The 67820-nt window shown below is 53.6% G+C and overlaps 2 protein-coding genes across 7 annotated transcripts; one reads left to right on the top strand and one right to left on the bottom strand.

The window, feature by feature from the left end:
- The first annotated feature begins 10743 nt into the window (after positions 1-10743).
- Positions 10744-29100, top strand: SDCBP2 (syndecan binding protein 2). Of its 5 annotated transcripts, none has more exons than XM_055304570.1 (9): positions 10744-12571; positions 20032-20104; positions 20763-20817; positions 21594-21694; positions 24927-25085; positions 25657-25832; positions 25910-26081; positions 28220-28311; positions 28564-29100. In XM_055304570.1, exons 2-9 carry the CDS (start codon positions 20051-20053, stop codon positions 28616-28618), a joined length of 864 nt encoding a protein of 287 aa, XP_055160545.1. In that variant the 5' UTR covers positions 10744-12571; positions 20032-20050; the 3' UTR covers positions 28619-29100. The 5 variants fall into 5 exon arrangements, with proteins under 5 accessions (XP_055160545.1, XP_055160554.1, XP_055160562.1 ...); XM_055304579.1 differs by lacking the exon at positions 10744-12571 and adding an exon at positions 16210-16756; XM_055304587.1 differs by lacking the exon at positions 10744-12571 and adding an exon at positions 16210-16763.
- Positions 29101-29710: 610 nt separating this feature from the next.
- SNPH (syntaphilin) lies at positions 29711-66680 on the bottom strand. 2 transcript variants are annotated; one of them, XM_055342867.1, is made up of 6 exons: positions 66597-66680; positions 66231-66336; positions 41497-41593; positions 40694-40900; positions 37093-37242; positions 29711-34062 (listed from the first exon to the last, which is right to left on the bottom strand). In XM_055342867.1, exons 3-6 carry the CDS (start codon positions 41544-41546, stop codon positions 32886-32888), a joined length of 1584 nt encoding a protein of 527 aa, XP_055198842.1. In that variant the 5' UTR covers positions 41547-41593; positions 66231-66336; positions 66597-66680; the 3' UTR covers positions 29711-32885. The 2 variants fall into 2 exon arrangements, with proteins under 2 accessions (XP_055198842.1, XP_055198851.1); XM_055342876.1 differs by having other exon boundaries at positions 40694-40801.
- Positions 66681-67820: the final 1140 nt, after the last annotated feature.

Genomic DNA, 67820 nt, shown 5'->3' with positions numbered 1-67820 from the left:
CCAGCCAGAGCTCTATCACTCTCTAGCTGCATGGCCTTGGACAAGTCCCATCTCTTCAAAGGCCATGATGTTTTCTCTCTCTGGAGTTCTCAAAGGTCCACGATTCCACAAATCAGACTAAGACAGTGGTCTGGACAGTGAGCTTGGCTGGTGAGTAAGTCTGACTTTTCCTTGCTCCATGTCTAAGAACTAGACCTCAAGTTCCCCTGGTCTGCCCCAGCCTGTACCCTTGGAGGTCCATGTGGCATTATGGTCAAAAACATAAGCCTGGGTACTGGGCAGGGTGACTTTGAATCCCAGATCCAACATCTCCTTCCCAGATGAGTGACCTGGGACATGTCCCTCCATGTCTTTGATCTCAGTTTCTAAACCACAGAGTAGGATCATCCTCTTGACCTCAAAGGGTAGGTGTGAGAATTAAAACAACAATAACTGATAAGTATTGGGCAGTCCTTATATGCCAACACTGTTCTAAGAGTGTTACACAGATTTTTTCATTAAATCTTCCCAACATCTCGTGAAGCTATTATTTTCATCTACAGACAGGGCAACACAGAAATAGCCTGGTGATGTTACTTGCCCAATGTCATAACTGTTCTGCTTAGCTTGGTGCCTGTCCTTCAGGAAACGATAACTCCATCAGAACTAGTTCTGACAGACCAGCCCCACACTGGCATCTTAACGTTTTTTGGGATGAGGATATGCTCCACAACCGATGTCTAAGAAACATGCCAATCAGTGGGCGGAGGGTGATTAAGTGTCTTCACTGTGGGCTATCCAGTGGTTCCGGTGGTTGCAGTCAAGCCTGATGGAATTTTACCAGCTTGGATCCCTAATTATCACTTAACAAGACTTCTAAAATGACACCACATGAAAACATAAGGTTAAGTTTACAGTCTATCGCCAGCCAGGTGATGCAATTAGAAGTAAAAATTGCCAGATTCTTTCAAAGAAAGTTTAGGCTCTAAATATGAAGAACTTTGATCAAACCACTAAAAGAGACAATTTTATTAATAAAAGCATACTATTGTCAGTCTTTTTTTTTCTTAAGATTTTATTTATTCATTCATGAGAGACACACAGAGAGAGAGAGAGGCAGAGACACAAGTAGAGGGAGGAGTAGGCTCCATGCAAGAACTCCATCCTGGGTCTCTAGGATCATGCCCTGGGCTGAAGGTGGCGCTAAACCGCTAAGCCACCTGGGCTGCCATACTGTCAGTCTTTTTTTTTTTTTTTTTTTTTCTTTATGATAGTCACAGAGAGAGAGAGAGAGAGAGAGAGAGAGAGAGAGAGGCAGAGACACAGGCAGAGGGAGAAGCAGGCTCCATGCACCGGGAGCCTGACGTGGGACTCGATCCCGGGTCTCCAGGATCGCGCCCTGGGCCAAAGGCAGGCGCCAAACCGCTGCGCCACCCAGGGATCCCCTGTCAGTCTTTTAAGGGCATACCTGATATGCTTTTTTCATCAAAAAGCTGTTATTTAAATGGATATAATATTTTCCTTTAAAAAATTATCTTACTATTGATGGTAAAATAGAATCAAGTAACTCCAACTAAACAGTCACTATTCTGCTTGTAAGCAACAGAAAATCCACTTGAAACTGACTGTAAGTGATAAAGGTATGTATAGGCTCCTGGGCCTGAAAAGCCTCGGGCGGTTGGCTTCAGGCACAGCTGGACTGGAGGTACTGAGCTACATCAGCAGTTGGATCTCTCCACCTCCAAGCTCTGCCTTCTTTGCCTCGGCCCCATTCCCAAGGGAGGCAGGAGGGCTGCCAGCAACTCCAGCCGCCAGCCCTCCCAGGTTTTATGCTTCCAGACTTCTCAGCATTTGGGCTAAGTCCTGAACCTGACTGCCATTGGCTGGGATTGGGTCACATGGCTACCCTGGACAGCTCAGGAAATGGAATGCAGGCATTTTCCTGTCTGGTTACCTTCCTCCCCATGGAGTCAGGGATGGAGTCAGCTCCACTCACTGCACCTGGCTGAGGTGGAGGGAGGAGGCTTCCCCCACGGCTACTAAGGAGAAGTGGATGCTGGGTGACCCCCAAGTAGTAGCCATACTTGAAAGACTGGAACATTCAGAAAGGTGATTCCTACCAGATCGTCCACCTGACAGCTCAGGGGATCCCAGAAAGAAAAAGCACCACTGCCAGACCACCTGTCAGAGCGAGAAGAACCCTTGGAGGTCCCTGGTGTGGTAGGAACAGGAAGCTAGAGACCCAGAGAGGGGAAATGACTGGTTCAAGGCTGTAAAACAGCCCACAGGTGGGAATGAAACCAGAACACATATCTCCCGTATCTTGGCTCTCCATCCAGTGCTCCCAGCTGGCCTGTGAGGGCCAAAGTGGGCTCTGGAAGGGGGCCTTGGACTGGTTCCTTAATCTTGGATGAGAAGCCCCTCCAGTTCCTTCCAGCAGCCATAATGGAGCGTGTTTGACATGTCTCCCAACACCTGCTCCCTCGTCCCACTCTGCACTGGGGTCCCCCCGTCTGTCTCAGATGCATGGGAGACGGGTGAGAAGTGCCCTAGATTTCCACAGGCATTCCCAGTCGTCCATGGTGCCATCTAAGGCAGGAAGCGCAGCCCCAGTTTAGTCCCTGTACCAGCTCCAACTGCCCCCTCCTTCCTGGAGCTCGCACCGTCCAGCCAGGCTGGGCCTTGCCGGATTTCCCATGGCCCTGGGCTCCAAATCTTCACTGGATCCGATTCTAAGAAAGCTGCAGGTTCTCCATATCTGGTGTTTTTTTTTTTAATTTTTTTTTATTTACTTATGATAGTCATATATATATAGAGAGAGAGGCAGAGACACAGGCAGAGGGAGAAGCAGGCTCCATGCACCGGGAGCCCGCGCCACCCAGGGATCCCCATATCTGGTGTTTAAAGCAGGAAACCAGTGGTCTTGAACCTGCCCGCCAGGCTGGCTGGGCACGTCTCTGGGAGGGGCTTGGGTGCCGCAGTCTGATTGGATGCAGGAGGGAGCTTGTCTCTAAGCTTCGTTTGCATAATCACCTTTTATCTAGAAGGTGTGCCTATTGGGTTGGGAGGAGGGGTTCTGAGGGAGATTAGGAGCGGGTTAAGCACCCATCCGTCCACCCCTTTGTCATCATCAATTTAAATTAGAGGAAGCCTACCTTAAGTCAATGACAGGGCGCCGGGAGTCGGGACCCAGGTCCCTTAGCTGCTGGGGAAGATGGGGTGGGGGGCGGGGCGCATGGATAGACTCTTCCCAGCGCGTCGGGACCTGAAACAGGAATAACCGAGGGCTGTATTTATGACGTAGAAAGCGGTCAGTGACGTAAGTGAAAAGGAAAAAGATGAGAAACTATATAGGGCATGAGCGTGTGTGTGTGTGTAGTAACAGTGGTTAAGAGCTTAGGGCCTGGAGCCAGACCGCCTAGGATCAGATCTCACCTTCAGTCGTCTTCACCTTGGGCATCCTACTTAAACTCTGTGCCTCCACTGCTTCATCTGTAAAATAGGGCTAAATACTAGGATAAGGTGAGGATCCCAGGAGAGAAGCCACGGCAGGCGGCGAGGCAGGTGCCGGCAGACAGTAAGGTCCCACGGGCGGCAGGCGGCAATCTCGTGGGTCCCCGGCGCAGGGGCCTGGTTCCCACAGTGAGGGTGGCGCCCGGCCGCGCCCTGCCTCCGGAACCCGGCTCCCGGCCGCCCATTGTTGCGCCTTCCGGGCCTGGCGGGCCGGGGAATCCGCCGCAGCAGCTCGGCCCCCGAGGGGAGGGCATCCGGGCCGCGGCCGCCCTCCCCCGCGCCTTGGGCCCCCGCCAGCCAGGCCCCTCCCGCCGCGAGCGGCCGCCCCGGGACGCGAGCACTGGACTGCGAGTCCTGGGGCCTCGGTCCCACTCGGCCCAGTGCCGTCTCTGGCAACACGGAAGCCGGCGGAGAAGCCCACCCACTAGGGCCGCGGGCGAGTTAGTGAGATCGCGCTCGCACCGGGCGGAGCTCCCGGCCTCCAGCACGTCTGTCCTCGGTCTTCCCCGGGTGAGCTCTCAGCGCTGCTGGCCACGCCACCGGGAGCCCGCGGGGCGGATGCAGCCCTGCTGTCTGGGCCTGGGTGGATTCCTCAGATCAGGCCGCCTCTGCTGCCCGCCTCAACCTTTCCCCAGCACCAGGCAAAAAACTGGGTGAAAGGGCTGGGCAGCTTTCCCAGGCTGGCAGCCTCCCCAGCCAGGATCTAGAGTCCTTGCATCCTGGCTCTGCGGCTGGCTGAATTGCTGTGTGACCTTGAGCAAGGCCTTCCCCCTCTGAGTCCCAGCCTCCCGCCCCTAGGGGCAGAGGAGGCAGGTGTAGCCTCTCATCCCTGCGGCCCGGCTGCCTGGCTGGGCTACCCTGGGAAGTTGTTTGATCCCCTGGGCTCAGTTATCTTATCTGCAAAATTGTTACGCCCACGTAGATTCAGCAGACAACACCGGGTCTTCGGATACATCTTTCTTGTCTTTCTGCCACCCTCTGCCCCGTTTCTCGGCTCCGAGGGGGGAGTATGCCACTGGGACTGGCTATTTGAGTCATCCGAGGAGGAGATGGAGCCTCCGCATTGTCCCTCTGCACCGGGCAGGACCAGGACCAGCTTTTGATATGGGTTCTCCCCACCCTGCCCTGGGAAGAGGGAGGCCTCTGTGGCCATAGGTTGACTTTGAGTGCCCATGGTGCAGGAGTGAGCCTCCCGTCAACAGAGAGAGTTGGCTCAAGATTTAAGGAGTAAAAAGGAATTGGGGCTTAAAAAATTTAGCCCTATTCTTAGAGTACCTTCCTGCTGCCTTCCTGTTCCCAGGGCGTCCTCTGGTGTTTATTCCACCTGGCAACCTCTGTCCCTCACGCTGCCTTCCTTCCCCTGAGCCCCTCTCTGTTTACTCCAGTCTTGTGGCCTGCCACTGGAACCCCCAGATTTCTGTTACACAGAACAATTGATCTGTTAGGAGTTTCGATGTGGGTGGGGTACCCCCATGATCGCCATCAACTGCTTCAAAGCCATCTCAAAGAAAGTCACTCCCAAAGAAATCTTAGGAATATATTGTGCTTTTGTAAGCACCCCCCCCCCACACACACACACTCAGCTGCCTCCCCCAGGCTGCTCTCAGGCAAGCTCCTGTGGTCAGATTTGCCCACTTAAATTCATCAAAAGGCTTAGGAGGGCAAAGGGTCTTCCACCAAAGAGTATTGCCTTCCAGGGAAAGGCTGCCAGGAGTATAAAGGCATGTTCCCCCCCATAATCTTCACTAAAATTCTGCCTACTGGGAAATGCTCTTCCGATTTCACAGCAGTGGGATCTGAGCCTCCCTGCTGGGATTGGAACATAGGACTGTCTGGCATCACAGCCCCTGGCTCTGGGACATCCCTTCTTTCCTTCTCTCCAGCCCCTCTCGCCCCAGGTAGGTCCCGCTAGGCTGAGTGCAGCACCCCAGGGCGCAGCTGCTCACCCCACCTGTGCTCAGGTGATCACAGTTGCCCGGCACACGGGCACACGCCTGGGGTCCTTCATAATATCCTCCTCCTTATTTTTTTCCCACACTCTGCCCTCCAGCCATGTGGCAGGATGACACTTCTCCATCCTTTTGAAATTGGGTAGGGTCATGTAACCAGCCTTGGCTAAGGAAATGTGAGAAGTGACATCTGTCACCTTAGGCCAGAGCACTGTTACCAGGTGGAGACCCTCTCCCTCTGCGTGGCTACTGACAACTTTTGAGATGGTGGCTGCCCCATCGCCCTGGGCCCTGGAGTGAGAAGCAGTGGAGAGCCCTCCAGACCTACAAGGACATACTATGTGCATGAGAAATAGCTTAGTGTTAGGAGCCACCGGGATTTGGGGTTGTTATCGCAGCGTGACCCAGCAAAACCAAGATGGAAGTGAGACACGGCGTGGAGGATGCTCTGTCTCTGAAGACCTGCTTCGTGTTCTTTCATGAGATGGTGCGGCCACAGAGGAGAGGTGGTTTATTTATTTTCTATTATTTTTTTTTTAAGATTTATTTATGAGAGACAGAGAGAGGCAGAGACATAGGCAGAGGGAGAAGCACACTCCACGTGGGGATCCTGATGCGGGACTCGATCCCAAGACCCCGGGATCACAACCTGAGCCAAATGCCGACACTCAACCACTGAGCCACCCAGATGCCCCAGGAGAGTTGGTTTAAGTAATCTCTACACCCAGTGTGGGGCTTAAAGTCATCACCCCGAGATCAAGAGTCACATGGTCTACTGATTGAGCCAGCCAGTCGCCCAGAGGAGAGTTTCTTATGCTCACAGGTCCTAGAGACAGGAGGTTTGAAGGATGTTCAGGACCTCATGGAAAAACACTGGGATAGGTTGGAGGCAGAAGATGGGGGGAGGGTGCTTGGGCCATGACCTTTATTGGGGTTTCCTTGGGAAAGGCAAAACAGGGCAAGGTGAACAGTTTAGGGTTGGTTAGTTTGAATAATTGTAGCGGGCTCGGGGCTATACAGGTGGTCTCTGGTTGCCGGATAGCTGGCCCTGGGATGATTAAGGAGAAGAATATTGCTTCTTGGGGCCCCAGATCTAGATGTCCAAACATCCAAATGTCCAAACCAACTATATGTGTGTGGTGCCTGCCTTAGGACCAGCAGAGGCCCAGGTGATGCTGGGCTGGCCCTTTGTTGGATCTTAGCACGTGTGACATGACTGGCCGAGACTGCTTATTGCCCACCCAATATCCACATTCCCCTTGTTCCCTCCTAACAGAACCCCAATATTACCTGGCAGAGTGCCCAGCCCACAGACTGCAATTCCTAGATCCCCATGTAGCCGTGTGGCTATGCAACTAAATCCTTGCTACCTGACTAAACAGGCAGGCTTCCTGGAGGAGGCTGACTCAGTGGGAGGTATTGTTTTTGTTCTTCCCGCTGCCAGGAATGTAGCTGTCATGTCTGCAGCACGGACAGCCACCTTGGGTGGTGTAGGGAGTACCCTGTGAGTGCAAAGATTGTGAAGAGTGGGAAGATGTAGCATATAACGAATGCCTCATAAAATATCCTATAATAAATGGACTCTTCGAGGGGATGTTCTGTGTGTTCTTTGTGGCTTTGTGCCCAGCCAGAGAAGCCCTGCAATATCAGGTAAGTCACAGGAGGGCCTTGAAAGGGGGCATTTCTGGGTAGGTTGAGGGAACTGGGGACGTCTTTTCCAGGCAAGTGGGGAAACAGGGCTCTGACCATACATTCTAGAGATTTCTTCACCTTTGTTCTGCCCAGGCCCACTGGAACCCCCATACCCCCCTCCACAGCCTTCCCCAGGGCTACCTCTCTGCCGGGCAAATGTAATCAGAGGGAGAGGTTTTCCCAGCTAGCTCTCCTTGCAGTCTTTAAGGCGGCCAGGATGTGGGGCAGATGGGAGAAGTCCAGTGGCAAGGGACGTGACTGCACTGTGCGCCAGAGAGGCACCCAACCGTACTCAGGTCTGTCATCTATAAAATGGGGCAATAAGACGGGCCCGGCTCCCCTCTCACAGGGCCCAGGGATTATCCTCCCCTGAGCCAGGAGGCCTGCAGGAGGCGGGGGACAGGTGAGCTTGCAGCCTGGTTTGGTGGGCTACTCTCAGCCACAGGAAGCACAGAGTGATGACCTGGGGGCCGGAGGTCAGAGCCCCAGAGTCTGATGGACTTGGGCTCACCAGCGCAGCCCACCACCCACAGGAACCTGAGCTGTCAGGTTGGCAGAGCGGGCATCATTCCTGTAGGGAGGGGTAGAGGCTGGAGGGTGCAAACCACTTAATGCTCTGTGGGGCCCGTGACAGCTCGCAACAACGGCTGCCTCTTCCCTGCCCTGCTCTTCTCGGACCTCTCCCATTTTCCTTGGCTGCCCTGTTTAAAGCCGGTTTCCCATGTCAGGTGCGCCCCCCACCTGGTGATGCTTCCAGTAGAGGAGCCCCAGTGTGCCATGCTTGCTTTGCTGTGACGCTCTACCTACCAGTCACACCCGCCCCCTGCACAGACCTTTGAAGGAATCCATGACCCAAGGAGGCAGGGGCACCCAGACCCATTCTGGTGGTGCCCACATCCAGTTTCTGGAGTCATCAGGGACAGGGACGGAGGCCTGCAGGGACTGAGCGAGTCCGGGCGTCAGCAGGACAGGCTGCCCAGTCGGTGTCCCGCACAGGGGGTTGAGGCCATGAGAGCTCCCGGCTGGGTTGTCTGCCCCTATGAGCCCGCAGCCTCCGCAGTGGTGTTCAGTGAGTTCCTGTCCTGCTGACCCACAGCCGGTCTGTGTTGGGTGCAACCACAAACCCCCGCGGACCCCTCCCCAAGGCCCGAACGCCAACCCTCCCCGAGGCTGTTCCCTGAACTGCTGGCCCTCCCCCACCCCACACAAACTGCTTATGTGTTTAGTTGCTTTTTTCTGTGCCTTTGGCCAAGAAGTTTAGCTGGAGTGACCAGCTTTTGCCTGGAAATTACAAAATTGGACCCAGGCCTGGATCCAGGCTGGCATATCTATGGGAGTTCACATTTGCAAGGGGAAAGCACTCAGGTCAGTACCCTATTCTGTGACTTACCACATTTGGGTCCTTGGGCCCAGAGCGTACCTCTGGACCTCAATTTCCTTTTCTATTACAACACTCCAGCAGTTGCTTTTTGATATGTTTTGGAGTTTAAAGGAGGTCAGGGATGGGAAACCCCACGCTACATGCCCCATACCCAGCACGTTGTTGGCAAGGGATTGAAGAGAAACTGGGTCAGGAAGAAGGAACAAAGCACCAGTGCTCATGTAGTTACATCAGAATCACCTGAGACAGAAGTCAAATGCAGATCCCTGGGCCCCACTCCCAGAGTCGGATGTACCAACTCGAGGTGCCCCTGGGATTTGCTGAGGTGCCCCTGGGATCTGTATTTTTTGGTATTTGAAAAAAAAAATTTAAGTAATCTTTATACCCAGCGTGGGGTTCAAACTCATGATCCTCAAGATTAAGAGTTGCCCACTCTTACTGAGCCAGCCAGGTGGCCCTATAATCGGTATTTTTCACACACATCCCCCTAGAGGTCTGTGCTGTGGATGGCTGGGGCCACTGCTTTTGGAATAATAATATAGGACCCAGTGGGAAGCAGAATGGAAGTGGTGAGGGTCCAGATGGCTGGGCCAACAGAGTAGTGGGGTGTAGGGTCCCTGACATTAGCTTCACTCTTACTAGAAACTTCTATAGTAGCCATATCAGGGACAGTCCAACCTGGATTTATGTTCCAGAAAGGATGCAGCTAATTTCTGTATGTTTGATCTTTGATCACATTTACAACTGTAATGGACACATTTTTTTCTCACTTGGATAAAGGAGTAATTCAATAACGTGGATATCCTAAGTCCAAATTTAGTTAGCGCCTCCCAAGGACCAGGCAAGTACTTTCATCTGTGTGGATAAATACAAAGTGAAATTATTCTCATCTCTCACGTGGGACACTGAGACTCAGAGAGGTGAAGTCACTTGCATGAGGCCACACAGCCCGAGTAGGGATTTGAGTCCAGGCAGGCTGGGATTCCACAGCCCATACAATAAGCTGTGCCCCTTCAAGATAACACTTTGGGGGATCGTGTGGGAGTTAGAGCTTGGGGTCTCAGACAGGTGCTGTGTTTCCAGGAACGGGGCTGAAGTGTTGGATGGGACCAACTGGGGTACAAGTATGAGGGAGTGTGGGACGTCAGCCCCCAGACCTCTGACTCACTAGGGCCACTGGCTACCGTGTGGTATATCTATGAGTCAGCTGTTCGGGGATGGGAAAGACTCTGAGGCCAGGCAGCTCTGTTGGGTTCACCACCAAGGTCTGGCCTTACCACGCAGGCTGTGTGGCCTGGTCCACTCTCTAAATCTGGGGACTGCTGGGAAGAATATGAGATTGGGTTATGCCCCACACCCAGCATGCAGAAGGAGCTGTGAACAGCCCTTGCAGTCCTCATACTGTGGTATGGGCGCAGGCGCGGCCACCTAACTGGGCTCATGCCACCTAAGCAGGCTCGTGCCACACCACCCAGAGTCCACGCTGAGAGTAGGAGCACCCAGCTGGTGCTTCTCTCTGCCTGGCAACCATTCCCCCTTCTTCCAGAAAGAGCACTTGTGTTTCTCTAACTTGCAGCCACACCGACTCCATGAGGAAGTCAGAAATTGGCATTTGCCGCATGTGAGCTGTGTCCTAGGCTCTGCCCAGGCTTCCTTCATCTCACCCTCAGGATGAGCCCAGAAAGCAGCTACCAGTACTCCCATCTGGTGTGGAAATGGAAGCTCAGAGAGGTGTACGAAATGTGCTACGTCGCAGGCCCCGGCTTTGGATCTGATGCCCCAGAACGGACCATCTTCTAAATAAAAGTGAGCCACTGCGTTTACCAGGAGGGGCATTTGTTCATTCAGCAAACACGAGATCCCACTATGGGCCAGGCCTCGGTGCTAGGCCTTAGGGACAAGGACCATGCAGCCGAGCCCCTGCCCTCAGGGAGTGCCCATTCCAGATGGTTCAGGTGTCCTTCCACAGGCCAAATCCAAGTGGCAGTAGCTGTCTGAAACATTATTGGGAGAGGATCCTGAGCCATCTCTGGGCTCAGTGGGAAGGGGAGTGAGGTAGTGGCTGATTACTCAGGTGCCCCGGGGCAATCCTAGGGAGTTTCTGAGTGTAAACTGCCTAGTGGATAACCATGTCTCAGACTTCTGAGGATTGCTCAAACAAATGTGGAACGCAGCAGAAATATATCCTGGTTGGAGCACAAGTTCCAATTTTTATTTTGAAAATGGCCACTGCCCATCTAATAACTAAGCCTTGCCAGTGCAACTTCGGGTCTAACTGGCAGACTGATGTACACAGAAGAGGATAGTCAGATCCAGAGGTCAGAGGCTGGGGAGGCCAGATAGATGGGGATGACCAGGGTGCCTTCCTGGAAGAGGAGCTCAGAGGTCTGGTGGGGGGCAGGGGAGGCATTTCAGAAGTAGCAGGCAGGCAAGGGGATGGAAGTGTGAGGTGGGGGTAGACTCCACCTGAAAAGACAGTAATGGGGACAGGCCACAGAGGCCCTATGTCAGGCCTGGGAGTTTAGTCCTGACCCTTGGGTAGGGAGCAACTGGAGACTTTGAGGAGGGGCATGCCCATGAAAGATCCTCCTGGGTGGCCAGGATGCGGGGTGGGGGGGGGGAGTGAGAGAGGGGAGGTGCTAGGACATCGTGGAATGGGGGTGGTGGTTTGGGGAGTAGGAGTCCCACCTCTGTGCTGACATGCCGTGAGACCACCGGCAGGTCTCTTACTCTTCTGGGCTGGTTTCCTTCTCCGTCTTCTCCCAAAGGCCCTTTCAGACCATGACTGAGTGAACTAAGGTGTGTGGGGAGAGGGAGTCACGTGGTTCCATTAGCATCACTATTTTCTACTTTTCTTTGGCCTCAGATGGATCATCACCCATGGTTTACTCCCTGCTTCAGGCCCATATGGCTCAACCTCCAGTGCATTAGCCTCACTGAAGAGAAAACATGACCTTGGAGCCACCTTCCAGCTGTGTAACTTGAGAGGAACTTTGCTTCTCCCACCTACTTAGCAGGGAGGATATGGCCATTGAGAGGCCTTCACAGCACACAGGGCAGTGAGTGCTCAATTAGTGGCAACTGCCTTTCTCACTGTTGTTCCTGTCAGGTTTCCTGGGTAGGACTCTTGGCTGTAAGCTCCGTGGAGGCTGGTGGTGTCTCCTCCCCGGGGCTGAACGCCACCTGGGCCCCCAGTCAGGACGTGATGCCCAAGGCTAGTGCAACTCTGCCCAGGCTCGTCATGGGGACTATGACGTGCACCTGCCCGGCCAGGTGAGCAGTCTCGATACTCACCCCACCCTGGGCGGGTGCCCTGCATCATTCCTCATGGGACTACCCCAAACACAGGTCCCCAGTCCCTCCCGAGGCACCAAGTGTGACAGGCACTTATGTTCAACCAAACCCACCAGGACCTAAATTCAATTCCTCCTCCTTTTCTGTTTAATTTTCTTTGATTATTGGGGGGGATAGGTAATACATTCAAATTCTTCAAAATTTAAGAGGTACCAAAAGTGTACCATAACCCCTCCCCCACTCCACCTAGTACACAGCCCCTTAGTTCCTCTTCCTGGAGACAACCAATCTAATCTTCCTGGGCTCTGGGATCTCAATGCCTTCTTGTTCACTGGGATGCATTCCTAGAAGGGCAATGATGGGTCACACGTTATGGCCATTTTGTAAGACCTTGGATGTCCATCAAACTGTCCTCAAGTTCCACAGGACTGGATGTCCAAACCAAATCTGATTTCCTCAAGGTCAAGAAGTCTCAGTTACTATCCCTCCTTACAGCAGCTGTGTGTCCCTAACCCGTGGCCTCACCTTCACATCTTGACTAAGGCCAAAGCCCTCCTCTGGGCCTAGTGACTTGCTTTGTTTATACACTCACAGGGCTTTTACCTAGGTCCATCCGGGTGCATCAGCTGACTGGGGGGGGGGGCGGGCACCACCCTTCCCAAAGCCGGCACCTGACTGGGTCAAGGGCCACCACCTTCCCGGAGGTGAACAGACTCTCTCAGCAGTGGCTGGAAAAGGACGCTCAGCAGCACCTGGCCAGCAGGTAAGAGCTGGGGCCTATTGACTGGGACTGGAGCCAGTGAGGCTGGCTCTTGTGCGGTGTGTCCTGTCCTGACCCTTCTGGGACCTCCCAGGTGGTTTCTTTCAAGGTGGCTCCCTCTGGTGTGAACTGGGGTCTCCTTCTCTGACCCCAGCCCTGGGTCAGGTTTGAGTGCTGAGTGAGCTGCAGCCGGACACCATGAAGGCTGCAGGCTCCCTCCGAGCTCCAGGACAATGCTCAGGAGACACGGCCCATACCCTGCTCCCTGAAGGGGCCTTTGGAGGGCCAGGCAAGGAGTGGATTTCCACAGGGAACCTGGAGTCTATGCCTCAGTTTCTGCTACTTATTTTTCTGCCTGAAGCTCTTTCTACCAACTACCCTATCACAGCGGGAAGAACCTGCTGAGGAACTGGCCAGTGGTTTGACCTCCCTCAGAACTGGTTTCCTCATGTGGACACTGGAAACATCCCCACAGTTGGGAGAACTGAGTGAGCTAATGAATGGAACCAAGGGGGACAGCCTGTGCCCTCCACACAGCAGAGCCTCAGAAAATGGAGCTTCAGACAAGGCTGCTGTGTGCTAGGAAGACACTCACTGCACTGGCTCGTTACATATGGCAGCCCAAACTAACCAAAAGAATTGTTTTTGTTTTTAAATAGTTTTTCTTTGTTTTACATTTTCGATTTCCAAACTAATAACAATTTTAACACCACTATCACTGCTCACTGGGGTTCCTTGTGTCCACCGTTGTCCCTCTGGTCTGTTTACCAAATGTTAGCCAAAGGGGACTGTCAAAATGTTAGGTTGGACCATGTCACTCTGCTGCTCAACATTCTCCAGTGGCTCCCATCTCAGCAGAGTAAATGCCAAATCCTGGCCATGGCCCCCTGGGAACCTGACCACACCCTCTCCAACCTCCTCACCACTGGCTCTCCATCTGAATGAGACTCTGGTCTCACCGGCCAGATGTTCTCTGAACAAGAGGCACCCCGACCTCATGCCCTCAGCCTTGATGCTCTTCCCAACCGTTTAGGCTTTTATAAAAGTCACTCATCACTCCCACTCCACAGTGAGACCCTTCTGGACCTCTCAACACTCTACCCTCCATCCTGCTTTATTTTTCTCCTCATTATTCCCTACCACCTAACACAGCAAACACACTTATCCAGCTAGAAAGAAACACTCAAGGACAGATTTTCCTTTTGCTCACTGCCTCAGTACCTAGAACAGCACAGGGACTTGGGCACTCAGTAAATGTCCTGAATGAATAGCTAACGATGATTGCATGTCTTATGTGCTAGGTACAGAGCTAAGTGTGCTTCATACATATCTTAGTTCCTAAGGATCTTTAAAACTCCACAATAACTCTGTGATACAAGTACTGTTACCCATATCACAAAGGAAGAAATGACAGTCAAAGGGGACTTGTCCATGTTTGCTTTCACAAATTAGAGGCAGCAGTCTAAACCCAGTCCTGCCTGCCTCCCAGGGGCCTGCAATCAAGAGCATCTGCATTCCCTAATGACGTTCACAGCCTTCCTCCAGCAGGCAGTACAGCCCTGAGGAGGAGGGTGGGGGGTACATGCTGGTGGCCTAGCAACAGCCTCTTCTTTCTAACCCACCACAAACTAGGCTAATCTGGCCTTCCAGGAGCTATTCCTCTGACACTCTAACCCACGCTTCCCTCCCGCACACACTGTCTTCTGAAGGATGGATGAGTTGTCCACAGGAACAAGTAGGAGTCCCATAGTTTCAGCTCTCTTTGGAACAAGGTGTTCCAAAATCCAAAGATGAGAACTGATGACCCCTTTCAGCCCTGCTGATCTCCCAGGACATGACTGCTGGATTGCAGTGGGTGGTGTTCTTGCTTGTATCAAAAAGTACAGAAGCTCAGGGATGGAAATTCTGTAAAGTGCAAAGTAAAGGAATATTCCTTTGAGAGATGGGTTATTTTCCTTTCACAGGAGCCAATTAATTGCAGGAAGCCAGCACTCAGCTAAGCGAACTCTTCCATTGTCAGACTGGAGGAGCCAGCCTTGTAGTCTACCTCATTAGGGCAGCGGGTTTTTTCCTCCCTTTCTAGGTCCAGAGCTTCTCTTCAAAGGACTTTTTTGGGGCTTTCCCTTCTGTGTCTTGCTTTCCCAGTCCTTTAAGAAACAGTAACTTGGGACGCCTGCCATGTGCCAAACACTGGGCTCAGCAGTGGGGAGACAGGCAAACAAACACAACACAGAGGAAATCCAATCCTAGGGAATGTAGAAGACCTTGCTCACAAGAGGAACTTAATAAACATTAGTGGAATGAATGGTGAATAGGTGAATATGAGGTTCTGGGGTCTAGAGAAGGGAGGTTTGCCTAATTCTGTGTGTGTGTGGGGGGGATTTGGGGAAAAGCTTAGAACTCAAGGGAACAGTTCACCAGATGAAGAAGAGGGAGAGAGAAGGCATGAATGGCCTTCAAGATAGAGGGACAGGTACCTGAAAAGGCAGGGAGGCATGAACCAGGAGGGTGAGTTCTAGTGTCAGCAGGCAGTCTGGAATGAATGAAATGCAGGGTGAGTGTGGAAAAGTGAGGAAGTGTGACTGTAGATGGTACCCTCAGGAGTTAGGTCATGAAGATTTGAATGCCAAGTTGAAGTTTGGAGATTTATGCTGAGGGCGAGAGCTGGGTATGGCTTCAAGAGCAGGAGTTAACGTTAACTTCCAGATTTCTGGCTCAGACCAGGGGGTGGACTTGGTGGGGCAGGTGCAGAGGGGAAGCAATGCTAGGGGAAAAAAAGTTCAGTTTGGAGAACCTGCGTAACCCTGGAGTAGCACACGGCTCATCCACTTCCTTCCTCCAAGAGGCTTTCCTTGGTCACCCTGGTCTTTTATCCTGCACCCCGAAAGCCAGCCTGCCTGAAGCCCTTGTTCAGAATCGGAGGACACCCGATTCTGCTGTGGTTCGCGATCTGCCCGGCCGACCACGAGGCCCCCACCCTCGGTAGCGGGGTGCGATCACTCAGCTACTCGCCGGTGGGACCCCCGCGGGATCTTGGTGGAGCGGGGGCACCTGGTCAGAAGTCAGCCCGGCAAAACACAACCTGGAGGGACGCCCAGTGACGTCACAGTGGGGAGGGAACACTCGGGAACTGAAAGCGCTTCGGAAGCCTTAGCGACGGCGGGATTCCATTCCAGCAGCAGGCAACGGGGAGCGCAGGCGTCCCTACACCCTCCTCCCCTCCCACCGCTGCCTTTCCAAGGGTCCCCCGCACTCTCCCTCCTCCGCAGGCCGTAAATGGCCCGTAAATGGGGTCAAGAGCTTGGCGGGGGGCGGGGGGGGGGACACACTCGTCCCTTTAAAGCTCGATCGGCTCTGCGCGGCCTCCAGTCCCGTAAAGAGGGGGCGAGGGGTCCGATCGAGCTTTTCCATCCCTTACTCTGCAGCTTTACCTGATTTCTTTTTGTGGGTGCCGGCACCGGCCATGGGCACCTGGAGAAAGCGAGAGGCAGGCTGAATTCTAACAGCCCAGCCGGCTGACAGCCCGAGCGGCCAGGGAGCCGCCATGCTCGACCCCGCTACCGCGGGGCAGCCTGGGAGCCGCCCTTCGCGGCGCGCAGCCCTGGGGTGGGGGACGCATGCGTCCTAGACGCCGCAGCGCGCCCCAGCGACGCGGCGGGCTCTCTGCGCAGGCGCCTAGCCCCGAGCCGCCGGGAGGCGTTGGTCCCGGCGGGGGTGGCAGCGAAGGGGCCTCAGAGCGGGATCTGAGGGGATCAGAAGGGATCTCAGAGCGGGATTGCGGATCTTTGCGCCGTCCAGCGGGCTGGGGGACGGGCCTGGGGTGAAGAGCAGGCCCTGGCGGCCCGTGCCCCGGCCCCCGGGGCGTGGACTTGGTGCCTGGCTGCGCAAAGCGGGGAAGTTGAGGCCGAGGGAGGAGGCGGGTTCGTCCGGAACCGGTGGTTCCTGGTCCTGGCGGGCCAGCCAGCAGGATGCTCCGACTTCATCATAAAGGCGGAGCACGGGCGAGGAAGGTAGTTCATAGCAGAAGCTTGGGCCCTTCCGTTTGCCAGAGCTGGAGCTGCATGACGCCAGATCGTGTTGGTGCCTTACTCAGAACGCGTGCGTCTGGGTTTAAGACCGTATTCGACGGAAAAGTTTCCGCCAGTTCGGTTTGACGTCTCCAGTCAAAGGCCAAGTATTTGTAAACAGGTGTGGAGTAAGTGTGACAGCCGCGTGCAGGCGCGCAGGGAGGGCCGCGTCCGGGTCTCCGCAGCCGTGGGAGGGCTTGGCGCTGCAGCCGCCCTTGACTAACCTGGTACATGCATTTCTTGCGCATTAAAACCAGGAAACGCTGTGTTTGTATATAAAACAGGTTATTAAAAAAAAAAACCCACAACACAGGTTATAAGCAGGCTCGATGCCCGCATGAAGGTTTGGGAGGACACTGCAAAGTTGCACAGGACAGAGGACGGTTTGTTGCGAATGGTCTGCGGGTCCATTACCAGAGGCCCAGATCTCTGCGGCCTGTGCCCTGAGTGTTCGTGATGTCCCCCACAGTCTTTTTTTTTTTAATTTTTTATTTATTTATGATAGTCACACACACAGAGAGAGAGAGAGGCAGAGACACAGGCAGAGGGAGAAGCAGGCTCCATGCACCGGGAGCCCGACGTGGGACTGGATCCCGGGTCTCCAGGATCGCGCCCTGGGCCAAAGGCAGGCGCTAAACTGCTGCGCCACCCAGGGATCCCTCCCCCACAGTCTTCTGACACCCAAAAATGCCTACAGAATTTCCAATCTGTTCTCGGAAAACCACTGATTTATTCAGATTTAACTATTTTTATCACCATGCATATTTGCCGTTATTGTGGTGGGGAGGCCTAGTGTGTGGTGAAGGGGACACGGCCCCTCCCTGTCTTTGTGAGGCGGGGTCCAGTATGTTGATCGTGTAATATGGTAAGTAGCTCGACAGCAGAGGCAGCACAAGTCAGGGATGGAGCACAAGAAGATCCAACCAACTAGCGGGGGTGGGGGTGGGTGGGGGTGGGGGGGTCCAATGGCCTGAAAAAGGCAACCCAAGAAACAGCATTTGAACTAAACCTCAAAGAGCACCACCCAGGGAAGGGTGGTGTGCCAAGCAGAGGGCCCGGGATGGCTGAAACAGGTCCAGGGCCCCTGGCGCGTGGTAGATACTCAAATGCTACAAGTGGGTAGACCGATGATTGGATGAGGCACAGCATATTTGCTGGCTGGGAGCCATTCCCCACTAGATCATAAACTGTTAAAAGGTAGGGGAATACCTGCCTCCTAATTCTGCCCAGAGCTCAGTAAAACTGAGTGGGGCCTCAGAGGTGGAGGTGGTAAAGGTCCCAGATGCAGAGAAAGTGTTGTGTGGTTCTGGCCTGGGAGTGGTTTCCAGGAAGTGGAGCTCTGATTCTGCTGTCTCAGAGGGCAGCCACTGAAAATATAACTGCTGTGCTGGGGGATCCCTGGGGGGCTCAACGATTTAGCGCCTGCCTTTGACCCGGGGCGCGATCCTGGAGTCCCGGGATCAAGTCCCGTGTCGGGCTTCCTGCATGGAGCCTGCTTCTCCCTCCTCTTGTGTCTCTGCCTCTCTCTCTCTATGTCTATCATGAATAAAAAAATAATAATAATAAAAAATCTAATAACTGCTGTGCTGCTTCAGTGTTAGAAAAAGCCGGGCAGGGTTGGCCTCTCATTTTCACATATGCTCTTCATGCATGATCCTGGTAACAGGGCGTGTTTTGGCAGATGTCACCTGCTGAGGACTGTCCCAAGATAAAAATATCCCAGAGTATGTGCACAGTGGGGAAGGCCACAGGCAAAGGGGTCTCTTTCCCCCAGATGGTCTAAAGGAGGTCAGAGCCAGTCCCCCTTTCCCCTAGGACAGTCTCTCTACTCCTGAGGTGATCATTTCTGCCACAAAGACCAGACTAGGGCAAGGATCCGGTGCCGCCTGCTTCAAAGAGCCAAGCACGTGACATAAATTGCTGGCTTGGGTACTTTGAGGACTGGGAAAGCATAGGCAGCACCATCTAAGAGGCTGGCTGCAACTCAGCCTGGACTGGGTGTTGCTGTGCATGATTCTTGCTCTTGCATTGCCAAATGTTTTGACTTTTTTTTCAATACAAATTAGAAGTGAGGACTGTTTTATTCCCAGACTTTAAAATATTTGCACTAATTCAAATTTGAAAAAAATAAAAAACAAGACTGAGAGGTGAATGAAATACATTTGGGACCTCTGGTCCTCATTTCCATCCTAGGAAGGTGGGTACCCTTAGGACATCAGAGCAGGTGTACACAAAAAAGGAGTGCCTGGGTGGTCACAGGGAACTGAGTGGGCTGTGCCAGGGGTGAAGGGACTCCAGCCCTGCCAGGTCCGGATGCTCTGAGCATCTCCCCTGAGGGACCCACAGGGGCCAAGGTCATCGTCATCCATCACTGTTCCTTCTTCCTCTGTACCTGCTGCTTTGACAACCCTTCCCCAGCATACCATTACTTCTAACTTGCCATCAAATCTCTCCTCTCTCACATCCCACCCCTAACCCCCATGTTGTGTGCAGACCTCCATCATCTTCCTGTCCCTCCCCAGGCCCTCCAACATCCTCCAATAGGTCTTACCTCCTCTCTTGTTGTTCTCCAGGTGGAAGTCCATAGGCCCTTCTGCATGAGCCTGGGATGTCTTAGCCCTGCTTAAATCCCCCCCCCCCCGATGGCTCACCACTACTCCCAGTATCTAGCCCATATTCTCTAAAGTGGTCCCCACAGACTTCTGTTTCCTCCAGAGATTGGAACTGGTGGCTCACAGGCCAGATGCAAACAGATTTTATTTGACCTTGCAGAGTACTTCATACATTCAAATTAGTTGTCTAAATGCAAAACTCAAGACACTGCATTTACGAAGCTCGGAGCTTTACAAGGAGAGGAGTGGAAGCCTAGGCTAAAATCAAGGCTGGAAATGGGTGGGATACAGTAGGAGCTCAAATACTCAGAGGGGAACAGGGATGTGGCCGTGAGGGAGGGATTCAAAATGACCTGCTGCCTTTCTATTGTAATTAAGACCCCTGGAATTCTGTGCAGTTGTGGGATGATGCTGTATGCAGCAGATGCTCACTATGAACTTGCTGGAATGAATTTGGGTCTTGAGTAACCAGACCCCCTCAACCCACCTGACCTTTGAAACTCCTGCTCTTCCTGGCCAGCGTGTCCTGGGTGGTCCCCTGGGTCTGGGGTCTGAAGCCCAGAGTCAGTTGAACAGGTGGGATGGAATTTTGCAAGGGTGGAGATATGGGCTTGGGAACAAAACAGATTTGGGTTCAGACTCAGCTCCCCCATCTCCAAACTGGGCATGATACCTTCCTGATATGTCTCTTATCCTGAGAGTCCTGAGTGGCACCCATGGACGGGAGGCAGACATCTATGCTTCCTCTCACCCCTCACCCCTCCTCACTGTCTGTGCCCTGAAGGGTGTTCTGAGGAACAGCCATGTCTACCCTGTACCCGTCTCTGGAGGACCTGAAGATGGACCAAGCCATTCAGGTAAGCCACTAGGCATGTGTTAGTCTAGGCCCTTGTGGGCCCTTTGTGATTGCCCCAGGGTGAGTAAGGGAGGCTTGTCTTGAAAGGTGCTGGGTGCTGCAGGTCACCACTGCAGGGCCTGCTGGTGGACAGGAGGCTAAGGCAGTGGAGTTACAGCAGGAGTGGAGAAGGCCAAGGCCAAGGAGAAGGCTGCTGCTGCAGATAGGCCTGTGCGTCCCAGCACTTCCTCCATCCCCGTTCAAGTAGACGCCACACTGTAGACAGGCTTCCAGAGTAGACCCCTTGGGCGTGGCATGTGGCCTGCTCATCCCCAGAAGCCCCTTCTTCCTTTCATCCACCAGCAGTTCCAGTGGGTTTTGAGAATTTGGGACTTGTTGACTGAGAATTTCATTGGGAGGTGGGTCTTGATGTTCTGGCTGCCTCCCGTAGCAAGTGGGGCATGACATTTGGTGGGATGTGGGCTACAGGGAGAACCTTCCCCAGAAACATGGACATCTGCAGAGACCACATTTACACATCTCCGAGTTTCGTTGGATGCCCCCCCCACCTTAGGCCTGCCAGCATAATTAAGGCCCTGACCCTCAGCCTCAGGGAACCCCAAGCTCCAAGGTCTGAGGGTCCTGGCCACAGCTGATCAGTGCACCTCACCTCTCCCCAGGCCCAGGCCAGAGCTGCAGCCAGGATGCCCGCCCTGCCAGTCTCCCAACCTTCAGGTGAGTGAGCCGGGGTGGGGTGCTCCTGACTGACAGTGACCTCTTGTGGCCACTTGCAAGCACTGCCTCTTGCCTGCCGCCCTGCTGTGGGCTTCCTGCACATTTTACCCCCACCAGAACCCTCTGAGGGGGACCCTGAGAATTCTGTGGCTTAGTGAGAACACCAAATCCTCTGATGTGGGACTAACTTCTATGGCCAAGTGAGGAGACCGGGATGTTTGTGGTGGCCCCCGAGATGATGGCAGTCCTGATCCAGGTGCTGTGGCAGCTACCTTGACCACAGGCCCACTCTTTCCCTCCTCACTGTGCATTTTTCCTGGGAGCTGCCCTGGGGTCAGATGCCTGCCTCCCACAGCCCGGCTGCCCCCCATCCCGTGGATTTCCTAGGACCCGGGGCCTCACGTCCCCAGCACCAGCTCTGTGCTTGGTGTCGCATGTCTGGCTGGTGCCAAATAAAGTCTGTTGCGTTGAACAGCCAAGTGGTACGTACGTGAGGGATTCTGTGTCCCAGGCTGCTCCTGGCGAGATCACTGCCCCTCAGCCCTCCTGAGGGGAGAACCCACATCACCAGCGAGTGTTCCCTTGCCCTCTCAGGAGTAAACAGTGTCCCTGGGCCCTGTTTATTAATACAGCTGAGTGACACGGGGGAGCCAGGCAGGCGTGGCCAAGCATGCACCCCTGAGTAACACCTCTCCTCTTCCTTCCCTTCCCTTCCCTTCCCTTCCCTTCCCTTCCCTTCCCTTCCCTTCCCTTCCCTTCCCTTCCCTTCCCATCAGTTTTGTACCCAAGCCTGGCAGACTTGGAAAATTATATGGGTCTTTCCCTCTCCAGCCAAGAAGTCCAGCAGAACCTGCTTCAGATTCCAGAAGGTGCTGGTGTAGGTATTCTTCTCGTGCCTGATGTGGGCACAGAAATGTTCCAACTTGCCCTCCTTGGTTTCGCCGTTTGCACAGACTGGAAGCTCCTGCTCCCTGGCGTGCCTGCGGCTCTGTTTCTTGATGGCACTTCTCATTTTGACCCGTCATTAAAAGTGCTGTGGGGTTTCCTGCAGTCTTGGGCAGAGCTGGAGGACCACTGCCTGCCCCTTGACCTCTGGCTTCAGGCTGCTGGATGAGAAGGGAGGCGTTAAACCCAGCCTGAGCCTGGAGGCATCTAATGTAGGAGCGCCTGTGCCTTGAGAGCTGTTGCCTGGATGGCAGAGCCGAGAGGGGGAGCAGCTTGTCACCCAGCTCTGGTCCCCAAATTAAACCACAATGCTTGCTTGATTCCTGCTCTCCATAGTTTTGGGGAGCAAGAGACATCATGACACTGAAATATTCCCTCCTGAAAATACGCTCATTCAGAGACCCAGTGCCCACCCAGACCCCCTCCCAGTGGGCTCCAGCATCCCCACGGGCCGTTGGTCAGCGTGCTTGTCTGCTGTCCTGTCCCCAGGCTGGTGAAAATTGGTGGCAGAGCACAACCCCAAGTCCTGTTGAGGCTGAAGGGTTTCATGAAGGGAAGGGAGTGAGGATGAAAACTGCCACAGCCACCCACACACACACACACACATAGCCACTGGCAGATGAGGGTTTCACAGGAGAAAGGCCACCAGGATGGGGACATGTGGGGCCTGGGGTGTTTCTCCACAATAACCCCCTTAGTCATGCTGTGAAATACAAACAGGAAGCAAAGAAAGTCCCATGGTGTATACTTCCCTTGTCAGCCTTTGACTGAATTTCTCTTCGTTCCAGTAATGAGGACGTGAGTGCATTTCACTGAAATGTTGGTACAAATATGACAGGTGGATTCATTTTTATAGCTAAAAGTTTTATTTTTAACTTTTTATTTTTCAATAATCATGGACTCCTGGGAAGCCACAAAGACAGTATAGAGAAGGGCACACAAAGCTGTACCCTCCAGCGAGTGTTCCTAATGGTTATGCAGGAAGTGGCTGCAGAACTACAGGATAAGGAAAACGGACATTTTACGTTGGTGCAGTGAGCGTCTGTAGTCCTGTGTCACTTTGTCACCTGTATAGATAGACTCATGCAAGTACCAGTGCAACCAAGGCACGAACTGTTTCGTCCCCACAAAGGTCCCCCTCAGGCCGGCCCTTCGGGGTCATGCCCACTCTCTCCCCCTGACCATCCCTAACCCCCTGGCCACCACTAGTCTGTTTTCTGCCTCCATAATTTTGTTTCAGAATGTTATATAAATGGAATCCTACTGCGTGTAGCCTTTTCGGATTGGCTTTTTCCACTCAGCATAATGCCCTTGAAACCTTTCCAGGTTATTCGCTGTATTAATAGCTCATCTCATTTTATTTGCGTATTTGTTTGTTTGTTTTTATTTCATTTTATTTTAATTCCAGTATAGTTAACTTTCAGTGTTATATTAGTTTTAGGTGTATAATACAGTGATTTAACAATTCCATACATCACCTGCATCCTTAATCCCCACCAACCCCACCCCCCACCCCCCACCCCCGCTCCCTTAGTTCATCCCCTTGCGTTGCTAAGTAGTAGTCCATGGTATGGACATCAAAGACTTTTTAATCCATTGAGAGTCATTTTAGTTTTTTCCAGTTTGGGGCTGTTACAAAGTAAGTTACTATGGATATTTTTGTATAGTTCTTTTGTACAGACATAAGTTTTCATTTCTCTGGGATAAATGTCCAAGAGTACAGTTGCTAGGTTGTATGATAAATGCATGTTTGAATCTTGAAAAGAAACGGCCAAACTATTTTAAGAGTGGCTCTGCTGTTTTATTTTCTTGCCAGCGACACTCTTCCAGTTTCTTCCCATCTTTGCCAGCTTCTCACTAACGTTTGCTGTTATGATAGGTGTGTCGTGATGTCTCATCAGGGTCTTAATTTGCATTTCCCTCATGGCTAGTGATGTTCAATGTCCTTCCATGTGCTGTTTACCAGCTATGATTTTTTTCAGTAAAATGCTCTTCGTATGTTTTGTTCATTTTCTCAATGGATAGTTTTTCTTTTCTTTCTTTTTAAAAAATATTTTATTTATTTATTCATGAGAGACACAGACACAGGCAGAGGGAGAAGCAGGCTCCCCTCAGGGAGCCCGATGTGGGACTTGATACCAGGACCCTGGGATCACACCCTGACCCAAAGCAGACGCTCAACCACTGAGCCACCCAGGTGTCCCTCCTTTGTCTTTTCATATAAAGTTTAGATTAACCTTGCCTACATCTACAAGACATCTTGTAAAGATGTGGATAGAAATGGCATTGAATCTTTATGTCAGTTTGGGGCAATTGATGGCTTTATCATGTTCTTCTAATTCATGAATATAAAATTCCTTTCCATTTATTTAAATATTTTTTGATATCTTTTATCAGCCACTTTTTTGTTTTTGTTTTCAGTATGCAAGTCCTACATGTGTTTTGTACACCTACTCCTATGTTTTATTTTTGAGTAATTATAGTTGATAGTGTACTTTTAATTTCAGTTTCCATGTGTATGCTGTTAGTGTATAAAAAGTACAGTTGATTTTTGTGTGTTGATCTTGTATCCTGTGACCTTGCTGAAGTCACTTAGTTTTAAGAGTTTATTTGTAGATTCCTGGGAATATCCTAGTAGATGATCATATCATCTGCAAACAGGGACCATTTTATTTCTTTTACAATCTGTATGCCTTTTATTTCCTTTTATTACTTTATTGCTCTGGGTAGTTATTCCAGTACCACATTTAAGAGTAGTGGTGAGAGTGACATCCTGACTTGTTCTGGGCTTTAGGGGGAAAGCACTCGTTTTTATACTTTTTGCTTACATTTTTTTCAAGACAAAAATCACATCAAGTCCTTTTTCCCCCTAATTGCTTGCTATTTGCTGTGAAATTTTATTTTTAATTGGATTTCAAAGGGGTCTTCTCCTGACACCAAAGTGCCTTGCAAAATGAGGATTCCTTTTCTGTACACCCATTCTCTTTCTCCTCATTTTCCTGGCTGTTTTTCAGGGGGTATAGGCTTTGATGCCTCCTAGTGGCTTCACGGAGCCATGCACCCTAACAGGCCCTGAGAGAAGAGTGTGATCTGGGGATGGGATAGGGCCCAGGGACCACTGCATCTTTCTTTCCCCATCCTTATGAGACCCCTGGTGTCTGCAGATGGTGGGCTCTGGCCTGTCACCAGGCCAGCTGTTGGCACCGCTGTCTGGAAACAGCCTTGGCACACGGCGAGCAGAGATCAAGCCTGGGGTGCGCGAGATCTACCTGTGCAAAGATGAGCATGGCAAGACGGGGCTACGGCTGAGGGCCATTGACCAGGTAGGGCTGGGGACTGGGCAGGAGAGGAGGGGGCATCTCCCACACGTATTGCCCACTAGCCTGGGAGGGGGCCTGCGGGCCCTGTCCACAGTAAGGAAGGTGCAGAGCAAGCAGGGGAGCCAAGGCCTACCCAGCCTCAAGCGGAGGCTCTTCCTCTCAACCTCCCTCCCCTAAGGCCCCAGGGTCAGTGCTGGGTTCTGGGTTCTAGAATGGACCTTCCACTTGTGCCTCCTGGGCTCCTACCACTCGGGGTCTCCCCTCCTCCCTCCCCTCCATCAGAGGGATCTGGCTTCCAGGCAGCTCAGCTGTCTGCAGAAGGTGGAAGCCGGCGGGACCAGTGCCGTCGTAAGAAGCCATGCAGTCCAGGGGCTGGGGCTGCAGCCCCCAGCCAGGGTTGAGATCTTACCCAGCTGCTCCCTGGCTATGTGGCCTGGAGTATTTTGTCCCCAGGAAAATGGAGTGACTGCTGTCCTGCCACCTCCTAGACGATCAGGAGGCAAACAGCAGCCGGAGGGACCTGGGCTCCGAGTGATGTGATGGGGAGCTGACCACAGGGCCCTGCCTCCTCCAGGGGCTCTTTGTGCAGCTGGTGAAGGCCAACAGCCCCGCGTCTCTTGTGGGGCTGCGCTTTGGGGATCAGATCCTGCAGATTGACGGCCGAGACTGTGCGGGGTGGAGCACGGACAGAGCACACCGGGTGCTGAAGAGGGCATCGGCAGAGAAGATCGCCATGGTCGTTCGGGACAGGTGAGTGGCCAGGGCCCCGGTGCCTCCCTGTCTGGCCCCAGGCACGTCTAGGCCCAGCTCACGGTCTCTCCTGCCAGGCCGTTCCAGCGCACTGTCACCATGCACAAGGACAGCACGGGCCACGTCGGCTTTGTCATCAAGAAAGGCACGGTCGTCTCTGTGGTCAGAGGGAGTTCTGCGGCCCGCAACGGGCTCCTCACCAAGCAGTCCGTGTGCGAGGTGAACGGACAGAATGTGGTCGGGCTGAAGGTAGGCCAGCGGCTGCGCTCGGCCGCGGAGCTCAGGGGCTGAGAGCCGGCTGCTGGAGGGGGGCTCTGAGCGGGCAGGCTGCCGTGCCCCGGGGGCTCGGGTCCCTCGCCCTCTGGTTGCTGTGGGCTAAGACGAGGGAGGTGGAGCTCTGAGCTCAGCGCCGAGCACCCAAGCATGGGGCAGTGCTCAGTGACCAGGAGGCCGGAGGAGAGCTGGGCAGGTGGTGCGTCCAGGCAGGAGGTGCATCAGGACAGGGCGCCCGGGGAGGGGGCTGCTGCTTGCAGGGATACCTGCCTCCTCCATGGCACTTCTGTTTGCATAACTGGCTCACATTCCATAATAGGAACATCTTGGAAAATTGCTGTTCAGAGACACACTTCTTTTTTTTTTTTTTAGATTTTTAAAAAAGATTTTATTTATTTATTCATGAGAGAGAGAGAGAGAGAGAGGCAGAAACACAGGCAGAGGGAGAAGTAGACTCCACGCACGGAGCCTGATGTGGGACTCGATCCTGGGACCCCAGGATCGTGCCCTGGGCTGAAGCAGACGCTAAACCACGGAGCCACCCAGGCATCCCCCAGAAACACACTTCTGACCTCTGTTCGTCTTTGGAGGGTGTGTGTGTTTTATCATTAAAAAGCCTGAAGGAGCAAGGGGTCCAGGGTCTAGCGGATGTGGACTGAGCAGTGGGCGCCTTCAGGCACCGGACCTCAGAGGATGATGAGTCGTGTGGCTTTTGGTCCCTGAACAAGTGAAAGTGGTTTGATCCTGACTCGCTGCCGCCTGGACAGAGAGCGGTTCTTCTTCAAGGTTGTGATTTGGAGGGAGAGTCCTATCCCCTCCTGCAGCCAGGGCTCCAGGGCTCCCCCTAGCAGAAGTGGCCTGGGCAGTGGCATCTCACTCCGCAGCTGGCACGGCCTTCTAAGCCAGTTCTCCACCCCTCCCCAGGGCCATCACCCCGCCATTCCTGTCCCAGATCTGCTTCCCATGCTGGACTGTCTCCCCACCTCCTTTGGAGGCTGGCTCTGGAGGCTCATGAGCATTGTGATCAGGAAGTTCTTCCTGATGTGAGTCTGTGATCCCTCCTACTGCATATCTCCCCTCCCTCGGGGATCAGGCTTGACAATCCAAAGGGAACCCTTTATGCCTGAGAAGTTGACAGGCCAACACCGATTCTGAGTAGCTTCCCTCTCGGGTACCTGCAAACGCACTCCTTTCAAAGCATTCCAGTTCTTTGATCTTAACTCTTCTGGATACCAGTCATGCTAAAATGTGCCAAGGATTCTCTCTTCCTCCCCGAAGGCTCAGGGCATCATGATGAACTTGCCAGTTACCCCGGCAAACCGTGGTGCTCGGAGGCTCTCACTGGGTTTCTCCGTTTCCTGAGCGGCCCTGTGTAGTTACGCATTTTGAGATATTTGTCTTCTGAAAGCTGATCTGTTTCCACCGTGTGGCTGTCACTGGTCCCATCTCGCACATCTTGTATCTCACCAACTGAGCACATAACCAAGTTAGAAGTGCGTGGATGGTCACTAGTCTCTGTGAAGGGCCGGAAGCTCTGCTGTGGCCGTGCTTTAGAGTTCAGTCTGTTTGGCCCACGTGGCATAGGGGCTTGTCCTTTCCTGTTCTCCTCATGGTCTGAATGGCGTCTGCAGACCTTTCTCTCTTTACCGGTCAACAAAGTGTAAGCGGAAAAGAGCCCTGGAGGGCTCGGCTCGTCTGGCTGGCCAACAGGAGCCCAGCGGGTGGATGGATGCCCCCGATGGCCTCCACTGCATAGTAATTTTCCAGAACTTGAGTGTGACTGAGTCAGGGAGATGGAATAGAAAATGTGGGCTTGGTGAGTGAGACGTTGGGAGCGCTCCGGTGGAAGGGGAGGCAAGTAGTGTTTGTGAGGCCTATTCTGTGTCAGGCCCACAGGACTTGCCTCCAAGGGGGGAGTGAGGAGAGGCCTGCTCATTTTTACCACAGAGATCCTCAGGTCGGGGGGCTCTCGGTCTTGCTCAAGCGAGGCCTCACCCGGCTGCTTACCTGGGACTCTCCCCTAATGGCAGCAGGGTCCCGGGGTGGGGTGCTGACCCCTCCTCTGCAGAGGTGCCTCTGGCCCCAGGGTGACTGTCCCCTCACTTCCTCTCCAGGACAAAGCGGTCACAGAGATTCTGGCCATGGCCGGGAACGTTGTCACCTTGACCATCATCCCTACCGTGATCTATGAGCACATGGTCAAAAAGTAAGGCTCCCCCCTCCTAGCCAAGCCCCTACCCCCCACCTCCCCACCTCCTAGCCAAGCCGGCCTCCTCAAGCCTCACGCAGGGCACACACCAGCCTGCCCCCCTTCACTCCCTTCCAGGTGGCTGGTGATTGCAAGGGACTTGAAAATCTTAGGAATGGAAATGAAGGTCCCCCTGGGGGATGCACAGGCCGGGAGGGAGGAGAAGCAGGTGCTGCCAGTTTGGGTGACTGTCCTCGTTGCTGTATCTAGGTTGTCCCCGACCCTGCTCCACCACGCCATGGACCACTCGATCCCAGATTTCTGAAGCCAGGGAAGCACTGCTCAGCCGTCCCATACTCCCCACCCCTGCAGGAAAGGGCTCAGAGTCCTCCTAGGACAGGTGTGGGGGGCTGTGCCCAGGCCAGGGCTGCGCTGAGGGCACATGTTCCAAGTGGGGCAGGTGGGGATCCCGGTGGGAAGCCACCGAGACACACAGACACACGGGCCTCCCTGGAACCTCTGACCGGAACTGCACGCAGGCCCCCAGCAGTGATTCTCTGTGCCTATTTAAATGCTTAGCACGTAGGCAGTCCAGCCAACGACTTCTTAAAGTTGCAGTTGGGTCCCTCACCAGATTTTTGCTGCCCCTACCAGAAAAACAGTTTCACGTTTTGAGAAACACAACTACATCCTTTGTGAGAATGTTTTCTTTCTCCTTTCCTTGCCGTCTGTCACAAACTACATAGTTATAATCCTTCATTTCTTTTGAATACATACTTGATTTTAAATAAAGGCCTTTCTTCAAAAGTGATTGAAAATTCCAGAATCCTTGGTCCCATGACACGCCAGGCCTGGTTTTCTTCTAAGCAGTGTTGAGACTGTGGTCTTTTCTACACACGGTGCCTGAGAGCAGCGCTTTGGCGCTGCCATCACGTGCTGCCTGCCAGTCGGGGACAGAGGTGCTGGAGTGGGGGAGCAGTGTGGGACTCTGGAGGAGGGACTCTGGCTTCAGAGCAGCCCCACTCAGCCTGCTTCTGCATCTGCAGAGAGCACAGGAGATCCACTTCAGGGATGCCGGAGTGGACGCGGGGCACTGACAGGCGCCAGCAGGGCTGACCCTCAGGGGGCTGGGAGAGGCCCTTCTAGGTCCGAGATCATCTGTGTGACCCAGGAGGGGAGTGAAACTTCAGCTGCCGCAACAGGTACATGGCAGCGCTGAGCCAGCACGAGGCTGTCTGGTTCCCTCAACCTCAGAAAGGCCCTCTTTCTGCCAGTCCTTCCCTGTGTGTACGCCGTGTATCCTAGATTGGCAGGGATGGTTTGAGCCTCCTGCATCCCTCTCAGAAAACAAAAACAAAAACAAAAAAACCCCACCACGATATAAAGAAATCAGGCCGAGGGTCTTGCTGTGTTTTCATGCTTTAATTCAGAGCTGTCTGCTGCAGGTACAACTCTATCTGAACAGAAGGACAAAGGAGACAAAATGAAGACCCTCCCCACCTCCCCCCTTCCTGTATCCCCTGAATTCTCCATCGAGGGGATGGCCGAGTGGGAGAGTACGCTGTGATTTGTTTGCATTGTCCCCATAGGTCAGAGAGGGTGTCACGAGTTCCCCGGGCTCAGGCCCTCGGTAGGCTCTTGCCCCGGAACTCTGCCGATGCCCGCCCCTCCCCAGGCACTGTCAGATACCCCGGTGCTAGCGGTGCCTGGGAAGGCTGTTCAGTGAAAGGCTAAGTTATCCCCTTGGGAGATGCTCGGAATAAACTCCGCCGGAGGCCAGCTCTCTGTGCAGAGTCCCAGCCCTGGCTCTGATTCCTGCCTGAGGCTGGACCAGAGGAGCAGCAGGGAGGCCCAGACCCAGGCCCTCCATCTAAGCAGAAGCCACTTCTGGCCTCTGAGCTCCAAGGAACCAGCAGTTCAGTAGGTGGTTCCTGGGGAAATGTCCCTTAGGATCTAATCAGCTCCAGCTGGAGGCTGGCAGGAGGGGAGGCCCCAACAATTTCTGCTCCGAAAGCCGAGAGCAGGAGGGAAAGGCCATAGCCCAGCAGGACGAGGTATTAAGCAACAAGAAAAAGGGGATCTTTGGAGGAGGAGCCCCGGGCAAGCGGCCCCTGCCCCTGGCCTTGCCCTCCTACCCCGTGCTCTGTGCCCTGCATGACCAGGGCCGGGAACCCGAGCCAGCAGGCCGCTGTGCCTCCACTGCTCGGAGCTGCACACGTCGTGCTGCCCCTTTTGCATAGATGCGGACACTGAGCACACAGGCGCACACACGAAGGGCTAGGCCAGGGCCACGGGCAGCGTGCTCTCAGGTCCGTCCCAGGGCTGGGCGCTGAGCCACTGCCTCCACTGACACGGGAAGAAAAACCCGTTGAAGGCCCCAAAAGAGAAGACCCTCCACACTGTGGGCGAGGGCCCTACAACCCAGAGCAGTGGCCCATCTCGAGGGCCTTCTCCAGAGGGACACAGTGGGCTCCGGCCTCAGCCCTGACCACGTCCACCAAAACACAAGACACGATAGGAAGGCCACAGAGAGCAAGACACAGACAGAAGCGGAGGGGCTACGCAGCTCACATAATTCCAGTGGTGAAAAATATATAGATTTTGTGTTGTCAAATATAGTCATACATTTATTTTCTCGGCAAAGCTTGGACTATTTCTAAGGAGACACTACGCAGCTTCGTGAGTACACGGCACAGGAGGCTGGGGCCACGGCCAGTCCCGGCTTGGCTTTGGATTGGGTTTGTCCACTGCCCCTCCATGTCACGACCCCAGCATCTGTGGGGCAGCCCCAGCCAGGCCCCAGTTCAGGTGTGCTTTGGCTGGGGTGGGGGTGCTCCACAAAGGATGGCTAATCTGAGGCCCCAACTGGTGGGGGGAGCTTTGGAGGCACAAAGCGTTGTGGCAGAGGGGGCTGTTGCCCCCATGGCTGGGCTGGCTGCCCCTGCCCAGTGCATGCAGGTGCCCCACCTGAAGCGGAGGGCGCAGGGAGGAGGGCTGGGAGCCCCTAAGTCAGGTGGCGGCTGTCGGAGCAGTGGGGGTGGGCAAGCAACCTTGGCAGAGAACCAGAGTGGTCCCGGGGCCAGAGGGATGAGTAAGACGTAGGGTCCCACCAACCCCCCCCAGGTGTGGGGCCTAACCTCTGAAGAGTGCGGGGGGTACCCAGATGGGTGTAAGCCCCACAATGGAGCAGGAGTGGGTATACTCTGTAAAATAATAGTGGTGGTAAAATGAGCAGCATTGCTGGGGGACCAGATGTGGTCCCAGGGACGGAGGGGGGACAGTGAGGCTCCCAGGCCAACTGGCCTCAGGCTGTGAGCAGAGAGTCTGCAGGCTCCCCTGCCGTGCCCTGTCCCTGCCTGGGAGACAACCCGGGGCACCCTGCTTTGGCCTGGATGAGCATCATGGCTTCAGTATCCCATCTTACCGCTCATCCTGCTGGAATTCCTTCCAGAGGCAGACAGGTCTGAGTTTAGGAGCCTTCACCCTAGAATGTGAGCAGCCCTCAGTGGAGATGCTGGGGTGCGTGAGGGCCAAGCCCCAAAGTGAACATAGTGCAAAGCAGAAGCTGGGCCCGAGGCCCCCATGGAACCTTGGGGTGAGCTCCGGGGGCAGTCATGGCCTCTGGCTTCTCAAACCGAGTCCGGCCCTGCCTCCCACCCCACAGGACCTGTCCCAGGAGGCGGAGGGGCCCTGCTGCGCTGCCAGCCCGGCCTCCTCCTCTCGGGCGGGCGGGCGGTAGAGGCTGCAGATGGAGCCGGGGCTCAGGCAGGTGTTCCAGCCCCAGCCCCAGCTCCAGCCCCAGCCCCTCTGGCTCAGCTCTCACGGGAACAGTGATCTGACACAGCTGGAAGTGCCGAGAAGGGAATGGATCCCAGGGAAGGTGTAGCACAAACAGACACAGAACCCACGCTGTGCTCTGCTACCTCTTGCCCGTCACCACCTTTGCTCTGGCCCACACCTGTGGCCTGACCACGGTTCTGAATCCCGAGGCAGGGAGCAGCCCGAAGGTGCTGGGACTGCAGCCCAGGCCCAGGGTTGCCGACCCTGCTCAGAGTCCTGGGCCAGTTGCCTGTGCTCTGGGCAGCAGCTGCCTCCCCGTGAGGAGATAATACTGGCCTGAAAGGCAGGACTGAGGGCAAGGGGTGGCTTGAGAGAAGGCGTGGGTGGGCAGGTGACCGGACGGGACGGGACGGGGCGGGGAGGCTCCCACGGGCGCCTCAGGCCAGCCTCCCCAGACCAACACACCAGAGACTTTCCAGGGCAGGGGCAGTGAAGGTCCAGACAGACAGGGCCAGGTTGGGGGGCCTCCCCACCTCCTCTCTCTGCAGCGTGTCCCACCTGTGTGCCTCCCCACCTTTGGTCTCTCTTCCCTTTTCTTCTGTCACAGTTTTGGGTTGCCTTCCCCCAACTCTGACTCCTGGCCCTCCGACACTGTTCAATTCCTGAAAAAGCCACTTCCAAACCCAAAACTAAATAAATAAGAAGAGGCCCCGGGGAAGGAGTGGGAGGGAGAGCGGCACCCCTACAATCAGTGGTCAGGCCGCCGGAGCCAGGCCGGGGCCAGGAGGGCGGGAGGGAAGGTGGCGCACTGCTCACAGCTGGGAGCCGCCGCCCGCCTGGCCAGGGCCCTGCTGGCTCAGCGAGCGGCAGCTGATCCTGCGGATGGAGTGCAAGGCCACCGTGCAGCAGCCCCGCAGCAGGGAGCTGATGTTGTAGATGGGCTGACCCTGGCGCCGCTGCGAGCGGCAGAGCCAGGCCACCGTGGGCACAGCCGGCACCACCACAGCCAGCAGATCCACAATGTAGTGGCGGCTCCAGTAGCTCTTGGGCTCCTTCTCAGCCGCAGCCGCCTCCTCCTCCTCTTCCACGGGGCATGCCACACTCACCGACAGGCTGGGGCTGGGGTTGGCGCCGGGCCGGTGTGGGCTCGGCCCTCGGGTGACAGGCTCCGGGGCCTCGAGCTCGTCACCCACCGTCACCACCACTGCCGAGTCAGGGTCTTTGAGCCCCGGAGGGCAGGGCTCCAGCTCCGGGCACCTGTCCCCGGCATCAGGGATTGCCCCGCAGGCCTGGGCCTTGGTCACTTTCTCCAGGATGGTGTCCATGTCCGGCTGGTACTGCACGAAGTCTGTCTGGATGGCTCGCTCCTGCATGCAGCTGGCCTGCACGCCGGCCTCCAGGCCACACAGCAGCTTCTCGTAGGTGTTGCTGGCGGGGAAGCGGGGGCCCAGGCTGAGGCTGCTGTGCAGCGAGCCCTCCTCGGGGCCACAGTCCACCCCTGACGACAGCAGGCTGCTGGCCTCCAGCGCGTCCGTCCGGCTCAGGGTGTCGTCGGTCACGGCGAAGCCACTGTCAACCCCGTCCTCAGCAGAGGCCCCAGGGTGGTCACCGGGGGGGCGGTCGCCGCAGACAGCCGGGTCACTCAGCTTGGTGTAGGTGGAGCTGCGGGTGAGGGAGCGGGCGGGGGACCCGCCGGCCGACTCCCCGGCGCCATCCTCCTTGGTGGCGCCGTTCTGGGCCACTTCCATACTGTGCAGCAGTGTCTCCAGCTTCTTGTTCTGGATGTTGATGTCCACGAAGTACTTCTGCAGCCCTTTGTCCTTATCGATCAGGTTGTTCTTGACCGTGTCAATGACCTGCTTGAGCTGCTTGATCTCCTTGCGAGCCTCCTTCAGGGCCAGCTGGGCCTCCACGCGGTGGCACTCCTCCTCAATCCAGTCCTCCTGCATGCGAGACAGCTGCGTCTTGAGGTCGTCGATCTCAGTGTCTCTGTGAGTGGACGAGACACACAAGCTCACTGACTGGCCTGCCACCACCATGGAGGAAAAGCAAGGAAGGGCTGTCGCCAATACCTCCCGGCCCAGAGCTAAATGCAAAAGGCCTGATTCATTGGCTCCTTCTCGCTCCAGAGGGGACCGGGGGTTGGCCAAGGGGCCTCCTCCCCACTGAGGGCAGTGGGGAGAAGAAACGTCTAGCCCTGCCTCTGCCTCCCCAGGCCTGGAGGCTGAAACCTAGACAACCGACCGTTCCCACTTAAATCCGATATCTACAGGAGAGATTAGATATGAAAGATACTTAGTGTATCAATCAATGCCTAGCACTGTAAAACCCAAACACATCTGTTTAAAATTTTAATATAAGATAATAAGAACTAAAGCTAAAATTTCTGTTCTGTGGGGAGGGACATGGCCTCCTTCCTGTAGGTGAATACTGTCCCCGGGGGTCCCTGGCCAGAGCCCCTGGGGGTAGAGGCGGTGGGCTGCCCCACTTTGCTGAGGAACTTATTGCTGTCATGTGGGGGGAGCTGTGGGCTTCACATGTCCCCTCAGTGCAGGGATGAAAGGTGGTGGGTGCAATACAAGAAAATGGTGAAAACAGGTGGCTCTTTTCTATCTACACTGATCATCCTTGCTTTGTATCTACTGTGAAGACGATGGGCCAAAAAGTTGGACAAGAAGGCCCAGGCTGCTTCTGAGAGAAAAGGCCAGTGCCAGGCAAACCAGACACAGGCACCCTGAGTCACAGACAAATCGGGGTGTGGGGGAGGGAGGTGCATTAAAAGAACATTCTATCAAGTCTGGCGGAGAAGGCAGCAGGAGACAGGGCAGGCTATGATGAGGGCAGTGAGGGTGGAGGAAAGCCACTCCTGAGCCAGCACGTCCTGCGGGGTGGTGCAGGGGGCGGGGGCCAGCCACCCCAACACCACTACCTACCCCCAGCCAGATGGCCCACGTGCCCCACATTCAAGGAAATGCAATCCATGCAGGGCTTGACCATCACTGTGAGGGTGATGAGCCCAGCAGAGGGACCATCCCAGATCAAGCACTCGGCTCTTTTCAGAGCAGATGGGATGGCCGGTGCAGGAAATGAGGCTGAAAGTGTGCTCTGCAATGTCGAAGGGTCTGGGCTGAGGGGCTGCAGTGGCCAGAAAGGTCAGCCAGGGCATTATCTGGAAAGGGGTGGACTGGACTGCCCCCCAGGACACAACCTTGTGATGGTAGCAGGGACTGGAGTGACTCAGAGTGGCAACGGCAGATGGACCCCCACGCATGAGACCCTTACTGGGGTTCACTCTAGAGAAATCTTCCCCGTGGATACCAAGCCCTGGGAGGGAGAACGAGTTTGGAGGAAGGGACTGGGCTTGTGGCTGGGCCCCGCCCTTCTCTCCTTGGAGCCAGCGGGACCCCCAGGCCAGGAAGCCATGCCTTTCCCACCCCGTCTAGGACATCACACTGGAACTGAGCCCTGAAGGATGAGTTTGCCAGCGAAGCAGGATGGGGGCAAGGCCATCTCAGGAAGTAGGGACACAGCAAACAAAAGCATGGAGTGTAGTAGCTTCTTTAAGGAGCAGGGAGGTTACTGCAGGAGGCAAGTATCAAAGTGAACATGTGGAGCGTGTGTGGTACAGCAACAGAGCAAGCAAAGAGCTGCCACAGGTTCCCGCAAGACTAACAGGCAGAGAGTGGCCAGGGATTTGAGGTGTAGGCACGTCCATGCCAGGGCACTGTGCCCAAACCGCATGGGGCAGATGGTCTGCTTGAGCCGCTGGGCCAGCCCCAGACAGGAGGCGGGGAGACGGGCTGTCTGCTTCCTGAGGACGTAAGCACAAATGGCCAGGCAGACCCAGGACTATTTTCTAAAAACAGAAATCCCAACTATGAAGGAGGCCCACGGAATGCCACCTGTAACTTCCCGTAGTTCAAAACCACAACAGATCCATACCGGATTGGCTACTTGGCAGCACTCTGGTCACGGAAGACGTGCTCATGCATATTGTATGCTTCCATTTATATGCCATGTCCAGAATAGACACATCCATGAAGATGGAAAGATCAGTGGTTACCAGGGGCCTGGGCCATGACTGCCACTGGGAACGGTGTTTCCTTCTGGGGTGATGAAAATGTTCTGGAACTAGATACTGGGGATGGTTGCATGATTCTGTGCCTATCCCAAAAATCGCTGAAGGGTGTGCTTCAGAGAGGTGAACTGTACGGGATGTGAATTACATGCCAAATAAAGCTGCAGAGTTTTAAAAAAAGAGGAAAGATGCCATAGTCGTGGGAACCTGCCCTGACCTCTGGTGCCTGGCACAGTGCCTGGTGTGGCTCAGAGTCGGCTGCGTGTTTGAACTGACACAGTCTGGAGGAGAGAGTGAAGATGACAGAGTCAAAGGGCAGACCTGAAGCTTTGATCGTAAGAATGAAGCCGGTGGCCCAGAAAGTTAGCAGCTGAGAGGGTCAGGATTGGCCCCCAGGTCTGGAGAATGTGCTCAGAGGGGACTGTAGGGGCTCCTGAGGGACCCCCAGGCTGGGTAGGAGCTCAAGAAAGGTTTTTCATGCTCACACACATCATATGCAAGTAGATGAGCAGAGAGGCCTCTGAGGCCTGAACCAGTGGGCCAAGAGCACCCTGGTGACTCCCTGGGAGGAAGCAAAGGGGGACTCACAGGAAAGGTAAGCCAGGAAGAATGCCCTGGGCTCCTGATCCTCAAGTGGAAAGGAGCCAGAGGGCAAGAAGCAGCCAAAAGGGACCACCAGGCCCAGACTGGGAGAGGACCAGCGGGCCATCAGGGGAAGCTGCTCCCTGCCTGGGCCCAAGCAGCCCATGTGGCAGTCCAGAAGAGCAGCTGAGGGGACAATGGGGATGGCTGAGGGCTCTAGAAAGGGGCTCCTACAGGGCTTTGCCAGAAAGGAAAGGGCAGGTGGGTGTCAGGAAGCCCTCAGCCATTCCTCCCTCCCAGAAGTGCTCCTCTGAGTGTGGAGAGCATCTCTCCAGGGCTGCCCTGGGCCAGCGGCTCACCGGTCCTGGAGCCGGTCCTGTGTGTCCTTCAGCCGGGCCTTCAGGTGCCGGATGCACACCTCCTTCTGCTGCAGTGGGGTCAGGTACTGCTCCGGGGTGGGGGGCTTGACGCCATGGTTGTCGCTGCACAGTGTGTACTTCATGGAGCGTCTGCAAGGAAACGTGTCAGTGGGAAGGGAGGAAGAGGTGGCTCATCGTCCTGGTCCCACAGCCAGCAGGTGCCTCCAGGCTAGGCCTCCCCCTGGGGCCTGTGTGGGCATGAGAACACCCAGACCTTTTGGCAGGTAGGTTTTATCAAAGCTCTTGTAAGGGAAGACCACAGTGGGAAGCTCAGGGCTCCTCTAGTTAGGGGTGCAGACACAGGGCACCACAGGACCCACAGCCTGGCACCCAGCTGTGTGGGGCACTCTACTGATGTCATCAGTCATCTCACTCCTGCGGTGGTCCCAGAACTCAGGTTGTCCAGTCTCCTAACCCAGAGAATGAGTTGGGCACTAGAGCCTGGGGGCAGGTGCACTTCCCTGTGTAATTCTCCGGGGCTGGCGAGGGGGTAAGGGCTCGCCCCAGGTAGGAGAACGCACCCCCCAGGCTGAGAACCTTCACTGCCAGGCCTGCAGGAGTCAGGGTGGGGGCGGGGGGCCGGGAGTGTAGGCCCAGCTCTCTCCAACACACTCCGGTGCCCTCCTTGCCGTCTTCATGTACACGCAGGCCTGCAGATCATGTACACACGTTTCCTTGGAGTGCGTACATCTGAGTAGTTACCCTGGCCCACTTGCGCCTGCGTGTCCACCTCTGCGTGCACACACCCAAGGGCACATGGCCCCGCAACCCTGCAGCCATCCTCGGGAACACTCACAAGGCCTGGGACACCAGTCCACGCACGGGTTCACACAAATGCACGCACTTTCCACCCCCCCACACACATTCTCTGAGGTCACACCCAAACACACGTGTAAACACCCACTGGCTCTGGGCATCTAGTCCTCAATAGCTAAACCCTGAGGTGGCAGCAAGCCAGATGCCACATGCTGCCCAGCCTGAGGTGGCACAGGCATGTGTGTGTGTGTGTGTGTGTGTGTGTGTGTGTGTGTGTGTCATACCCAGGCTCAGCACTGCCAAGAGGAGGAATTGCCACCCAGTGCAGGAGGAGGGAGGGAAGGTGGGAGGGAAGGAGGGAGGGCCTGGCCTCGCACCCAACTCAGATATGCTGTGGCCGGGCCACAGCGTCCTGCCTGCTGGTCATTCTGGGAAGCCTCCTCAGAGCTTGGCCTCAAAGCCTGGGCTTGTTCTCATGCAGCCTGGCAGAGGCCTCGTGGCCAGCCAGCCCTGCTCCCCTAGGGGACGGGGCCAAGGACATCAACAGGTCTGAATAGACAGGCCCTGGTTTGCTGAAGCAGCCACGAGGGAGGCAGTTTGAAAGGTTCCATGGGGGCCGTCTAATGTTTGCTGAGGAAAAAGAATTTGTAAACTGTCAGCCACTGAAGAGAATGTGTGTGGATAGAAGTGGAGAGAAAGGGACACGATTCTCTTCTGCTTACTCACCTCGTGGTCCCTAGGTTAAACTCAAGCCATACCACACGCCGGCCTGTTTTCCTGGTGATGGGGGCAGAGGGGTGGCGTGGGTCGGGAGCTGGGGACGCCCCCTCAGTGGGCTCTAAGAATCTCCTCCCGAAAGAGCAGCCATCCTGGTGGCTGCCGTGCCAGGACTCGGGCTCGAGGGGCACGGATCTGCAGTGAGTGGATCTCCCCCCCAGGCCCTGGTTAAACTATTAAACTAGTGCAGTTGAGAATTAGAGACAAAGCTGTTCTCACTCTTCCAACTTGCTTTCATGACTGATATATATGTATATATATCACTCATGAATATCACTCATATCACAGAATATATATATATATACATATATATAAAACCCTATGTATATATATTCTGTTAGCCATTTTATATGTATATATGTATATATACTGGAAAAGAAGAATATTCTATAATCCATGGCTCTCTGCTATTCCCGTCTCAGAATGCCAGTTTGCACTGAAGCCACAGCCCAGGGCAGCCACTATTGATGTGGCCAGAAGATCCTCCCATGGGGCCAGTTCTCAGCCTCAGGGCTGGGACCGTCCCAGTGAGCTGCAGTTATGACAAGCACGGCAAAAATCTGCTACTAATGAAAAAATGTTAAAGTTGCCAATTGTATACTTTTCAAAATTTGAGCGCAGTAGTACCACTCTCGCCCCCTGCGCTCAGAGTGGAGTGACGGCCAGGAGGCTGGGCCATGGGTCCTGCACACATGTGTCACCCATCACATGTGTCACAGTGGGAAACTCTGAGAAGTGCCGCCTCAGCGTGATCTGAACATCACTTCACACCCATGACACCATGTCTGCTGGAAGAGCAGGACCAGCCTTCCCATGAGGTGCTCTGGCTGCAGGAGCTGCAGGTCAACTGTGGTGGCCCAGGACTCTCACATGGGACCAAAGGCCTCATGATGGCAGCTACCAGTTACAGGCCACCTGCAGACATCAATTCGTTGAAGCTGGAGGGACGTTGGGCACCCAACGGGAAGGGAGATTCAAGGGACGGGAAATATGGCTGCCCAGCCTTCGCTCCCTGGCTCCACTGGGGAATCAGGATGGGCCGCTGGAGCTGTCACCCCCTGGTTTTAGAGAATGCTCAGCTTCCCTTCACCTGCCTCCCCAGCAGATCCTGCTTTTCCGTTCTTCCTTCCCTGAGCCCCACAACATAGCACGTGCCACATTGTAATGCACTCTGCTTTCCAAACCAGCTGCACCTCTGTCACTGTCCAGGTGGTGCCTGAGGAAAGCAGGGCCACAGATGCCGAGTGGCCTGCCCATATATCCATCCTTGCTCCTTCCCCAAGAGAACTCCAATTCTGTGAGGGCTGGTACCATACCAGGGACAATGTGGTGCTCCTTGTGCCACCGACCCCACAGCCACAGCCAATCACATCACCCAGTGCCAGCTGGCAGCGTGTAGACAGAGTTCCTGGGGAAGGTCACCCTTCCCAGAAAACAGGAGCCTCAGGACGCCTGGATGGCTCAGCAGTTGAGCGTCTGCTTTCAGCTCAGGTTGTGATCCCAGGGTCCTGGGATCAAGTCCCGCATGGGGCTCCCTGCACGGAGCCTGCTTCTCCCTCTGCCTGTGTCTCTGCCTTGCTCTGTCTCATGAATAAATAAATAAAATCTTAAAAAAAAAAAAAAAAAGGAAAACAGGAGTCTCTTGTAGTAGCAGAGGGGTGGCCTTTCTACCTTCCTCCTTCCCTGCCCCGATGCTGACCTGACGCCTGGCGGTGTCAGAGCCTCTTTTAAGGGTGAGGACAAAAGCTGTGCCCTAAGGATGGTGGAGCAGGAAGATGGGCTGGGGTCCCCAACACTTCAGGGAGCTGCCTGCCGCTGGGCCTAGTTCTGAAAGCATCCCCCTTGCTTGTCTAAGCCCCTGCCTTGGTTACGGGCAACAGGGCGCTACCCTCCCCTTCACACAGGACCTGAGGCTCTGAAGGACCAGCTGGAGCCCGTGCAGCCAGGAGCGCAGGAGTCCCGGTCCCCACTCGTGGGGGTGCGGTGTGCAGGTGCGCAGGGGGGTTACCTGGGTGTGGGGCTGCTGTCGCTGCCCTTGCAGGAGCCGGAGTTGCTGCTGCTGCTGAGAGAGGAGGTGCCGTAGGCGTCCCGCACGCTCACGGGCGGAGAGGTGCGCCTGGAGGCAGGAAGAAGAGGCAGGTGCTCGTTCTGGCTGGCGGGCAGCTGCGGGCACTGGGCGAACACCGCCAGGCCGCTGCGGCCCAAAGGGCCCCCGCTGCGGGGTCACGGCCGGGGGAGAGAAGCAGAGGAGAGAGGGGACGCACACACAGGGGTGACAAAACAGACAGCGCAAATCAAGATGGAAAACCAGGAGGAGGCTGGTCCTCCTGGCTCCCCAGGATGGGCATGGAGGCTGGGCAGGGCTAAGGGTGGGGTCCCATCTGCCCTAGCCAGGGTTCCTCAGCTTCCAGGGTTCCAGGGTCCCCCTGAGCCCAGAGGAGGGCCCTGCAAGGGCTGACACAGCTGGGGCAGAGGGGGCAGGCAGGGGTGGGGACAGGAGGGGGGCACACGCAGGTCGGAGTCAGGGGGGCCAAGTGAGCCAGAGTGGATGACAGCATGAGTCCTTCTAGTCACTGTGAAGCTCAGCAGCAATACTGAGGATGGTGGGACCCCCAAGGTTTTAATGCTTCAGAGAACCTTTCTATCCACTGTGTCATTTGAGCCTCAGCAGGAGGTGAGTGTTAGCAAGCCTGTTCTAGAGCTGGGAAAACTGGGAAATGACTTGCTCAAGGCTACACTGCATGTTGGTGGCAGAGGGGGGAACGGAGGCCCTCCCCCTTCCCGCCCTCCGAGGCCAAGGGGGGCACTCACCTGCGGGATCCAGCAGAGGCCCGTCTACTGCCCGGCAGGGACATGGCCATGAGGCTGCGGGTCCGGGTGAGGGGCGGGATGGGTGGTGTCCCCGGGGCTGAGGAGAGAGGGCGCGTTGGGGGTGCCGCGGGGAGGGCCGGACCAGGCCACGTCATCCTCTCGTTGGGGCCGCTGCCTGGCATGGCTCCTCCTCTCACCCTCTGGCAGAACACCCCAGGACCGAGCGAGGGCCTGGTAGGCCGGGCGCTAGCTGCAGCTGCCTCCACCAACGAAGTTAGCACACTCTTGCCACCTGACTTAAGACCTTGATCGATCGTCAGAGCCTCAGGGGCAGCCAGAAATCATAGATCCGACCCCGTGTTCTCCAGATGATTGAATGTGCAGCAAGATCTCAAGGGCCTCACCCAAGGTCACATGGGCATCGAGGCAGGGCCTCCTGACCCCCAGTGCAGCACTGAGTCCTCTACGCTACAGGCCAGGCCCTCCGATCCCTTACTCGGACCCCACCCTGCGCTGGACAGTCCTCCCTCCTCGGCGGGGGCTTCTGGTTGGAGGACTCCTGGAGCAGGACCAGGAACCCCAAGTGAGGCTGGGCTAGTCTCGACGTCACCTTCCCAGAGCGCCCGTTGGCATGTGGCTTGGGGGCTTCCTGTCTATAGTGGAGACAAGACAGACCGACATACCAGCACACGTGTAGAAAGACATATGGATACACACGAATGTGAAAAGGTACTATGTCTCTGCCATTCCAAGACATGCCACACACATCTCCATGAACATGCTTGGGGCCTTCCCATGATGCAGGACATGCAGCCAGGCCCTCCCGCATGCATGCTGCACACAGCCATGCCTGCATCCACCCATGCAAACATGCATGCTGACTGGGGCATGCAGCAGGACCTCAGAGCATGGGCTCAAAGCAGATGAGGAAGGGGGTAATGGGTACAGAAGCCCTCCTCTGTCTGGGGACTCTTGGTGGGCTGGAACTAGTAGGAAGTGACCAGGCCTACAGAGACCCATCCTTGGCACTCTTGACAGGCGGGTAGAGGCTTAGGTTCCACAGGCAGCCCTACAGGGGTTAAAGGAGGGGAGAAGCCCCATGGTGGGCTGGGTGTCAGCTGTTGCAGGAAGGAGTCCCGCACCGGGCACTGTACCAGAGCGCCTGGAGTCTGAGACGAGGGGCCCGGGCTCTTTGCAGCCACTAGTTGTGTGCCAGCTCCAGAGACCCCTGTTCCCTCCTTCCATGCTCACGGCAGGGGCTGAGGATAGCAGCCTGGGTTACTGGAGACCTGGCCAGGGATACCGTGCCCTGACCTCTCCCATGCTGGAGAGAAGCGTTCACCACGCCCCACTGTGCGCACGCCCCAGGCCAAGCACATTACTACGTACAGTGTGCCATTGACTCCTCCCAAAAACCCTATGAGGAAGTGCTGTGATTAGTGCCCTTACAGACAAGGGATCTGAGCCTCCCAGAGGGAGGGACTCACCCCCGTCACACCCCCAGGGTGTGGCAGGGCCAACAGGAGAACCAGGCCAACACCAGAAGCCCAGGGGCTGGATCTCAAACTCTGGGGTCCCCCGGCTGGGCACCACCCCTTCTCGTGTTAGGGCCTCGGGGAGTCGGCTCATCCTGCTGGGTGGTGGGGCTGCCTCCTGAGGGGACAAAGGCACTGCTCAGGTGGCCTGTTTCCTGGCTGTGACACAGAGTGTAGCCTGTTCCCCTGGCGGGCCCAGACACAGCCAGCATTGTCTGCCCGGAGGTGTCAGATGCCGGGCGCAGGAGCTGCCGACACTGTGCCTGTCACCTGAGCTGCTCGCCTCAGCTCAGGGATGTGTCCCCCACCCTCCCACATCGTGCCCCCATCGTCTAGGCAAGGCCTCCTGGCACTGTGGGGTTGGCCTCAGGAGGAGGCACCGTGGGACAAGAGTGCTCCCCATAGTTGTCAGGGAGGTTGCCAAGGGCTCCATTCTTCCTGCGCACAGCCCAGGGGGTACAGAAGGGCGATCTGTTATCATACTTGGGCCTAAGGTGGCAGAGCTGCAGGGCCAGACAGACCCTGGCTTCTAGTCCCAGGCGGCCTAACTTCCCTGGCAGCCTCACCCCTTCCCTTCTTGCTTTTGGGAGGATGCACTGAGGAGGTAGTGCCTTCAGGAGGACTTTCCAGCAGAGTCAGGAGGGCTCAGGTCCGAGGACAGGCCTCACTCTTCCAAGCCAGCTCGGATAAGGGTTGTTAAGGAGCTAGGAAGTCCAGGTGGAGTCCCGGGCCTGTGTCCGGGGAGGCAGGCAAGATGCCTGGTTTGCCTTGGAGCTGAGTGTGGCCTCAGTACAATGAGGGCTTTGTCTCAGCTGTCCCTGCTCCTACCTCTCTTGGCAACCCCACACCTCCCTCCTCTTGCACTCCCTCTTCCTTCCTCCCTGGCCCAGGGGCTGAGAAGGGGACAGCATTTGTACCTGGATGGACCCAATGGTCTCCTGGGAGGCCAGAGCCAGCCATTCATCCAGGACAGAGGCGGAAGTGGCATTTCCCCTACTGGGACAGGACCTTGCAGGTGGGGGTCCCTCAGGGGAGGACAGAAGCCACCCAGGCTCAAAGGGAGCCACCTCTCCAGGATCCTACTCAGAAGCCTGGGTGTGCCCTCTCAAGTCCTCCCTCCCTCTCCGGGCCCCAGAGAGGAGACCGGTTGCCATAGTCTATGTCACTATGCCACCTGCCTTCTCCCCTGGAGTCCCACAGCCCTTTGCCCAGGCAGCCAGAATGGAAGGTGGAAGGAAACCCTTCACCATGGGGAGCTGGGCTGAGAGTCTCCTGTCACCTCAACACCAGAGGAAAGCCAGCCCCGCACTCCAGTGTCCCTCCACTTCCCCATCCTGCCCACACCAGGACAGCTCCGCTGCACGCTCCCTTTGATCAGTCCCCACAAGGCCTGCAATAGGGTCCAGGGGACACAGCAGGATCCAGGCAACAGGATCCAGAAGGATGCAAGAATAGAGTCAAACAGGTCTCGGCTCAGATCTAAGCCTGTCGCCCTCCCAGTGCATGCCCTGGGCATGTCACTCCCCTTCTCTGCATCTCAGCTTCCTCATCTATGAGTGGGGCTGTAACAGAATGCACCTCGTGTGGCTACTGTGGCAGGTTAATGCATGCCCGGGGCTCAGCCTAGCACGCATCACATAACACACACTCAAAAGTGGGAATCGCCAGTATCTTGGAAGTAGATCATTGCAACACGACGTGAGCTTCAAAACAGAAACAGATTCAAGACATCATGTGGTCTCATGAGGGTCAGCAAAAGCTTCTCCAAAGTGAAATTTACACTGGGTTTCGAAGGATGAATAGGAGTTTGTCAGTCAGAGAAAGCAAGTGGGAAGGAAGGAAAAGGCTGGGCAAAGGCAGTGAATAGTTCCATGGCATGGTGGCTGGGGAAACCAGGGGGTCTGGTGAGGTCAGAGGCACAGTGGGGGTGAGGCTGTAGGACAAGGTGGTGCTGGCCACACAGAACACCTAAGCCAGGATCTTGTCCTCTGGGCAACAGGCAACAGATGCCTGGGTGGCTCAAATCACAATTGATATAAACTGGGATGCCTGGGTGGCTCAATGGTTTGGCTCAAGAGCCTTTGAAGGGGGAGGGACATGATCAGACTTGCAGTTTAGAAAGCCCCTGGGTAGGTAGGGGGCCTTTGTGGAATGTGGCTGGGCAGGGACAAGAATACAGGCAGGGAGATGAGCTAGGTTATCAAGACCTCCCAGGTGAGAAATGAGAAGAACTTGGGTCAGGGCAGCAGCAGAAGCAACGGAGAAGAGGCCATGGAACCTCAAGATACATCAGAGGCCCCTCGATACATAAAAATAGGGCATAACACTTGATTCTGGCGTTCAAGGCCGGCTCATCTATACCCTTGCCCACGTGCTCTCAGCGGCCTGCAGACCCCCAGGGGAAGCCCCAGCAGTCACTGTGACAGCTTGCTCAGCTGTTGGCCGTGCCCTCATGCATACATCTGCAAGGCTCTGCCCTGCAGGTCTTTTCCCCTGGACTTCTCCCATCACTTACTGTGGTGACCACTTAGCATGCCATGCCTTGGGTAGAAACTCAGGGACCACCACCCTCTGGGGGAGTTCATAAAAATAAACACAATCAACACACAACTGTTAGTAACACAATGGGTTAAGTGGGCACGTCTGGTAGGCCAGGAGTTGGATTAGATGGTCTCTAGGACACCTCTGAATCCGACATTCTCTGATTCTGCACTGTTCATGAAATGATGGACTTCCAATTAATGCTTTCTTCTTCCATTATTAGGGCTCCTGGGTTTTAGCTCCCACCCCTGTAACATGAGAAAGCTGCATTTTTCAAAAAACACTGTGGCATTTTTACTCAATCAGCATGTCATGGGGGAGAAACCAGGCACTTGCATTAATTCTAGCTAAGTGGAAGTCCCCGTATGTACAATAAATGATTTTTTTTTTTTTGCAAAGACTCAGCCATCAATAAAAGAAGAAAGCTACCCTAAAATCCAAGAGAACAGAACAATCTGTGTCTCATGACTCGAGCCTCTGACAGCTGTGGAAAGCCAAGCATTGCGATCAACAGAACAGAACTTGGGAGGGGTCCTCCCTGTGCCAAGGCAACATGAGAATGCAGAACATTCCTCCTGTGCAACAGCAGAGCGCCTGGTGCTCCTCGAATGCCAAAGCCGAAAGAGGCAGGAGATGGAAGCCTGGCCCGGGGCTGTGCCAGCAGCCGTCCTCCGCGTCTCCGAGGATCAGTCCTACCAGAAGCTCAGTAAACCTGCCACTGGCTTCATGACCTCACCGGCCCCCACGGCTGTCCACACCCTCAGAGAAACTGAGGACACTTCTTTAATTTGGGAAGGGGGCACTGGTGGCATTTTCCCGGCTGGCTGTCTGTGTCCTGCAAAAGCCGGTCTCAGTGCAGGAACCAGAGATGGGAGGCAGGGGGCTCCTTCTTCTCACCAAGGCCACCCCAGCAGGGTGGCAGGACAGACAGACCCACCACTTGGTCAGATGCCCTGGGGGCTGCCCGAGGCCAGCAGGCCACTCCACAGGCGTCCTGCAGTGATTAGACTCGGATTCCAGACCTTGGCGAGCATCGAGCCCCCATGGTCTGCAAACCACCCAAGAATTTGCCCCTAGTGGTCAGGCCCCCTTCCCTCTTCACCCACAGGGGCTCCTCTGGTATCTGTTCCATGCACGCAAGGTCTGCAGTCAGACTGCTGCTCTAGCTAAAAAGGGTTTGCGGTTTAAACTCTACGCACCGTGTGTTTTCCACAGTGAGCTACTTCACATCTAGAAGGATGGCTGTAATCAAACAGACAGACAATAACAAGCATGGGTGAGGGAGCGGAGAAGCTGGAGCTCTGGTGCATGGCTGGTGGGAATGCAGGTGATGCCACTGCTGCTGCCACCACCACTGCCACCACCATGGAAAACAGTGTGGCACTTCCCCAAAAAGTTAACCATAGAGTTGCCATGCAACCTCGCAATTTCCCTGGTAGGCGGATGCCCCGAAGAACAGAAGACGGGAGCTCGCACAAAGACCTGTTCAGGAAGAACAGCATTATGCACAGTGGCCGAAAAGAGGAATCCCAGCCAGGAGGCCACCAGCATCCAGCGACTGGCTAGACCGAACGTGGTTTGTATGGCTAACGGAACACCATCAGTCCCAAGAAGGCACAAAGGGCAGACACTTGCCACAACACGGGTGAGCGGTGCAGTACAGTGAGTGAAAGAAGCCAGACACAAAAGGCCACACATTGTCTGATTCCATTTATATTAAACGTCTATAACAGAAAAATCAGTGGAGACCCAAAGCAAATGGGTGGTTGCCAAGGGCTGGGAGAAGAAGAGGGAATGGCTGCTAATGGAAGGCTCTTTGGGGAAACATGAAAATGTTCTGGAATTGGACAGTGGTGATGGATCACAACTCTGTGAATATTCGAAACCACCCTCCCAGAATTCTACATTTTAGGGGGGAGGGGTCCCTTTTTTAACATGTAAATTTAATCAATTGACATATAGTGTATTATGAGTTTCAGAGGTAGATGCCAGTGATTGATCAGTTGCACACAACACCCAGTGCTCATTACATCAGGTGCCCTCCTTAATGCCCATCACCCAGTTACTCAGCGCCCCCATCCACCTCTCCTCCAGCAACCGTGTTTGTTTCCTATGATTAAGAGCCTTTCATGGTTTGTCTCCCTCTCTGATTTCATCTTATTTTATTTTTCCTTCCCTTCCCCTATGATCCTTTGTTTCTTAAATTCCGTGAATGAAATCATATGATAATTGTCTCTTACTGACTTATTTCACTTAGTATAATCGCCTCTAGTTCAACCCACATCATTGCAAAATGGTGAGATTTCATTTTTTTGATGGCTGAGTAATATTCAATTGTCTGAAGTGTACATTTTTAAAGGGTGGATATAAAAATATTTATTTATTCATGAGAGACACGACAGAGGCAGAGACACAGGTAGAGGGAGAAGCAGGCTCCCCGGGGGGAGCCCGATGTGGGACTCGATTCCAGGACCCCATGATCATGACCTGAGCCAAAGGTAGATGTTGACCACTGAGCCACATAGGTGCCCCTAAAAGGGTGTATTTTATGGTGTATGAATTTTTATCACAATAGAAAACAGATTTTTTAAACCTACATAATATATATTTTGTGAATACAAATATGAACAGTTCTAAAAAGACAGGCATAGTCCAAAAAAAGGGGACGGAATCACCTAGGCTGGCTCAGCCCAGCTGCCACATGGTGAAAACCAGAAGTAGCCCCTCCGCCTTCTGCCTGACTTCAAGCACTGACCAGGGCACTTCCCTGGTGCTCCTGATTCTGGGTCAGCCCAGAGGAGACAGGAGACAGAGGCTGCCCCTTCTGAAGTTTGGCCTATCCACCAGCTCATCTGATCCTCGCCTGTCCCCTGTGCAGGGAGGCCAGGTGGAGACTGTTATGTCTGACACATGGAAATCCGAAGCTGCAAGACCGCCCAAGGTTACACCTTGGACTTCCATGTCGTAGGAGCCCGCATACCTACTGCATCAGAAGGTGTCATGATAACAAAGGAACTAGGGCATATATTGTTATGCTGCCTAAGAGAAGAAAAGTGCTTTCCCAGAAGACTCTAAGATCATGGTGGAGGAGACGGGGTTATGTCCCTACGTCCTGGCTTCCCATGCATCTACAAGGTAGGACACCAACAAGACAGGAGGCAAGCAGAGCAAAGACCAGAAATTTCTCATGTGCCTCGCTACCAGCATGTCTCCCTGCACCCCCCAGAACCCGCAAAGGAGAAGCCCTCACCATGAAGACCACTGTTCTCATCTCTCCAGCAGCAGTGGCTTCCTGTCCCTCAGCACAGATTCTGAGCGAGCCCTCCACTGAGGGACACTTGGGGGCTCCTCCAGGCTACCTTGCCTGGTGCCTCTCGGTGACCTTGGGTCTCAGCTACTGTGCATTTGGTGGGAGTCACCCTTCTGACCCACCCATCTCTTCAGGAACCAGTCCAGGGAACAGATGGAGGGCTGGAGAAGTCCTCTGGCTATCAGAGGCAGGAGTGTTTCCAGCTATTCCTACCACAGCCTCCCCAAGGGGATCTCTCTTTTCCCTTTTTCAGAGATAGTCTTTGTTTTACCCCCACCTTGGGCACGTCAGAGCAGGTCCAGGAGTGACTCTGGAATTCCTGGCACCCAGCTGCCCTGGGGTAGCCTCCCATGTGGGGAGGGGGCAGCAGGGGAACACTGGTTTCCATCCCCTCACCACTCCCAGCTGCTCCAGGGCTGCCTGTCTGCAGATGCCCAAGAGGAGGTAGGTGAACTGAGGGGCTCTGGTGCCGGCCCCAGCTCGGTGGCCGCCTGGCAAGTGGCTCTGGCAGATGGAGGCCCTGAGCAACCTTGGCTACAGCATATGCTGATAGAGCTGTCAAGCCTGAGCCTGGCTCCCCTCCCTACCTCCTCCTCCCGAACTTCCAGCTCTAAAGCATCCCAGGAAGGGGATGATGGCCAGGCCTCCCCTTTGTCCAGGTCTCTACCTGGCCCCCTCTCCCTCTCTCACATTTACCCCCAAGTATCAACACGGTTATCACGCTCTCAGGAGTCCAGGATGGAAGGGATGGTGGGTAGACTTTGTCACGACCTATCATCCTACAGCAAGAAAATAAAACCCAGAGAGAGCCTGTGATCTGTCTGAGGTTTTCCCAGTGCCCAGCTGGGAGCCCCGTTCCTGACACCAGTGACACCAGTGACGAGGTTCCTGCAGCACAGCCCCCATCCCTCACCCTTATTTGAATCTGGGCAGAAGTTCTATTAAGATAAGAACAAAGGGTAGCTTTTTGGATAAATAAGTCATGGAAGGGAAGCCTAGAGGTAAGACAGAAAACGTCCCATCTGCTTTAGGGCAGCTCATGAGTGGCAGGTAGTTAAAACACATGGGAATCGAGGCCTCAACCTGAGGGTGCACTGCGGCCTCGGCAGCAATAACAGGGTTCAGACTCTGCTCTGGGCTTCCTGGCCACCGAAGTAAAACAAGAAATTATGCCCAGTCTTCTCATTCTCTTGGTGATAGGAGAGCAAGAAGCAGACCAGTTCTTCAGGAGATGTAAGGATCTTGAAGTGAATATGAGACACTGTGGCATGGGGTTTGCTGTGGGGAAGGAGGACTGCCCTCTGGGAACCTGCAAGGTCAAGGAAAGCCAGTGGCCTCAGGGCCTCCCTGGGACACTCTGTGTGTGCCGTGCTCTGCTGCTTGGAGACTGCAGGACATGTGGGACACGTGGGACACAAGGGCCAAAGGGCTAACAGGCTGTGGACCTGTCATCCCCTCTGCCTGGGACCACAGCCCCTTTCTATGGGGACAGCTCCCTCTGGACTTGAGATCACAGGGCTTCCATGGTCCCGGGAACCACACCAACTCCCACTGCCTCTGGCCTGCCCGCCTGCCGGTCCTCCCTCTCTCTCCTGGCATTGCTTGACAATCCAGTCCGACTGCCATATTTCCCCAAAGCAGAAAACCACAGACTTGCCAAAGGCCACAGTATGAGCTGCAGAAGCGGGGACACAAGACTGAAGGTGGGCCAGCTGATTCCCATCGCACCAACCATTCTGGGCACGCCACACCTGCTGGGAGCCAAGTCTCATCCACCTCCCTGAAGCTCCTGGGGGCCCCGAGGGGGGATACTCGTCCCACTTGCCCAGTCAGTCCTGTTTGAGCCCAGGAGCCATGCCCCTGCCCACGCAGCAGGTCTCGTCCCTCCTCCCAGGGCCCCCTTCCTTCCTAGCTGCCAGCTTCCCTGCCATCCTCAGCAGCTGATCCCTGTCTGGCTGCCTTCCAGCGGGCATTTCCCCGTGTCAGGCCCCATTCTTTCACCTTCGCTAAGGCGACCTTCAGTGGGGTCCCATATATGGCTCACACTTGCTGTAGGAGGGTGGGTGATCATAAACCCTTGTCTTAAGAAGTGTTTTCTCTCTGGAGGAGCTGCCCCACCCCTTCATTTACTGAAAATGAGCATTTAAAAATGCTTAAAAGGGAGATTCTGCAAACATCTATGTTCTATTTTGAAAGTCCTTTGAATGAGGTTAAGAGGCTTAATCTAAAAGAAAGGAACCAAGGCTTTGGGCTCAATTATAGCTGGATTTGAATTCTAAACTCCACCACTCACCATCTCTATGACAGTAGGACTTAATTTCTCTGCACCTTAGTCTGCAAAATGGGGCTACATACAGTTGTTGCATGTGAATGTGGTCATGATTAGCTATAAGGTCCGCTAAATGCCCAGCAAGAACTCAGTGCACAGAGAGCCCTCCACAAACAGTAGTAATTATTTATTAACCTAAATCTATTCTTACTTTTAATGTTATTCACATATTTTACATCTTTATCCCACTCCAGAATCTAATCTAAAGCATTATAATAGCTAGTATCTCAGAGATCCCTGACTACAGAATCATTTGTATATACTTAGGTCCCCTGGCCAAGAAAGAAAAGAAGAGAAGAGGGGAGGGGAGAGGAGGAGGAGAGGAGGAGAGGAGGAGAGAAAGAGAGAAAGAAAGAGAGAAAGAAACAAAGAAACAAAGAAACAAAGAAAGAAAGAATAGAGAGGGAGGGAAGGAAAGGAAGAAAGAGTCACAAACCAATCATTGACCACCAAATGGCAGAATTTTAAGACATTGCACTTTCATCTAATAGAAGGTCTTTTTTTTTAAATTTCTGGTGTTTTTTTTTTTTAAGATTTTTATTTATTTGACAGAGAAAGGGCAAGAGAGCACAAGCAGGGGGAGCAGCAGAAGGGGAGGGAGAAGCAGGCTCCCCGCTGAGCAGAGAGCTAGATACAGGGCTTGATCCCAGGACCCTGGGATCATGACCTGAGCTGAAGGCAGATGCTTAACTGACTGAGTTACCCAGGCATCCCTAACAGAAAGTCTTAAAGATGAACATGTCCAAAATACAAACTCCTGCTCTGGATGTGATGCCTCCTTGCTCCCTCTTTGGCCCAAACCACCAGCTCCCTCCAGGTGATGCAACAGTCTCAGCCCTATAAGCTCCGTAGCCAGAGGGATCCTCTTAGAGTGTGAATTTGGTCATGTCACTCCTCTGCTCAAAACCTTTCTCAATGGTCCCATGTTGGAATGGAAGCCAAAGTCCTTACCCTGGCTGATGTTGAGCCTTGCATCCCATACTCCCCCACCCCCCCTTCTCCTCTGACTTCACCTCCTGGTCCCCTCATGCACCCTGCTCTAGCCACACTCCCACAGGCTGTTCCCTCTGCCTGGAATGTTCTCTCAGGTCTCTCTCTCCCTGCAGGTCTTTACTCCAAGGCTCCCTTCTCGATAAACCTGCCTTGACCACTTTATTTAAAATACAACTCTCGGGGATCCCTGGGTGGCGCAGCGGTTTGGCACCTGCCTTTGGCCCAGGGCGTGCGTGGTCCTGGAGACCCGGGATCAAATCCCACGTCGGGCTCCCGGTGCATGGAGCCTGCTTCTCCCTCTGCCTGTGTCTCGGCCTCTCTCTCTCTCTCTGTTACTATCATAAATAAAAAAAATAAAATAAAATAAAATAAAATACAACTCTCCCTCCCTCCCCAGCACTCCTCCTTTCTGCTCATGCATTTTTCTTCACAGTCCTCAGCAACAGATACTCCTGCATTTACTTTATTTTTAGAATATAAGCTCCTGGAGGGTAAGGGTGTCTGTGCATTTTTATCTTTATCTAATTCTCAGCACCTAGACCAGTGCCTGGTACATCATTGGTCCTCAGTGAATATTTGCTGAATAAGTGGGTGTGTGTGCACATGGATTGATGTCAGCACCCAAGTAAGTGCAGGCTTCTTAGCAAATCAAAATAGGGGAAAACAACAACAACTCTATGGCACTTGGATTATATTATCATCCTTTGTATACATGGTGTCTTATCTGGGGGCTTGTCTCTCCTACTGGACCATGAATAGGGAGGGAGTAATCTGAATCATCAGGATGTAGCAAGGACTGGAGGGCAAAACCCTTAATAACCACACCTGGGGGGAAAAGCTGTCACTTAGCACCTTGCCAGGCCCCCAGGAGTCCTGGGGGGACTCCCTTATTTATGCTCTCAGTTCACACTCAGGACCCCCCACAGGTTAGGGAATGTTCTTTCCATTTTACCAAGAGGGAAGCTCAGGCTCTTGGGGGCCAAGTGACACGTCTGAGGATGCAGGGCAAGCAGGTAGCAGTGCTGGGGTGGGGGGGCCTGGACTGGTGGCAGCTGCCCCCCAAATTACATCTCCACACCAGAAGGTCCAATTAGTTATGCCAACTACTCTGAATCCCGATAGCAACTCCTAGACAAAGATGGAGACACAATTATAGTGGATCCTCATTATCTGCAGATTCTGTATTTGTGAATTCACCCAGTTGCTAAAAATTATTTGTAAACCCCAAATCAATACCCGTGATTCTTTCATGGTCATATACATTAGGGTGGAAAATGTGAGTTCCCTGATACACAGGTTCACAGCTGGGGTGGAAGGCATCCAGACCTTGTTTCACTTCTTATACTGCAAACATGTCTTTTTGCAGCCTATTTAGTACCACATTTTAAGCATTTTTGTGCTTTTTGTTGATTTTGCCATTTACAGTGACCTGCACTGTAGCACTGAGGCACTGGCTAGCCTTCCCATGCATAAGAAGGCTGTGATGTGCCTTCTGGAGAAAATCTGTGTCAGGTGAACTTTGGTATGAATTACAGTGCTGTCTGCATGAGTTCAATGTGAATGAAATCAACGACTTATATTAAAGAAGGTGTCTTAGACAGAAACACGCATAAAACAAGATTACATATTGATCTGTTGATGAAAACGGTGTGACCTGAGGTTCGTAGGAATCCAGCCCCCTGTGTTCTCCCTCAGGAGCAATGGTTCTGTATTCACTAATTCCAGGTTTGTAGTGGCTTCACAGAACATACTAGTGCAAAGAACAAGAACTGACTATACCAACCCAGCTCTCTAGTACACAGATCTGCACAACACGGGTCCAGTTGTGTTTATGCACAGCATGTGTGTACACATAATCCCACTCTGTGCTCAGCCCCAGGCACTGAACACTGACGTTAGCACCAGCACCACCAGGTCTCCTCCGAGGGGACATAATGACCACATGCAGGAGCTCAGGGGGATAGAGTCAGACGCTCCTGGATTCAAATCCCAGCACAGCTGGGAGTTGTGTTCCTTCAGGCTGGTCGGACTCAGGGCCAACTTCCTTGTGGATGTGTGAGGTTAATCATTGTCATGATGATAAAACAAGGTTGTGCAGGACAACTGCCAAGCACAGTGCCCAGCACACAAGCCACAGCTGGGACAGCAGCTGGGCAGAGCCTTTTAAAGCCCCCGTATTTGCCCAGGGCATGGAGGGGGCCCAGGAGACCCACTTAGGGCCCCTCCTCCTTAGCGAACTGGCCTTCCTCCTCTGACAGGCCTGGGCCTCATTCTGCCCAGCATTGTCTCCAGGAGCATTTAGACGAGGAGTCCAGGAACCAGACAGTCAAAGCCAGAGGTGCTAGAGACAGGTGACTCCAGAGGTCCCAGATGGGCAGCCCATAGGCCATATCATTATGCCCATCAACCACTTTCCCTTGGCCTACATACGTATGTATGTTAATCTAAGTCAACATTAATAAATTGAGACATTTTTTATTTTAAAAATCCAGATTTCTGGCTTGTCTTAAACAACCTGAAAGATCTTGCCTCTCTGCATCTGCATTCCTGCATGGCACTGACCAGCTGAGGCTGGGAGGCAGCTCCTTTTTGCTAATGTTCTTATCAGCACTCTTGTTCTTATACCTGGGCTGTTTTGCTTGTTAGCTGCCTAACACTGGAGTTTGGAACCTATAATCTAGTCCAATCTTACTTACAAGTAAGTTGGAGGTGGGTGGTACTTGCCTGAAGCCCCAGGTAAATCAGTGGTGGAGCCGCGACTCGAACCCTAGACTTGCAGCTCTGAATCTGGGGCACTCAGATGCACAAGGAGGCTGGGAATGCAGAATGGATACATAGGTTGAGGGGGGATCCTGTTCAGCAAAAAGCTGCTGGGGCTCAAGAGCTAAAGCAGAGAACACCTGCTCTGGCGGTAGTCGGCAGAACGTGCTCCTCTCCCCACCTGCTGGCGAGCTGACCTTCCCCACCCCTTAAGATAAGCTCTTGCACAGGCTCTGTTGACACAGTGCTCTCAGGTGTCCCTCTCACCAGTCCCGTCCCACCCTCCTACATCCCCCACATCCCCCACCCCTGCCTTGAAGGCGAAGATCTTCATAATCATAAGGGGCCCCTGGATTGCTTTATCCTGGGGCAAAACCTAGTTCTTAGCAGAAGATCCACTATGAGCATTAGCTTCCTCACCTGCAAAATGGGATATCAGTTGGGAAGATTTAGTGAGATAATGTGTGTGAAGAGCCTGGCACACACTGCCCAGTGAACACTAGTTTCTTTCCCTTATTTTATAAACCAAGAGCCTAGAGACAAGTGAATGATTCATTCCAAGAAGTTCAAGGAATTCAAAGGGACTGCCTTAGCTCCCACTAGATAATTTTAAAAGATTAAATATAGTTATATTTGTGAAGGTATTTATTATAGTTATAAAAGTAGCACACTTAAAAAAAACCCTCCAGTTTTGCTACTTAAAGATAAACCACTGATTAATTTCATTGCTACTTCCTCCAGTCTTTTTCTAAGCACAGAAAAATTTTTTTACATAGTTATAACCATGGTATATATGCACCTTTATAGCTTTTAAAAATTTAACATAGCTTAAGAAGTGTCTGTGCCATGGCATATTCTTTATAAAAATTTTTTTTCTAAGTTTTTTTTTTTTAAGATTTTGACACAGAAAGAGAGAGAGCACAAGCAGGGGGAGCGACAGGCAGAGAGAGAGGGAGAAGCAGATTCCCTACTGAGCAAAGAGCCCAACATGAAGTGGGGCTGGATCCCAGGACCCTGGGATCATGACCTGAGCCGAAGGCAAATGCTTAACTGACTGAGCCACCCAGGCGCCCCGAGATTTTATTTTTTAAAGTAATCTCTACACCCAATGTGGGGTTCAAACTTATAATCCTAAAATGAAGAGTTGCACACTCCACTGACTGAGCCAGCCAGGCACCTCTATAAAGTATTTTGTGGGCTGCATAATTTTCCATTTCATGGATCCACCATGGTTCAGGTAACTTCCTCCCTTTTTGAATATTTAGACTTCCTCACTATCAAAAAGAAAGCTATGATACAGACCTTCGTGCATAATTATTTTTCTGTACGGAGAACTACTGCCTCAGGATAGATCCCCAGTGGTGGGTTTATAGCGTCAACAAAGATGCTGCCAAACTGTTTTCCTAAAGGGTTGAGTTACCAGATGATTCTCTCACCCATAACATATGCACATGAGCTGTGTTTCCCATTTGACAAAACTACTGGCACTTAGCTCTGCCTCCTAAAAGGCAAAAAGTTCAAGCTCAAACACAAGAATTATCGGGGATGATCTTTCCGAGTGTCTTTAGCTTTGGGACAAGTATCTTCACCTCCACATGGCAAGGAGGGGGGATCTCCTGGAGAGATCTAGCTCTAGAGTGGCCTAGAGCCTGTCCTCTCTCCTAATGACAGCACTTCTTACCTGTGTGGCAGCTCTGGCAGGGCTGCTTCGGTCAATATTCACTAAGCCTCTACTGGGTGCTGGGTCCTCCCTAATAGAGGAAGGAGTGAGTCTCTCTACAGAGCTCAGGAGGAGGTATCCGTGAGCAGGGCTCTGAAAGATGAGTGCAGAGCTGCCCATGGAGGAGCATTCCAAATGTAGGGCCAGGGCCAGCATTATGGAGGTGGAGAAGGAGGAGAGCTCCAGGGATAGGGGCACAGGAGAGTAGAGAGGGAAGCTATGCATGGGGTGGGGAGGGCCTTTTGCGCCTATGAGTTTTGAGCAGAGGAATGACAAAGTCAGGTTTATCTAGTGCTCTACCAGCTGTGCTGGGGATGGGCTGGAAAGATGGGTGGGGGTACCAAGAGACCCTAGAGGAGCAGAGGAGAGGGAGTGAGAGAAGCAAAGACGGCTTCCAGAGAAACTGAGGACGGAGGCTCCTCAGAGCCCAGAAGAGAGGGGCAGTAGGGAACGAGGGCACAGGGAGAAATGCAGCAGTGCCCAGGCATCTGGGTAGGTTAGGGGTGGTGGATGCTACTCACTGCCCACCCAATATTCAGACTCCCCCTTAGTCACAGAAGCCTAGTGTGGGGCAGGGGTGGTGTATGCCCAACCATGATCCACATGAGCTTGCAGAGGGGCCTCAGCAGTGCTGGCCTCGTGCTGGGAGCAACAGCACCCTGCAAGGGACCAAAGAGGAGTGGGCATCACGCCTGCAGCGGCTCAGGTCTCTATAGGGGCTGGGGACACAGTGGATTCCGAATCAAGTCCTAGCAGACACCTGCTGACAGAAGTCAGGCAGCCAAACAGAATGATCTGGAAGCCCTGGGAACCCCACGAGCTCAATTCAGGTACCGGGAAAGCAGCCCTGAGGGGGCCCCACCATCCACCTCTCCTGGAACAGAGCCTGGCACAATGTCAAGAGCTGGGACACTCAGCTCTGCCACTGACTCATGAGCCTCAGGGCACAGCTCCTTTGACCTCTTGGTACCTCAGTCTCTCCATCTATAAAATGGAGATAACACCCCCCCCCCCCGCCTGATGGAGTGGTTGTGCTAACCCTGCTTTCTTCCTTGCAGCCTGTTTCCCATCATATCGTCTTCCCAACCATCTCCACTGAGCTCACCCTGTGGATTCATACTTTTTGCTGATGTGATACCCTCTGCCCAGAAAGCCCTTCCAAGCTCTCCTCCTCCTTGTCTTCCAAGCTCAGTTTGAGTACGGATGTGTAGCTTCATAGGAGATGGAGTTCATACTCCCTCTTGGGAGGCCTCTTGCACATGCTCCCTTCAGAATACCTCTTACACCAACGGGACACAGGCTGTTTGCACACATGCTCACCTGTGGACCACAATCTTCCATCTTTTGAGGGTTTCTAAGTCTACACACACAGACACACCCACAGAGGAGCCGACGTAAGCAGAATGTGTGCTGCCAGCAAGTGGTCAAAGGGCTTTGGCAGAAGAGGTGATGTTGTCTTCAAGCAGGCACCACCCAGTCCAGAGAAAAGCTGAAAAGATCACTCAGCACTGCTCTAGTCCACACATCCCCACACCTGGCCCAGCGTGGAGCCCAACAAACCTTCTCAATGAACATACGGCTACTCCTTCTCTGCCTCCCAAAGGCCTTTTGATGGCAATAGAGAGTGCCAACATCTACTCCACATCCTTGGAGTTGGGACAGCCAGCTGGAGAGCTCTAATGGCCTCTCACTACTGACTGTGCCCATCTTACAGACCAGGTGAGGGTGGCTCAGAAAGCTTACCTGACTTGCCTAGGGTCAAGGAACAAAAGGCATCAAGGTATCCTACCATGGGCCCTCTTCCCCTCCAGATCAGAGGTCTGTGTGGACTCTGACACCACACCCCACGGGATCTCAGGACTGAGAAGCTGTCGAGATGTGTGGCCTTTAAGAACCTGTAGGATGTGTCCTTCTGTATTCTGCATGTGGCAGAGAAGGCATGAATTCAGAAGCAGGGGTCCCTCAGGAAGCCAGTCTCCCTCGGAGCCTATCTTTATCTCTCTCCCTCTCTCTCACCCTCTTCCTGTCTCCCTCCCTGTCTCCCTCTCCCTTTCTCTCCCTCTCCCTTTTCTCTTTCTCTCTCTCTCCCTCCCCACCCCTCTCATTCCCACATGCACACACTGCATGCACACACTGAGTCTGTAACTCTCACTGGGCCCTCTAGGGCAAGATCCAAGTTAGAAGAAAATACTTGCAAAATACATATTTGACAAAAAAACTTCCATCCAGAATGTATGAAGAACTCTTATGACTCCATAAGAAGAAGACCAGGAACCAAATGATTAAATATTAAAAGTAGGCTAAACTTTAAACAGAAACTTCACCAAAGAAGATATATGGATGGTAAATAAGCAAACAAAGAGTTGTTCAACATAATGTGTCATTAGGAAAATGCAAGTTAAAGCCATGAGGAGATACCACTGCACATGGATTAGAATGGTTAGAGTTTAGAAGACTGACCATACCAAGTGCTGGTGAGGATGTGGAATGAATAGAACTTTCATATACTGATGATGGGATTGTAAAATGGTTCAACCACTCTGGAGGCACTTGGGAAGTTTCTTCAATATTTAAATACATATTTGCCAAGTGATCCAGCCTTTCTACTTCACTCCTAGGTATTCACTCAACAGCATAGGGAAGTATTATCCAAACAAAGATTTATACCCATATATTTACAGCAGCTTTGTAATTGCAAAAAACTGGATAAAACCCAATTGTCCATCAGCAGATGAAGGGATAAACTAACCACATCTTTTCTTTCCATACAATGGAATACTACTCAGCAATAAAAAGGAAGATATTGAAATATGGAACAATATGAATCCCAAAATAATTATGCTGAAAGAAGCCAGACACCCCAAAAAAGAACGAAGAAAAGCACACACTGTATGATTCTATTTATATAAAATTCTAGAAAATGCGAAGTCATTGATAGCGATAGAAAGCACATCAGTGGCTGCCTGGGGATGGGGGGGTTGCCAGAGGGAGGAATTACAAAGGGGCAAGAGGAAATTTTGGGGGATGATGGATTTGTTCATATCTTAATTGTGGTGATGATTACACAGTCAAAACATACCAAACTGTACACTGTAAATATGTGCAGCTTGTTGCCTATTTGCTATAATTCAATAAAACTGGAAGAAGGAAAAAGAGAAGAAGAGGTGGGGAGAAGAGGAGAAGCAACCCCAGCAAGCAGGAGTCTTCCTCAGGAAACCAGGCACACACGGACGCACACACCTAGAGTATGAAACTGTCACCTGGCCTCTAAGAGTCTCTCAACCCAGGATTCCATTTAAAAGGGACACCAACCTACCCGTCATCTGCTCATTACTTTTCCAGAGTCCTCCCTGCATGTGTGGCTTGAGCTGGGCCCCGGGGCTTGGGAGATGAACCACACAGAGTGCCGGCCCTAGGAAGTCCATTCTGTCAGCAGTGATGCAGCTGCCTTAGAATTCAGCCTGAACACCGAGCCACAGGTCTCCAACACCCCAGCCAGGTTCCCTTCACACCTTCTCTGAGGTCCTTCTCTTCTCAAGGCTCCCTCCCCATGCAGATGCCACCTTTCCCTCTGCAGTGGCTCTGTGACAGATCTGTATGTGGAGAGCACGCTCCCAGTCTGGGCCTCAGCACAAGCTCAGCAGAGAGCAGCAGACCTCAGAGGCAGGGCCAGCATGACCTCCAGAGAACGGGACCTGCCCCCACATCGCCCCTGCACTGAGACGCTGCCAGAAGCCTCTCCTCACGCCCATCTCCCGAGGGTGGCTTCTGTGCCAGGCCTTACAGGCGTCAGCCAAGTACCCGCTTCTGAGGCTGCTGAACCTAGCTTCCAGAGCCCCCGTGGTGGGGGGGCCCGGCCAGCACCAGCTTTAAGGGGGCAGTGAGGGGTCTGGAGGCTCAGTCCCCGGAGATCTGATCCTGTTGGTGCTGCTGAAAGGGGCACAGGGCGGACCTTTGGAACCGTGGGCCCTGAAACAGGGATCACGAAGTGCCAAAGTAACATGGCCTTACAGACAACAGATGCCCCAGCCCAGGCCTGCCATTCCGGCCTTGTTGCCCTTCTCTGCCAACGTTCTTACCCGGCAACTACTAAGCACCACGTGCCTGGCATCTAGAACTGTACTTGAGAGGACACAGACGGATGGCCTGCCACAGATGCATTTTAATATGTGTACTTAAAAAAGTTGCCTAGTTGGCCACATTTTGGAAACAAGAGATGTCACAAACATCCCATTACTGTCTTATAAATCGGAAGATCTGCAAACACACTGACCTGCACTCTTGCATGGCAGCGTGCCTCTTTCCAGTGAGCACCTTCAAGTGTGTTACATTCCTTACACAGCCACCTGACCTGTTTTGCCACTGTAGACAACTGAGTTTGAGGTCCCTTGCTTTACATGTTTTATTCTGACATATAGACTTCCAATGACTTTATGAGGTAGATAGCATCATGTCCCCATTTTACAGAATAGGAGACAGAGCAATGTGACTCCAGAGCCAAATGCAAGAACACTGGTCTGTGACAAGAGAGCAAAACATGGACAGTAGGGCTTTTAATAAAGCAAAATGCATTTAATTTGAAAAAGTACCCTTTTTCTGATGTTCTTGCTTTGGGGATATAGATGCTAAAATGCTCTTTCTCTCACTATATGGCAGTGATAGTAAACAAAAGTCTGTTTAAGTGTCATTTGAGTGTCCTTATCTGTCAAAATAAAAAGTTGGCAAACCTAGGATAGATTCCTAAATGTACCGATCTTTGAAATCTAAGCCCGAGAACCACTGCTCTGATATGTAGCCTCTCAGCCCCAGAATAACAGTATGCTTTTGCTATTTCTCCTGGTTCAAAAACAAAACAAAACAAAGTCCTAAACCACTTCTGTCTGCACCTCATCTTACCTTTGAAGAGGTGGCTTTTGAACTGAGTGTTCCCCAAGCCCCCTCCCTCCAGCAAACCCACAGAGCATTTGTTCCCTCTTGTCATATTTCTCTCATTCCTCCTCAAGTTACAGTTATGTGTATCCTACACACTTGCACAGCCCCCAGAGAGCTCATAGAACAGAAGAAAGAGTCGGCCAGTCAGTACTTGAAGGGCCCTTAGAGACCCCTGCCTCTGCCTGTCAGTTTGTTTGTGGCTAAGCCAAGGGCATAGCCTCAGGCCACATAGGGAGTTGAGGGCAGACCAGAGCTGAGGACCCAAGTCTCCTGATACCTGGGTGCTGGCCTTTTCCACTTTGCCAGGCTGCTTCCCAGACTCTCCTTTCTGGTTGGCTCAGTACCTCGATTTAGAGGACAGTGCTGAGCACGTGACAAATGCTGCATGAATGTCTGTCCATTAGGAGGGGCAGAGCAGCCTGGAGAACACAGGCCTCCTCTTCTCTATGGGCCCTCTGCTCTGGCTGCATATTACCTACATCAAACCTTCACTCAGTGTGAACTGCCCATTAAGTGAAGAAATGGCCCTCCAGCCTCTGGTGACCTGGATGCAGAAAGACCCCATATGTCTCAGGAATACATTTCCAATTAGGCCAGAGTTATGATCTCAGCCTTGCCGAGTAATCTTGGGTAAATGCTTTCACCTCTCCAGATATCAGGTGCTCCAGACAGGTGGGATGCTGAGAATAGAGATGAAGAATTCCCCAAGCCTGTTGGCTTGGTTATCTGGCACTAAATAGGCTTTCCAAGAGGAATTTCAGAGTCTTGCCTCTAGAAGCCTCTAAAGACAGGAAAGGTTCTCATCCGCCTGGGACAAATGGATTATTCCATTAGAGCTGTGCCAGAGTGAGCTTGAATGGTCCCTCAGACTCTGTGGCTACTTTTTGTGTTGCTGGGGTTGAAAGCCAACAAATCTTTAGAACAGTTTGGAAAAATGTCCTAAGCTGGGTGGATGATGATGATGACGGTGATTCATAAACTCAATTCAGAAAACAAGGACATGACAATGGCGTCATCTCTCTAAAGCCTTCCTGGCCCACTGAGTAGGAAAGATCATCTCTCCTCTCTGACCTGCCATTACACACTGTCATCAGTATGCATCACAGCTCCTGGATGGTTTGTCATACCTACATGTTTAGATGTTTGTCTCCTGCTTAGACATTAGTTTCTTAAAACTAGGGGTCACCTCTTACTCTTTCCTGTATCCCCATGCACTTAACCCAGGGCCTGACTGAGAAATAATAAACAAATGCTAATCAACATTTGGCTAGACAAGGAATTCCTTCCCCCTATTCTGGGACAAAGTGGCACTAGGTCTCTTAACGCCAGTAGATGCACCCAGTTTATCTGCAGGATGGAAATGCCAACTTTCAGAGGGAAACTGGCTTACCTAATGTTACTCAGTTAACAAGACAGCCCAGGCTAGAAGTAACCCTGTTGACTCCCAGCACAGCGGGCTTCCAGCTAAATCTTCTCAGCTTGTAACACATTAGCTGTGTAACTCTCTGCCCTGGCTTTCTCTCTTGTGAAATGGGTAAAAGTCATAACATGATTATCTCAGGAATAAATAAAACAGAGCACAGCAAATAGAGAGCACACAAAATGCGTGTCTGTCATGACTGTCGTTCAGGGTGAGTAGTGAAAGGGCCCCCACCACCCATCGGCAAAGCAGGGCTCACAGCGAAAGGAACCCTTCACAGCCCTGACTTACACGCTCTTCAACCCAGCAAGTCCCCTGCAGTCATCACTTTGGGGAAATGCCTGATCTCTGGTCATGAACCCTTCACTGCTTTCCCTTCTTCTAACCCCGAAGCGTGTGCAGAAGAGTACACACAATTCACAGTGATGACAGCGAGGTATGTTGGGGTGAGGGGGAGTGAAACCTTTGGAAGAGCATGCTGTTCTGGGTCAGACAGACTTGCTATCAGATAACATGCTGCCCTTCCTTGCTGTGCAACTGCAGGCAAGTCAATCTCTCTCAGCATTGCACTCCTCATCTTTCAAATAGGTATAATTTGTTATGAGGATCACCTGAGGTAGGTAATGGCCTGGTATTCCACAGATGATACTAAGAGTAATAATACCTGTCCCATTTTTATTTGACAAAATGTCAGAACCAGAAGGGGGCCTTAGGGATCAAGTAGTCCAGTCCTGTCATCTTATGGGTGGGGACCCAGAGGTCATGACTGGCCCAAGGTCACACAATGGGGTGGGGGTAGAGTGAGACCTGGGGCCTGGATCTCCAGGTTTTCTGCTGCCTGTTCACTTTGGCCCACTTGATTCTCCTCATCCCCCTCCCCCACCTGAACACCCCCAAGCACGGCAAGGGGCTGGAATTATGTTCTTCCCAATCCTTTTCCCTTCACGTTCATCTTAAACCAGTCAGCACCATCTGTTTGTCAATGTCAGCCTTCTCCCAGGGACACTGAGCTCCTTCCAGCCTGTCTTGCAAAGAAGGTAAACCAACTGCTGGCTACTGGCAACAGCACTAATAACACTTTTAGTAATAGTGATTAATGGCAACCAGCAACCTGTATAGTGCCCTGTGCTCAACAGTGCTTTTCCTACAACTGTCAACACATTCCTGAAGTTTCACCCTAACCTAGTTAGCTTAGGGGCATAACTTCTTCAAACATATCCAACACTTACTGAACACCTACTTTGTGCCTAGCCACAGGCTAGGGGTTGGAGACAGAGGAAAAAGACCAGGTCTCCACAAGGAGTTGCTCACAATCTAATGGGGATTTAGGGGAGGTGGGGACATAACTCCATTTGGCCCAAATGATGCAGCAGCAAAATAGCCCAAGCCTATTGGGAGCCTTCTTTATCATGCTGTCAGGAGACAGAGTGTATCTGTGGAATACATTGGAGGAAGAAACGGTGAGTGCTAGGCTGAAAGAACAGCAGGGGGAAGATAAAGAATAGAAGATACAGACATCAAACACTTGATTCCCTGTCTCAGGGAGATTCTAGTGGGAGATTCCAGGGAGGGCAGGGGAGCAGCAGGAGGCCCCATACAGGATCAGGAGGCCTTGGCCCCTGATCCCTGCCAGTACACAAGATTTCGACGCTTCTCTTCCCTTAGGGATTTTGCCCTCAGATGCCAAGATTTTCCAAACCCAGTGCTGGGCTACACATGCCTCCTTGGGACCATCATTCGCTAGAATGATGTCACACCCCTAGGAGTGGAAACATTTGTACCTCCTGGTTGCTTCCTAGGCCTCAGCCCAACATACTCCAGCATTCATTATCCCCTGGCAGGGATGCCATCCGCAGGGACATGGAAGAGATTGGTAGGGTGGGGGTGGGGAGGAGAAGAGGCTAAAAGCAGCCACTCTTCCTCTCTTCCCCCAGTCTCTCTCTCAAGTCCTGCGTCCCTGAACACCTACCATGTATTGGGCACAGGCACTGTTTTAAGGTGCTTCCCTATAGATCTCATTTAATCATCTCTCAATCCCCTGAGGCATGCCTGCCTCTTCCCAGATTTACAGATGAGGAAATTGAAGCTTGGGGATGGGAAGCAACCCCACGAAGGTCACCCCAGTGACGGCGTAAGGATGTCACTACAGGACTGTCTGATGCCTCCTGTTCCATGAGACTCACAAGGTCATGTTTCACTAGAGGAGTCCAGAGTTGAAAGAGACCAACTGAGGAAACCCCAATTATTTCATAAACCCAAGTTTAAATTCTGGGTTACTTTAGTAGAGGGGTCTCCCTGACATGTAAAGTGCTGCGTGAGTGGCATATCACAACTCTACAGACCACCGAATCCAACTCCTGCATTTAACGGATGAACAGACAGACACCCACGCCTAAAGGATTTTAAGATGGCTACTGGTGGCCTACTAGCAAGCTAAGAGACTAGAACCCCAATCCCTGGCACTTTGCATACACCACTCTGCCTGCAGAGATCACCCTTCCCTGATAAGCTCCTCCAGCCCACCCCACACCACCAGATGGGCAGGGAGGGCAGAGGAAATGGGCAGCTGTGCAGCCAGGCCTCCCCCCAGCCAGCAGGGTGGAGGAAGGGAATATGGGGCTCCCCGGGCTAGTAGGTGCTCTGCTGGGGAGCCGAGGGAGGAAGCATCTTATCCCATGGAAGGTCCAAGGGATGGAGGCTCGGGTCTTCCACTGCAGGGGTCGTGGCATATTTTTCCAGATCTACTGTAGGGCCCTGATGCTTCTCAGGGGGGGATGTGGTAAAGAAGCAGTCACTGGCATTTGACCTTGGGTTGGGTGTGGGGTTCCACCCCTCTCCCACCCCTAGGTACCCTTACTCCTCCTCAGAAAACGAAAGAGGCTCCAATATTTGCCAAATGCGGGAAGAGGAAGGCATTTAGGAACGGGCTGGTCCCTAAACCTCTCCTAATCGCCCACCTAGAGCATCTTCCCTGCCGCAATCAGCATCCTGTAATTAGTGATTTTCACGGTTTGGGGGCGGGGGGGGGGGAATGAAGGGAGGGTGAGAATGAGTCACAGTTAACCCCTCCTCGGCCGGTGCCCTCGCGGGGATTCCACCGCAGCGCGCGGTCGCCAGCGCCCCCCGCCCGTCAGCCCGTCCGCCGGCCCGGTGCCGCGCGGGGCCCCCTGCGGGCTCGGCCGCGGCCTCCTCACCTGTGTCCACCGGCGCTCCGCAGCCTGCCGGCTCGCACGGCTCCGGCCCCGCTTGGCGCAGCGCCTCTGCAGTCGCGGCTGCAGCTGTCTGGCCCGGATCAGCAACCTGCGGCGGTGGGGGAACACACACAGGCAGGGGCTGGTGAACGCGGGCGGGGACGCCGGGCGGCCGAGCCCCCAGCAGCTGACAGCTGGGTCGCCGCAGCCAGAAAGCCCGGGGGGCAGGCTGCCTGCTGGGCGCCGGGTCCGGTCAGCTCCCCGGCGCGGCCCGCGCCTCCCCTCCCCCCACCCGCACCCGGCACTCGCGACTGCGGCGGGTGCAGCTGGGTGGCGGGTCCGGAGGTCCCCGGGGGTCCCCGTCATCACCTGCGGAGGCTTCCATGGCTTCGGCTGCCCTGCCCAGGCCGCCGACCAGCTCTCCGGAGCCCCTGCTGGAGGCGGCTCGCCAGGGCTGGGGCTGCCGGGAGGGAGGGGACGGGAGGATGAGGTGGATGGAAGGGACCAGCCAGTGGGCGGCTCGCTGGCAGCTGCGTAAGCGGCCCGTCTTCACTTTCCTTCTTAAAGAGATAGTTGGCATCTTGCTCCAGAGGGCGCGGGAGCCGAGCAAGCACTGGGTGGGGTCCTCTCGCACCTACATGCCCGCCTGTGCTTAGAGCTGGGCAGCAGCTGATGGAGGAAAGCGCATTGTCCACTGACAGACTGTGGGATCCTGGGCAAGTCCTTTGACCTCCCTGGGCCTCAGCTTTCTCATCTGTAACATGGGTTGATGATACCAATCTCACTTCCTGGCACACTGCCGGCTTTTGTTAAATACTAACATCATTTGAATTCCATCAGGAACATTCTTCACTTCTGAGTACCAGGGTTACTTATTTAATGTGAATAAGTATCTGCATTACGAAGAAAAATGATGGCAAGAATCTGAAATAACTGAAAACGAAAACGTTTGTCTTTGAAGTATTAAGATGGCGAAACTTTGAAAACACGGAGAGATAATCACAACCTAAATTAAATGTTCTTTATACACCTGTTCCCTCTGTTTTCCATCTGCTAATGCAGGGGAAACAAGAACAAAGAGTCCAGAAAAGTGGCTTCTCTGCCTATCCCTTCCACTTCTAGCCATGTAGCTTTAGGTAAGTTAACTAGCTCTCTGGACCTGTTTCTTATCTGCTCCATATGTGAGAAGCGGGGTGCAACAGAGAGGGCTCCCTCTTTTTGCAGCAGCCCTTCTGGTTAGTTATTCCTTTGCCTCAAAACCATCTCTCACTTTTTCAGATCTCTGCTCAAATGTCACTGTCTCAGGGAGGCCTTCCTTGACCACCCTACATAACACAGTAATTTCCTCTTCCCCTACTCCCTTTACCCTAGTTTTGCTGTATTTCTAGTTGACATATTGTATATATACTACTTGTTTGTCCTTCATTGTCACCCCTACTAGAATGTACTCTATGAGGGAAGGAACTTTGTACTTCCCCTGCTATATTTCCAGTACCTAGAGTAGTGCCTGACACATATCAGGTGCTCAGTAACTACTAACTAAGTGAATGAGAGAGCAAGCATACATTGTGCCAGTCTTCCATAAGAACACAA

The sequence above is a fragment of the Nyctereutes procyonoides genome, unplaced genomic scaffold (genome assembly GCF_905146905.1).
Source record: "Nyctereutes procyonoides isolate TBG_1078 unplaced genomic scaffold, NYPRO_anot_genome, whole genome shotgun sequence".
In the NCBI taxonomy this organism is placed as follows: domain Eukaryota; kingdom Metazoa; phylum Chordata; class Mammalia; order Carnivora; family Canidae; genus Nyctereutes; species Nyctereutes procyonoides.
Note: the sequence above shows the minus strand (reverse complement) of the source record. Positions and strands in the feature narration are given on the sequence as shown.

What these genes read in the sequence shown, in the direction of transcription:
- SDCBP2 (XM_055304562.1), top strand. Translation starts at nt 19,930, where the DNA reads ATGTCTCTTATCCTGAGAGTCCTGAGTGGCACCCATGGACGGGAGGCA. An exon ending in AGATGGACCAAGCCATTCAG is followed by an intron (nt 20,105 to 20,762) that starts GTAAGCCACTAG and finishes ACCTCTCCCCAG; the next exon opens with GCCCAGGCCAGAGCTGCAGC. An exon ending in GCCATGGTCGTTCGGGACAG is followed by an intron (nt 25,833 to 25,909) that starts GTGAGTGGCCAG and finishes CTCTCCTGCCAG; the next exon opens with GCCGTTCCAGCGCACTGTCA.
- SNPH (XM_055342867.1), bottom strand. Translation starts at nt 41,546, where the DNA reads ATGGCCATGTCCCTGCCGGGCAGTAGACGGGCCTCTGCTGGATCCCGC. An exon ending in GCCTCTGCTGGATCCCGCAG is followed by an intron (nt 40,901 to 41,496) that starts GTGAGTGCCCCC and finishes GTGACCCCGCAG; the next exon opens with CGGGGGCCCTTTGGGCCGCA. An exon ending in CAGGACCGGCTCCAGGACCG is followed by an intron (nt 34,063 to 37,092) that starts GTGAGCCGCTGG and finishes GTCCACTCACAG; the next exon opens with AGACACTGAGATCGACGACC.